The sequence below is a fragment of the Saccostrea cucullata genome, unplaced genomic scaffold (assembly GCF_032062105.1).
Source record: "Saccostrea cucullata isolate Sc308-1 unplaced genomic scaffold, CSIRO_AGI_Scuc_v1 ctg3483, whole genome shotgun sequence".
Lineage (NCBI taxonomy): Eukaryota > Metazoa > Mollusca > Bivalvia > Ostreida > Ostreidae > Saccostrea > Saccostrea cuccullata.
The window spans coordinates 77,488-149,576 of record NW_026922108.1 but is presented as its reverse complement, the minus strand read 5'-3'; the positions used below and the strand labels follow the sequence as shown (position 1 = coordinate 149,576).

Here is a 72,089-nt window from a genome sequence, read left to right as displayed (position 1 = left end):
CAGTCATTCTTATGGTCCATGACGCTGAAAATATAAATTTAAAACAGCAGAAACTTTGTTCTACACACATCAAAATCAGTAAAATACAAATGAAGAATAACAAGCTGATCAATTTATATAAAATATTTTAACAACAATTAATTATATAAAAAAAAAATTTAAAGGCCAAGCATTTCTGCAGAAGTTATTACTTATAGAGGGTGGGAGGGTTCTTCAGTTAAAATTTTTGGTACCAGCAGCTTTGTTGTTCAATAGGAAAAGGCAGTTTTCTTTACACATGCCCAGTTGTATAAATGTGACAAGTAAGAGTTGTCTATCTTTCTATAGTGAATAATTATGTGCTCAAAATAACCTAGTTTATCCAGAGGATATATAATTTTATTATTTTTAAACAGCAAAGCACCCCTTGCAACTCATTGTTCTTTACCATTGGAAGACTAATAACTATAATTTCTACAAATTAATACTTAATATCCTAATGACCTTATTGACCTTACCAAATTAAAACATTACAAATAATAATGTTTGGCTTACTTGTCATGACCATTTATTCACAATTTTTCATCAAAACAACAAAATATGAGCCGATCTTCAAATCGATATGGCAGCATATACATAAACAACTCATAGCAGTAGAAACAGCACCCTGACCCAAGGGACTTGGAGAAAACAATGCCCCATGGAGGTGGCATTTTCTGCAAAATTCTGCCAAATGAACCACAAAACATATTTTTTGTGGGTCATCCGCCAACAAATCTAGGCGGTCAATTTTGCATTCATCAATTCAAATACATATTTATCAATTTATGTGCTCTTAAATGCGGGCAATCATGAACAACTCAGTTCGTATGTACATGTACCTGAAGCACATTTGCAGCTCTGTTCTGCAGCCATTAAAATGATAAAGCGAGTGTTTGTGAAGAGAGCATTTATTACATTACAAATGCCAAATAAAATGAAAAATTTAACAATTTCAGAATGCAGCAGAAGGTGGACTATAACCCGGAAAAACCCCTCAAGACCCAAACATTCATACACATTATTAGTAAATCAAAATACAAAAACCTTTGAGCATTTAGATCCCATAAATTCCTTTATATACATAAATACACTTAACACTCAACCAGTAGTCGTATACAATTCAATTTTCAAATATGCAACTTCACATCTTCACGGATTGGCCATGACTAGACTTAACAAGTACATGTGATAATAGTAGGATAAAATTTTTCAGTGGTTGACAAAAATATTCCAAGAGCATTTCTTAAAGAATTCACAAACAAGTCTGACAAGTGTACAACATCTCTGCGAAAATGGGTAACATGTCTTTTTAAAATATCAGGATATTTAATGGAGACCCACACATTTTCTTAACAACAAAAGTATCAAGTGCAGAATTAATTCTTCTTCTCCAATTTTCTCATTGTTAGAAAGACATAAGGTCCAATTACTTTGTCGTAAGATATGAGACCAAACAATAACTGTCTTTGGCATTAATTGTGAAATATCTACAATAGTGGATTTCATGTACATTTGTAAACCCTTCAATTTATTTTGCGGATTACCATTATCATTGCCACCACAGTGTATTACTAGGATTGTTAGTGGGTTATTAATTTTTAATTTCTTTTGGAAAGTTGGATAAAGCTGTGACCAAACCATACCCCTTATTCCATGCCAAATTATCCTATGTGATTCAATCTCAGGTTGTTAGGCATTTTCTGTTGAGCATATTTCTGAGCTCAATATATCAAAGATGATCCAATGATCCACATGCAATCTGAAATAATTTTGAACAAAATAAATTTGCATCTATCTTACTTATTAAACAATTGGCCTTATATATGACTTGTAGGCAGCAGATCTCCATCTGCCAATGGTTTTGATTTCAGCTTCGCTCATACCATTTAAATGCAGATGTGTGACCCCACCAATTCTAAAAGAATTAGATTTGAAAACTGATGTGTTTATTGTAAAAAAATTATAAACATTTATTGAGCATTGTAGAAAACTGATACTGAGTCAAAGGCTTGGAGTTGAAATTGTCTGACGCATTGGAAGAACTTTCTGCAGTATTGTAAACAAATTAATGACTGGGCATGCTTTGGGACTTTAACTGCTGAACCCCTGTGCATTTGATCCGTCTTGGAACTTTTAATCGGTAGACTTACATGGTATTGTAAGAACTGAACACTATCATATTGAAGGTCTACTACTTCACTGACTCTAAGAAATGCAAAGATGCTACTGAATAGGCACATTGAAATAATGTTGCCTCGTATAAAAATTGTGCAACATATGGCAAGGTACACACCCTGGGACGTGCTACTACCCCAATAAAGCGTGTGACTTTCGTGAGCTTTCCGTTTCGTGTAAACCGTGTAGCGTTTCGTGTAAACCTTGCAGCGTTTCGTGCAAACCGTGAAGCGTTTCGTGTAAACCGTGCAGCGTTTCTGTAATTATGATACAACCTAATAAGTGCAAGGTAATAGGCCTTCTAATATCACTAGACACTGCTACTTTTTGAAACCAGTAAGCAGTTTTTTAATTAAAAATGACTCCACCGAATTTGGCCATCCATGAATGTTTATAAAGAAGCTCAGACCAGACAGATAACACTTGACAGTTGAAAAGGCGCATTTTTTCTCTGATATGTGTGCATCAAAAGTGATGACATGGTCAACAGGTGGAGGCCACATTTGTGGAAAAGAGTTATCTACCCTAAATTTAATACTTGTTTGAATGCCCTGCCTATGAACTTTGTTTGCATTGTACGAAATGCTAGCATCTATTAGCTCATCAGTTGATGAATAATTTGCCAAAATGGCATAGGAACTGGACAAGGATATGACCGAGTCCCAGAAGCCAGCTGAGGGAACTTCGAAAACTGAAAACGAGAAAGAGCATCTGCCTTATCATTCTTAATACCTTGAATATGTTGACATTTGATCTGAATGTTATTCTGCAAAGTGTTGAGGATCAAAGCAAAGCTCTCAACAAAATCACAAATCTCTTTTTTTAAAAATTAAAAATTATTTGAACGAGTGCTAAATTGTCAACATGCAATAGCAATTTGTTAGAAGCTAGTTTTTCAGCCTAAATAATAATACCCAACAATACTGGAATAAGCTCCAACATAGTAATATCCTTCTTTATCTCCTGAGACCAACTTGCTTGCCAAGCTAACACACTCCATTCAACGCCAAAACAACACCACACCCAAACGACCCTGAACTGTCTGTATAAAATTGCAACATATCACTACCTGACCAATCTACTGATGGAAACCGAGTTAGTCAATTAAAATTTTGCAGAAATACAACCTACATCTGAAGGTCCAACTTAATCTCATTAGATATTCTAATCAAATGAAAAGATCTATCGACACCCCGTAGTGCCCCGTAAATTCTCCTACAAAATGTCCTACCAGCCGGCAAGGTGCACCTTTTCTAATTGTTGCCGTATAACAAAATAAATTTATAGCTTGTGCAGAGTGCTCGGCGCAGTAAATTGAGGCAAAAGTTAAAAAGACATCAGTCCATTGTGAAACAGACTTAATTTTTTCATCTTTGTACTTAGCTTTAATCAGAAAGATTTAAACCATCAAGATAAATAATGTGGTGCTGTATATTTGAAACTGGCTCTTTGATCAACAGTTTGCTCAGAGCGACATACTCGTTATTCCAATTTTTTTTCTTTCAATGCTTGAGAGACATGAGCTCCAAGCATTGACGCTACACTCTGGAAAGGTGTAGGCCTATCTATTTCAACCATGCAATTCATACCTGCTGTAGTGCCAGTTGTTGGCACAGGCAATTGTGGCTCCACTGTCTGTTGGATTGGTACAGTCTGCACAACATGAGTTAGGATGTTTGCAGTCTCGTAGACAGACTGTAGGGGTACTAATTGAACAAGCGATTCTTGGCTGACTATGTAAGTTCTTGTTGGCACTGACATAGCTGCCTTGGAATAATGACTAGTGACTGATTTCGGTATGATGGGCGCAGCACAGTTAAGGTTACAAAAAGGAGGCGGAGCCAAATTTGTACGGGAAAACTTGACTATGACATCATACACAATATAAGTCATACAACATTTCTTTAAAATACCATAAAATGAGTTTATCTGCTAATTTAAACAGTAAGAAATCATCAAACTACTTAAAAACTTTCTACAGCGTGTTGTTTTGTCGTTAGTTAAATTCCACATAACAAGTTATAAACAGTTTACTGATCGCAATACACTTGTCAATATGACGTCATTTCTTACAACATGACGTAGTTTGTATGCAGTGAGAGACAGATCAACTAATATTTTCTCAACAAAATATGCGTTCCCTAATTAAATAAAATATTATTTAAATATATTCTATGTGCCAATAACTTGAATTTAATGTCTTGTTCACTATTTTATTAACTTATTTTCTGTACATTACATATTTAATTGACACTGCCGTATATTTGTATGCAAGTACATAGGAGGGTAATGTGGGGGGTCTTAATGAATCGATCTAGTGCAAGGGCATACATTCTATGGATCAAAGTAAGCTTTTACATTTCAACTATAGAACTATCAAGGTATCTGAAAAGTGCTGCGATCCTGATGAAATCTTAAAAACAATTTAATTATATCAATATTTCATGCCGCTGACCAGCTAAAAATATAGCATTCTGTCATACAAGTATAATTTTAACAATGAAATTACAGAATTTAGACAGGATCGCAGCAATTTTTAGAAACTACAATGCGTGTTGAAAATATTTATATAATAAACTTGGAAATTTAAATTGGTTATGCCCTTGCACTAGTGATATTTATACGTAACATCAATACTTCAAGCCAATGTGCGAAAATCGCGTGACTGCCGCATCACGTGACTAGTCTAAATATAAAATAGTATTGCCCTCGATATGTAGTTATTAATCATAATTACAATTATCCGATATAGATAATGTACCAAAAATAATCGCCATCCCGATTACGAATACATTTTTAAATACAAAATTTACTCTATATTTCCATTGCGCACCTTAACTGTACTGCGGGTTCAATGGACGTCGACGCTACTGTGGAAGCTTTGGTGGTCACCGTGTAGGCTACAATACTATGCGCCGCAGATGTCTTGGATACCGGGCGGGCATATGGGCTTTTGGCCTTTGATGCCTTGGTTTTGTTGGCTCTCAGCATGGTTTGACTTTCTCTACATGATGCCTCAGATGCTCGTAATTTTCTTCAGTTAAAATTTTTGGTACCAGCAGCTTTGTTGTTCAACAGGAAAAGGAAATTTTCCTTGCGCATGCCCAGTTGTATAAATGTGACAAGTAAAGTTGTCTATCTTTCCATAGTGAATAATTATGTGCTCAAAATAATCTAGTTTATACAGAGGAGATAAACTTTATTAAATGAATTTTCAGTCGGCATGCAAAATTTGGATTTTTTTTCAAGGAGATTTAAAAATATAGATACAGCCATGTCAAAAATTAGAAGATGTATTATTATAGAGGAAAATAGTTTATGACCATGTTTCTAATGCATTTTGACTGAAAACGTGAATGACTGCAACTTTGGGGAGGTGCCTACGCCATGCAATTCGAAATTAAACACCTTGTATTATTATGGGTAATATCTATTAAAGAGACAAATGACTAAAGCTTGAAAAAAAACTATCCAGTTTTATTTTCAGGTTAATTTTTTAAAAACAAAAATAATAGATTGTAGTGTGTCATGTTTTTTTTTTTAAACATGCTAAAGGAAAACTAATCCAAGAATGGTCTTGTATCTATAACTGCACTACATATAATAAGGCGAGCTTATTAGCCCTTGAGGACTGAAAAGACTCTGCCTGATGCACAATCCTATTCACTTTCTTGCAAATAAAATAATGCATTAATTGCCTGGACCCTGAGTTCCACGCAGAAAATATAAAAGCGAGATAAACTGGATGCCATAAGCAAATATCACGCTGCGCATACGCGTGAATGATAAAGAGGCCACTTGCCCGTAGAATAATTCGCCCTAGTCGAATTAGAATATGCCATTCATTTGCAAAGCTCGCTTTTAAATATCTATATCAAATTTATATATTCATTTGCGGATCCCAACTTCATTCCTATATATAAACTTGTATATACAGTACAATGTACAAAATTAACTTAACATTCATTCTATAGCATAAACATATCAAAAACTAGGCAGGACTTGCAGTACAAAGATAACTTTATAACTTGAATTAAAAATTTTATTCAACGACTAGCTTTTAAAAGATAGATCAAGTCTTCACAGGCATTAGTTTTGAGCATCAAGGATCGCACAAAAAGTTGATATACAGCAATCCAAGTTCAGCTTGTTAAAGGCGAACTACAGAGCTGTGCTTCACGTGTACTAACAGATCTTTTTTTCAATGAAAGATTTCTTCTGTAAAAATCCAGAACAGATGTTCAGTCCCAGATGTTATGAGGTACATGTATTAAAATAGCTCGATTTTTTAAAATGACAAAACTACAGAAAAATCAGAAATAAAATTTAACAATTTTGCTATATAAGAACTAACAGTCAAAGAAGGCAGGTCACTGTAGAATTGTAAATGAATCTACATGAACATTCACTAAACCTGAAATTCTCTAATTAAATTTCGATTTGCATACGGTCCACGTATTGCAGTTTTTTTAAAGGACAACTTGTTTATTCTATTTTCAAGTGTGTTTTCGATGTTCCAGTTTAGGTATTCATAATGAGATTTCATGCTTGTCAATCGGTTATTGATTTCAACCGTGACTCACGGGTGGACGCGTTTGTGTATTTATTCCAGTCTGTTATTTAAAAATACTTTGCCTTCAATGACGCCATCTAACGTATTTGCGCAATATTATTTCAAGCCAAGATATTACCAGCTCATGAGATAATTATCTTGTATTCTGAGGAAGGTATGGAAAAATTATCAAAACTGAATATTTAATTAACCGTTCTAACTACTATATTTGTAATATATCATATATTTATAATTTCTTTAGTTTCGTTTTCCATTGTTCAATGGTAAAATGCTTCTGCTTATAATCATTTTATGACTCAAAAATATTTTATATTGAAATCAAATTGTCACTTTTTCTTAACGATTGATCATCAAACATACTAGGGCATGGCTTTTTTAAATGTTTCTTTATATCTCCATGAAAAGCATCCACTTGAAAACAGAATGTCTCAATTTCAAGAAGTAATATTTACTCGTATTGACCCATACTACTTTTTCAAAGCTGATCGTGTAATATTTTTCAAAAGTTGTTCGTGTCATAGAGTACATGTAAAAAAAATCAAATTTCCAGCTAACATTTATGAAAAGCGAATAAAAATCAGTTATGCATTTTCTGATTGAAAATTAAGTTTGCTGGAAGCAAACTTAATTGCGTGAACACGCTGTACACTTTACGAAAAGCAAAGCGTTTCATGCCTCAGTAACTTGACATCACCAAATGACAGCTTGTACATTTTGCCACTTTGCTTTAAGGTAAGACTGCCATGTGAAACAATTCACTGACACGCTACCCTTAAATTTGAATGTAAACTGTCATGGCTGATATCACAGAAATCACTTCATATAGTTCTATATTAGTTGATGGATATGTTATTTAAAAAGTTATTCTACCAAATTTTTAACGTCATTTTTTTTTAAAAGAAAAAATTACAACATCGTATACATTTATCAGACCAGATAAGGTTTTTTTTTTATTATCCATTGTATTACATACAGAATCAAATTAAAATAACAGCAAAATTACAATGGATATTTAACACTCACACACCCATCCTTACATCCATTTACATTTTAAATTAATATGAAGGTTGCTTTATAATAATCAGTTGTCTCTATCATGCAAACTAATTTAAACAAACATCGAACATACAGATGTGTAATCTTACATTTGTTCGAATATATTTTTCCAGAAAATCCATTGTTCTTCAAAATAAAGTAGATTTGAATTGTTAATAGATATGCATCTTTCAATATTGTATTTCATTTTCAAATAGCTTAGTAGACCAAAAAGTGAAGGTATTTTTGGTTGCAATAAACATGAAAAAATATATTGTTTTGTGTATAATATCATAAAATTTTCAATTCTATTATCATTTGTAAGTGGTAATTCACCTAAGATAATATTTTTAACATCAAATGCAATTCTTTTTGAAATTGTTCTGTATATATGTAAACTCAAGTTCCTCCATTAAGATATAATATGGTCACGATGAACAAATACATGCAGTACAGTTTCAGTTTCTTGGGCACAAAACTTACAAAAATCAGTAGTTTTTAAATTGATTTTCTTAAGATAAGAATCTACAGGGAGGATCCTATGTAAAATTCTATATTGTAACCACTGTACAGAAGAATCAGAAGTAGTCTTAAAACAAACTTTAAAAACATCTTTTATACATATATCTGTCACTCCAAAGGGAGATAAGTCTTGATTCCACTTTGGAATTGCTGTAGGAATTATATCATTTTTGTTTATATAGTTGTAAATTCTCTTTGTACATTTTTCACAATGAAAAATATTTTCAAAATAAAAGGTAAATTAGGCTGACAATGTTTTCTCAAGTTCATTCTAGAACCAGATAAGGTTTTTATCAAAATAATACACAGTGATGATGAACTGAAACACATGCTAGACTATCATTTAGATTCTTTTGAAGAAAACAGAGTTTGCAGTTAATTTAGATGATCAACAATACATTGTATTCTGACTGCATAATTACATTACATTTTTTCAGATGTCGTTCATGTTTAATAAGACAAAAGTGGTCAGTTGTCCGCGAAGCTGGGATGAATACTTGGAAGCCGCCTCCAAACTTTGTCCTCAGATTGACGGGGAGTATAATTACATTTGTATTCCAAACGAAAACAAAACAGAGCTTGTTCAATTCTGTTTCAGAAGTGGAAAGTTTCCTGCATGGCAATTAGGTACGTGCTTTTCAGGTGATGTACATTTCAATCGAACTTTATTGCTGTTTAATTGTTTAAGTCCGTGTATCCTCTAAGTGGTACTATTCTAGGAAAGTAATGATTTCTCCCGTTAAATATAAACACACGAATACATGTATTTTAAAAATTGATTATTTTTACTATTTTATGTGTTTTAGCCGAGCATTGCCCGTACCTTCACAATACTGGTAACATGAATTCTGAGAATTGCACAAGTTTTTCATACGGATGTCCTAGAAAACATTACATGACTAGGGAAATTTATAAATGTAAGTTCAGTATATAATTCTAAATTTTACAGAAGCTTATTAGGAACTTTCACATTGATTTTTATCTATGTGTGGAACACACCTTTCAATATTTAGTTTCAGAATATTTAAAGCAAAATATTTTGTAAGGTGAAATCTAGGTTTACAATGAATTCCAATGATATTCAAAAGTTATGTAAACAACTCATTTCAATAATTAGACAGGAACGTACATGCGGTACATATGTAATTCTGAAACATATCTTAAATACTTATTTTACTTATATAAAACAGTAAGACATCGGTATCCATTTCGTTCACCTGAAGGAAAGATTCAAGTAAATTTTTCTGATCAAAATTTGTTCGTCGTTTTTGTCGTTGCTGTAAATTTTCGCACTTTCACATTCCTTAGAAATACTGGGTCAATTACATCAAAAAATGACATATAATATCCAAAGGTAGAGTCAGGCACGGACCTAGAATTATTTTTCAGGGGGTGGGGTCGACCCCAGTCCAAAAGAAAAAATCCAATCCAGAAATTTTTTGAAAGAAAAAAAATTAACCCAAAAAATAATTTTCAATTAAGGGGATATAACTCGGAAATTAAAGGGAATTTTTAAAATCTATAACAACAATTTGAACTAGATGCTGTCATGAGACAGTAATACCCGCACTAAGGTGTTTGCCTCTAAATACACACTCCTACATATTAGGCTTTCCAAGGAAAAGTCAAAATAATTCTATAATATACATGGAACATGTATTCGTCAAATTGAATATGAAATTCCCGGACCCTGTGACCCATGTGACCTATGACTCAGAAGATCTTATATGTATTTTATATATATGCTAAATTCATTACCAGTCTGAAAAAAAACCCAGAAATTAATAAATGATGTGAATTAGATTTTGATGTTTTGCTCATAAAAAAGCCTTTTAAATTTACTAATAGCCCCCCCCCCCCCTTCCGGCACCACAAACACACGGTACGTACGTTTTTTTTTAAATAAGCTCGATGGAAAAGTCGTTAAAACATTGTTTGTTATGAATTAACTTAAAATATGTTCTTTTACCATACATGTTTACATTTAAACACCTTTTGGAAAAATTCTACACCACATTTTTTGCGTCACCCATTTATCAAATTTTTAGATTAAGCATCACTCGGCACACCTTGGCCGATTCCCACTTCATTTGATAAGGATTGAAGGTTTGCCGAATGGAAATATAAGCGCACGGCGCAGTTTGGAGTATATTGAAATAATTCATTTTGTGTTTTAATTGGATTATATTTCATGAAGTTGAGACCTATGACAGTCGGTAAGTACAAGTTTAAGTATAGACTAAAATAAAATAAACCGCAAATGATGTTAAAGTTCAAAAAGGGTCAAAGATCATCGCATGCCACAGTCACATTGTGAAGTTTTCTCCCGTTGTCGATGTGACATTTTAATAGCTACTGGATCCAGATTTTTTTCGGGAGGGGGGTTCACACCCCAGTCAAAAAAAAGTCCAGTCCAGAATTTCCTGACAAGCAAAGAAAAAAAACTAAAAACAAATTAACAAAATAAAAACAATGATAGTGGGGTCGTTCGGTCAATGTTTTCTAAGGGGGATGTCCAAAGTCATTTCTAATTTGCTTCAGTATACAGTCTTATTCAAATAACAATGAAAATTCCAAAGAGGGGGGTGGGGGTGTTACAATCTCCCTAGCCACTCCCTGCCTCTGAAATTACAATAGATCTTGTGACTCCAAATTAGTAGTTTTTTTCCCATTTGACTAGTATATACATATTTTATATCTTGCGTTTATATTATGTCTGTCTGTTTGTCAGCAGAAACTTTAACCTTGCCTATAAGTTAAGTTTTAAGTAGGATGGGCTATACTCATGGCTTCCACATTGCATATGTTCCTTGTGACAAGACCCTTTATTTGGGTACCACCAATTTTGACCTCTTGACCTTGACCTTAGATTTTTACCCATTTTTAGCTCTACTGGTCAGAGACCAGAAGAGCTTATGCGATAGTAAGGTGTCCGTCATCCGTCCGTCTGTCTGTCTGTCTGTCTGTCTGTCCGTCTGTCTGTAAACAATTTTTCAAAACGCTACTCCTCCTACAGTTTTGATCTGATTTCAATATAACTTGGCACACAAGTAGACAACACTACGATACATGAAATAGTGCATCGGTTTTTGATTTTGATGAACGATGTTGCCATGGTTACTAAAAATAGAATTTTCTGTGAAATTTCTTTAAAACGCTACTCCTTCGACAGTTTTGGTCTGATTTCAATATAACTTGGCACACAAGTAGACTACACTAAGATACATGAAATAGAGCATCAGTTTATGATTTCGATGAACGATGTTGCCATGGTTACTAAAAATAGAATTTTCTGTGAAATTTCTTTTAAACGCTACTCCTCCTACGGTTGTGATCTGATTTCAATATATAACTTGGCACACAAGTAGACTACACTAAGAAACATAAAATAGTGCATCAGTTTTTGATTTTGATGAACGTTGTTGCCATGGTTACTAAAAATAGAATTTTCTGTGAAATTTCTTTAAAACGCTACTCATCCTACAGTTGTGATCTGATTTCAATATAACTTGGCACACAAGTAGACTATACTAAGATACATAAAATAGTGCATCAGTTTTTGATTTCGATGAACGTTGTTGCGATGGTTAATTGAAAAATAAAATGTTCAATTAAATTCCTTTTAAACGCTACTCCTTCTACAGTTTTGGTCTGAGGGCAATGGCTTCTTTTTTCATCCTTTGTTATAAGTACAAACCAGTAGAGCTACAGTCTCAACAGAGACTTCTGGTTACAAGAATTATACCAATCTTTATACTTGGCCTAAGTTTTGATCAGTAGGTGCTAGGGCTTTCATGCTTAACATGTGTATTCATAGTGAACTTTCAACAGGTATAAATATGTTTGACCTTGACCATAGAGTTTGACCCACTTTAAAAAAAATTAGACTTGGCTATTAACTTTTGAACAGGAAGTATTAGGGATTTCTGATTTCACATGTGTATTCCCGAGAGAGATGTTTTCACAATAAACAAACAAATTACTAAAAAAAAAATAATAAATTATAAAATATGAACATGTTGGTCATATCTCTTGTTCTCCCTTGAATCAGAAATGATGATACAGATATTTTAAAAATAATTATTAAAAAAGATGAAAAGGTTGTGCATCTTAAAATTGACTAAGTTTTGTGGTTGAATTAAATTAGCTATAAAAGTTTACTAGCTTTATTTTGCTACTCAAAACACCTTGATTAACTATATTCAATCATACTGTTTCCTGAAATGTTCAATTTTTTTTAACAATGGATACATGTCATACATTTTCATCAACCATGGTAACCCTTTCAAAATACTCATTTGGGCTTTTCTCAGGTTTCCTGTTGTCCATCTGTTTGTCTGGAAAGTTTTTACATTTTTTACTTCTTCTCTTGAACCAATGGGCCAATTTTAACCATTATTCACATTGAAATATGTACATTTGTATGTCAGTCTGTCCATCTGTCTCAATAAATTTAACCTTGGTCATCACGGTCATATCTATCGAAGGAGAAGAGACCAGGCATTCATATTAAACATACCGGTATGTATTTGTATTTAGCTGTGACAATGCCATGATTTTTTTAACCTTGACCTACAAGTTTGACCTACTTGCATGCAAAAATATTAATACATGTTTTAAATTCATCATTTTGAAAGAGAAATGTTAGGACATTCATAATATGCATGCATGTATATTATTTCCTGTGATAAGACCTTTCCAAATAAATCTTGACTTTTGACTTTGTGACCTTAACCTTGAAGCTTAACCTACTTTTCAAAAATATAGCATTTCCCTATAACTTTTGATTGAGAAGAGATATGACTTTCACATATGACATGTATATTAATTACCCAAAAGATGATTAGGCTACTGTGTAAAATTTAGGAGTCCAGGGAAGACGGTGCTTTTTGCAAAAAAAACGTCATTTTTCGACCCCCATTTGACCCCCCGAGGCAAAATCAAAATTCAGAAACCTTACTGCATATCTACGTGACACCAACAACCATCTCCCAAAAGATGAATAGGCTACTATGTAAAATGACGGAGGAGTTCTCCCACAAACTGGTGCTTTCTGCATAAAAATGTCATTCCCACCTCCTCCGACCCCCCGGGGCAAAATCAAAATGCCCAGGACTTTACAAGGCCCTGTGTGATGACACCACCAACCATCTCCCAAAAGATGATTAGGCTACTATGTAAAACACACCAAGGATCTACAGGTTTGTCCTGTTTTCATAAAAAGCCATGGTTATTAGGATATTGTTCATCAGAGCATTCTTTTGTTCTTTGTGGTTCAGTAAGATGAACTTTCATGGTTAAATCACAAAATGGGAGTAAAATGAAATGGCAATCAGTTTCGTTTGTGTTAATTAACCAGTAGGTTTTCCACTATTTATTTTTTTTGTGACATTAGAAGATTATTCTGGAGTTATACAGTTTCATCGTTAATTTTGTAGAATTCAGCCCTCTCCCATGCCCAGACCTTTATAGATCTGTTGGCCAGAACTTCAGAGCATCAGTTACTGCAGTACGATAACTTACTGGTTGTTGATGATGTCATCCCCCCCCCCCCCGGGGCAAAATCAAAATTCCAAAACCATGCCTGAACATCTACATAGACATTTTCCCCTATACACATGAACTAAAGATTTACTTTTAATAATACAGGTGTGGAACCAACAAAGTATCCAACCAGTGAATTGATCAGAAGGAAGAATGCTGGACTTCCATTGGAGGATGATGAGGATAAAGGGGCCCTTCCAAGGGGCAAAAATACCTGGCAAGGTTGGTAGCTCAAATGAATGCAAAATATAGAAATTCTACAGAAAACTTTGGAAGTGAAAGTGAAACTCATGAGTTAATGTTTGTTGTAGGCATTCCTAGTAATGAGCTTTTGATAGGAGAATCTCCCAGTAAGGTCAATGTAACAGCCTCTGTAACCACTGCCAAAACAACCCTGGGTCATAGTGCTACCACGACAGCCAGGGACACTGCATATCAGGTAAAGTCTTCATAATTACTCTGCTACATCCAATGTACATTAAGTAGTATATCATGCCATAAATCAATTCAACTTGGATTTTACAAGGTTGGATAATAACATTCCCCAGTCCTTTTTTCGTAAAAAAAAAAAGTAAAGGCTTATGGAAAATTTTTATATCTTGTCCCATCAAGTATCATCTGGTCATTTTTCATTTTTATCATCATTTGCCTGTGCATACATATAGCAGCATGTACACTTGTATATAATGTCCAGAAATTGTTTTAATTAAATACAATGGTAACCATTTTTCTTCTCAATGACATAGGATTATAAAGTGGAGTTTGAGAAGACTCTGAAGTGGATTGACAGTGAGCGACAGAAACAGATGCAGGCGGAGCAGAGATGGGTGGATAGCTGGAACACCTCAGTGGAGAAAGTCAAGCAGCTCTACTGATCATGTCATCCACCCTAGGACACGTGGATCAAATTTAATGTGAATTGTGGAGTAACTGTACATTATAAATATGTAAAAGAAAACAAAATATGAATAAGGGCAATAACTACTAGTTGTAAAGGTTCTCCATTCCAAGGAGCATTTACAAAAAAAAGACCGATGTAAGAGTTTAGTCCCCTTAAAGTTGAATTGTGATATGTTTTATATATTGTTTATGTTTACTTGCACTTTGTATGGTTTGTATGTGTAAATACATAAATGTGCATTTATTAGGAGAGTCTATTTACATGTTTTATTTATATGCCAACATTCCTCTACTTGCTGTAACCGTCCATGCAGGTGATATTTTTGTCTGTCAGTTCTGTGATATTTGGAATATCTTTTGATTGATGAAATAAATGCAGTTAACTGATTCTGTGATGTCTTGATTCATGGTCCCCAGTTAGCTTCTTTGTGAAGCAGAAGCAGAATTGTACTATTGTAACTCCAGGAGGGGAATATGGAAAGGATGCAAATATTTCTGCGTTTGGGACTTGATTTTTACTAGATGGAAAAAAGCATAGCAAACCTTACTGGTAAAATGCACTCCTTTGGTGGTTTGAATGTACTTGAAATAGCATATTCTTGCCAATGTTGACATGTTATACAAAAAAGATTATACGAACTGAAATATGCAGATGACCAAATGCCATTTGTTATTTCCATTGTCATTCATTGATTGTAATGTGAAAGATATCATTTTTTACCAGCTTCTTTTCTGAAACCACTAATTTTAATTTATAAAAGAAAGAAAGAAAATAAAAATGACCAGACCAGGAATCAATCCAGGGTCCCTTGTGACAGATGCCCTGTCTACTCCTTACTATCTGGCTACTGGTGAATGCACCCGTCTCACCATCACAGTCCTCCCAGCTAAGATTTCAGCTCTGAAGAAAAATCCAGGTTCCTTCCTGCCAGGCCTTTCAGATTGCACACTGCTCACTGGGTTTATGATGATCATATACTAATACTGTAGACATACTTTTTTCCACGGGGTCATAATTCTGCGGAATCTCAATTTCTGTTTAATCTGTGGGTTGAAAATTATGTGGATTTCTTAGACTTTGTGACCACGTACATAGCGTAAATTAATACCACACGGAAAAAAGTACTTCTACAGTATTTAAAATTCCTATTAAATCTTAATCCCCTCATTGTAATGCCATATCTTCATGAATTCACAAATGAGACATTTCTGAAATGGGGTATAACAAAACATTTGGTAATGAGGACCATGGACCACAACCCTCAACTGAGTATTTTTGGCCCTGCTGTTCTTCTCCAGCTTATCCCAAATGCAATACTTACTGTGACCCCACCCTAACCATTTGGGTCATGATTTGAACAATTTAGAATCTACACTACCCCCCAGGATGCTTCCACTTTATAGGTCTAAGATTTTCTTGCCCAGTGGTTCTTGTTGAGATTTTTTAATGACCCCACATTACTTCTGTCATTTCTTGATTATCTCCCCTTGTAAGGGGGCTTGTCCCTTCATTTTAACATTTCTAATTAAGAAATAAACAACAATTTTAAAAGTTCTCTGGGAAATGAACTTTTAGTTGGTCACGTAATCAAATCCTGTGAAGCCCGAAGGGCTTCTCAGTAGATTCAGACCTGCCTACCCTTTTCGTTTCAAGGGTGTAATTTCAGAATTTTTTTGGTGGAATTTCAGAGTTAAAAGCGTAATCAATCATGTTTTCCTACTTTGTTGTTTTACAATAATTCTTTCTTTCTTTCAAACCCACCGAAATTGAACATTACTAAACAAACCTGGCATAAACTTTTCTTTTTCGAATCATCTATTGGCAAGAACGTGTTGTAAAATATCAGTATCCTATATTAAATTCAAATCAACCGCACACCCTTAATGAAGCATTTGGTCATTTTGTATCAAATCACTTAATTGAAGGCTTGCGTTTGCATTTTTATACAAATTGTACATAACACTTTTTTTTTTCTTTTCAACACTCACATTTCTCTATCTCGTTTACGTCTCCATATCAGTGAACTATTCTGGAGAGGGACGTTAAACAGTATACAATCAATCAATCAATCTATCTCGTTCAAAGCAATGTTAAAGCAATGTTAAAATTGAGCATAGAAATGGGTGTACTTATTGCAATATCATTTAATAGTTAACGTAAATAGTGCCTTCTCGTGTTCTTCGTCGCCCGCGTGGCGCAGTGGTAAGAGCGTCTCCTCTAGAGTCGCAAAGTAAGGAGTCATCCCGAATCTTTGCCATACCGGTTTACATGTAAGTATTAGATATATAACGTTAGTTATCAAACTGGTTCTCCATTAATAACTTTGACTAGAACTTCTCATTTCATTTCAGCAGGTCGTACTTTGACTCTTGAATTTAGACGTTTATAATGGATTTAAACCAAAATGTCAAAAGCGTAATATTTATATCAGTGGCGTAATAGCGTAATTTTGTGGTAAAAAGCGGAAGAATTACGCCAAAAGCGGAAGGGTAGGCAGGTCTGTAGATTTGATCACGAAACTAAAAGTTCATTTTCCAGTGAACTTTTTAACATTGTTGTTTATTACTTATATTTACATTTGAAACGAATAAATTTATTACACGAACAGGCCTCTGTATTGCTATGTTGACCTAGGATTTGTTTGGTCTTGAAAGTTCGCCTCGCTCTAACATTTGAATGTTTACATTGATAATCAGCAGTCCAGACCGGGAAGTCTCTGTTTATAATGAGAGAACAAGGATCGCTGCTGAGAATAATCTTACCATCTCATGACTCCTTAAATTATTATATTTGAAGTCAAAAGCGGTGGTACATGTATCGCCTGTTTTACTTTACATAACTCCAAAGGAATTTCTGGTTAAAAAGGTAAGTGCGTTTACTAAGCTAGTTATAGTATTCAAAACATTATTTCACATCGAAAGAAGATCTATTGTACATCTGTTGATTAAAAAATATCCTTGCGTTTCAATCATTTTATCTATTTCATCGCTAATATCTTAAAAGTATCCCGAAACCAGTTGCAAAAAGATGTGGCAAAATATCTCGCCGTTTGATTCGGTCGCGCTATGACCTCTGACCACCAAATAAGTTCATACAGTATTGAACATATTTTCTCTTCAATACATTTATCTAAAAAAGTATTTGCAAATGTAAATGTAACGGTATATAGTAGAATATGCCTCTTTTCTTTAACCTCCGACATGGAACTCTGCGTAAAAAAACGTCATGATTAAACGTTATAATGGTAAAAATGATAAGACAAATTATACAATTTCAAGTTCCTTCACCCTTGTTTATGAGTGAATGTCAGGCATCTCGTGAAGGCTTTCATATCAAGAACAGCAAAACAACGGAGCAGTTACATGTATTTATACTGTTTATCTTGAAGCAAATTTATTATAAAGGAAATTTGACATGTTAAGAAAAAAGAATATGTGTACAAAAATGTAAGCAACAAGAATAGAAACATCAAAATCATTACTACGAATAAAACAAGAGGCCCATGGGCCACCTCGCTCACCTGAGCACTGTGGCTAGGCAAAGTATAAATTGGTTTATTATTGAAAAGGTAAAATCCAAAAGTAGTCCCATGAACAATCATGGATTTTCTATCTCTAGAGAAGAAGATTTTTAAAGAATTTTCCTTTATATTTCTATGTAAAAGTTTGGTCGGCCATTTTGGCCCCGCCCTACCCCGGGGGTCACGATTTAAACAAACTTGGATCTACACTACCTGATCATGCTTCCACATAAATATGATGAATTATGGCTTGGTTATTCTTGAGAAGAAGATTTTTAAAGAATTTTCTTATATATTTCTATGTAAAACTTTGGTCGGCCATCTTGGCCCCGCCCTACCCCCGGGGGTCATGATTTGAACAAACTTGAATCTACACTACCTGAGGATGCTTCCATTTAAATATGATGAATTATGGCTTGGTCATTCTTGAGAAGAAGATTTTTAAAGAATTTTCCTATATATTTCTATGTAAAACTTTGGTCGGCCATTTTGGCCCCGCCCTACCCACGGGGGTCATGATTTGAACAAACTTGAATCTACACTACCTGAGGATGCTTCCATATAAATATGATGAATTATGGCTTGGTCATTCTTGAGAAGAAGATTTTTAAAGAATTTTCGTATATATTTCTATGTAAAACTTTGGTCGGCCATTTTGGCCCCGCCCTACCCCCGGGGGTCATGATTTGAACAAACTTGAATCTACACTACTTGAGGATGACTCCCCATAAGTTTCATCTTTCCTGGCACAGTGGTTCTTGAGAAGAAGATTTTTAAAACATGCCACCAAATTTTAATTAATTGCAAATTATCTCCCCTTGAATGAGGGCGTGGCCCTTCATTTGAACAAACTTGAATCCCCTTCACCCAAGGATGCTTTGTGGCAAGTTTGGTTGAAATTGGCCCAGCGGTTCTTGAGAAGAAGTCGAAAATGTGAAAAGTTTACAGACAGACAGACGGACGGACAGACGGACGGACAGACGGACGCCGGACAAAATGTGATCAGAAAAGCTCACTTGAGCCTTTGGCTCAGGTGAGCTAAAAAGTGATAAAAATATTAATCTTATGGATTTAACATATTAAGTAAATGATCATTGTGCATATTTAAATGCGTACATATATATTGAAAAAAATTATTTTTAAGAAATGCAAAGAAGATACTATGAATATTATAATTATAACGATAATAGCACGATAAATTATAGTGAGTCACTACATGATGAATAAGTCATTTGGTTTCGCACAAGTAGCAGTAGTACTGGTAGTATATGAAAATAAAGGAAACATCAGTTCAGAGAAAGTCCGTGTTGCAAATAAACATTGAACAATGAAAAAAGTTCAGACTCATATAGGGACTGAGGGGGACAATCTAGACAAGACAAATGTGGAGCACAAAGATAACTTTCGATCCTTTTACAAATCGTGTACAGTTTTAAAGGAAAATTGAATGTTATTCACTTAGAGTATCCTCCGGGCGAAAATTTCTAAGTTAATACATGTAGTACTTGTGATTGAAAATCCAAATAACATTCTTATTGAACGTAATAACCAATGTGTCGAATATGTATGCTGAAATTATACACTGCCCAAATCTCCTCCCGCGCCTTTATATCTGGTTAAGATAAATGCAAGTCATATTTTTTCTGATGTTCTCCTAAAAAAAGAAATTCTTTTTTATGCTGCCTGTTTCCAAAGTTATCTGAAATTGAGTCTAGCATGTTGAACCAAAGATCCAACTATTAATCGCCTTGGTAAGTGGCATTTTTCATGTACTGTTGTCTTTGTGTCTGAAGATCTGATATATTTTCAGCACTTTGAGGATTTCCCACTATGTTTGGACTCGCAGAGTATCCGGAATCTTTCGAGTCTGTCCCAGGAGAAGTCGAAAATCTTGGATTGAGGTATGGGTCATCTTCTGATATGAATATGTAAATAAATCTCAATTTATTGATATCAAACAAATATTAATGCAATAAGATTTTTCCGATCGCTTAAAAGAAATAACGGTATAAGGACAAGAAGAAGAAAGTTTAAAAAAAAGCTATAAAATTCTATGTTTATGTACGTGTACTATTATGCATGTTTTGATGCGTTTAAGTATAGTTCTCCAATTTTCCACCAGTAAAACGTTTTTGATTCCCTACCTCTGAATTTTAAAGACCTTACCTGAAGATTTTCCGCAATCACGACGGGCTTTACATTAATATTCCGCTAACTATTACCAATGCTAGCACAGCTAACCCAAAGAGGACACCAAAAACCACTGGCAAAATGGAATTATCTTCGCTGAAAGAAAATTATACATATCTTAAATGTCAAAGTATGGAATAAATATTTTACATTAGAAAGGATGCGTAAATGAGCTTGAAATACAATGATAAACACTCTTTTCCATCATGATAACATAATGTCGATTTGAAGTTGATATAGGATACCTCTTTGAAGAAGGACTGAAAGATTGGTTGTTGATTTGTCTCATGCATTTTTGACACTCTGAGGGATGGGCATTTTGATGGCAACTTCCTGAATGGATCTTTTATTATCCTTTCATATACTGAATATCCATCCTCATCTAAGGTATATCGGCCTATCTAATTTAGTAGAATGAAAAGGGGTAAAGACAAGAGGCCCAGGGGCCACAGCGCTCACCTGAGCACATCAGCTCAGAAAAAACACATATCAGATCAGACCTGAAATTTAACTTAAGTTTGGGGGGGGCTTAAATTTTAACCCAAAGGGATCATAATTTGAACGAACAAGAATCTACATTACCTGAGGATGATTCCATACAAATATAACTAATCCTGGCTTTGAAGTACTTGAAAAGAAGATTTAAAAAGGTTTCCCTATATATTTCTATGTAAAACTTTGGTCGGCCATTTTGGCCACACCCTTACCCCGTGGTCATGACTTGAACAAACTTGAATCTACACTACCTGAGGATAATTTCACATGAGTTTCATCTTTCCTGTTTCAATGGTTCTTGAGAAGAAGATTTTTTAAAGATTTTTCCTATATGTTCCTATGTAAAACTTTGATCGGCCATTTTGGCCCCGCCCTACCCCCGGGGGTCATGACTTGAACAAACTTTAATCTGCATTACCTGAGGATGATTCCACATGAGTTTCATCTTTCCCGGCCCAGTGGTTCTTGAGAAGAAGATTTTTAAAAATTTTTCCTATATATTTCTATGTAAAACTTTGATCGGCCATTTTGGCCCCGCCCTACCCCCGGGGGCCATGACTTGAACAAATTTGAATCTACACTACATGAAGATGATTCCACATGGGTTTCATCTTTCCTGTCCCAGTGGTTCTTGAGAAGAAGATTTTTAAATATTTTTCCTATATATTCCTATGTAAAACTTTGATCGGCCATTTTGGCCCCACCCTACCCCCGGGGGTCATGACTTGAACAAACTTAAGTCAACACTACCTGAGGATGATTCCACATGAGTTTCATCTTTCCTGTCCCAGTGGTTCTTGAGAAGAAGATTTTTAAATATTTTCCCTATATATTCCTATGTAAAACTTTGATCAGCCATTTTGGCCCCGCCCTACCCCCGGGGGTCATGACTTGAACAAATTTGAATCTACACTACCTGAGGATGATTCCACATGAGTTTCATCTTTCCTGTCCCAGTGGTTCCTGAGAAGAAGATTTTTAAAGATTTTTCCTATATATTCCTATGTAAAACTTTGATCGGCCATTTTGGCCCCGCCCTACCCCCGGGGGTCATGACTTGAACAAACTTGAATCTACACTACTTGAGGATGATTCCACATGAGTTTCATCTTTCTTGGCCCAGTGGTTCTTGAGAAGAAGATTTTTAAAATATGCCACCAAATTTTCATTTATTCCCAATTATCTCCCCTTGAATGAGGGCTTGGCCCTTCATTTGAACAAACTTGAATCCCCTTCACCAAAGGATACTTTGTGGCAAGTTTAGTTGAAATTGGCCCAGTTGTTCTTGAGAAGAAGTCAAAAACGTGAAAAGTTTACAGACAGACGGACAGACAGACAGACGGACGCCGGACAAAATGTGATCAGAAAAGCTCACTTGAGCCTTCGGCTCAGGTGAGCTAAAAAAAAACAGTGCTCGATCTCATAAAACCTTCAAAGAATACTAATCTGTAAACAGAACATAAACAAAGACTGAAAAGTCAGCCAAAATACGACACAAATTTAGGTTAAATTTTCTCATAAGATCGTTTTAATGACCGTAGAATGTTCGAAATGTTAACTTTAAACGAGGTTGTTGTTGTTTAAAACAAGAGCATTATCTTGAGAATCAAATAAGTTTGAGGTCATAATCCCATATGCATTTGATCGCGGGACATTACTACCAGTACATTAATATGGAAGGTAGGCGTTGGAAAAGCTGGTAATCTCTTTTGTCATACAATTTAGTTGTTAATTAGCATTTATCATCTATAATCGGTAAAACATCCAAATGTGAAGCAGTATATAAATATTGCATGTAGCTGAGTGTAACATTGAAAATTTTCACCCCAAGAAAACCATTGCCAACCTCGGCTGCGCCTCGGTTGGCAATGGTTTTCTTGGGGTGAAAATTTTCAATGTTACACTCAACTACATGCAATATTTATCATATTATACTGAATGTTTTATACAAATAAATGTAACAGTGAACCGTGCGCGCATAAATTCTGCGCAGTCGCTATTTTTTGGAAGATCACCCGTCGTCAAGCACTATTGACTGTTGCTACGCTGGAGGGCGTGGCTTCATTTATTCAGCGGGTAATAGTGTTTTTAAACAAATGTTTCTCGACGAATCAGATTCAAGTAATGTACATGAAAGTATAACATATTATAATAGCTGCTTGAAATAGAAAACGTACTTCAACAAATATCAGTTGACTGGCATCTGAGGCCTTCCTCTGGACTTGATATATTTTATATCCTATATTACCATCACCATTCTCATTAAAAACTTTGGATGGAATCCCACTATCATCAATCACCAGTTTTTCATTCTTTATTATGTCGTAGACCTGTTGTGGAGAATCTCGATACCTTTGACATAAAGTAGAGGACTGGCTGCCACAGAGATCAGCAAAAGATTTGTTTGTTCCTTGCAGAAGAGAAAACATGGCATTTATAGCGAAGGCGGTCCATAGTTCTGGTTGATAGTCTTTGTTGTTAAATTCTTCCTCAATATCCATACACTGGGAAGCAGAGAGTTTATTAAAGCTGCCAGACAGGAAACAACCATTTCTTTGTTCAAAGTACTCTTTTGTCCAAGGATTAATATCATCGTTATCAGCAAGTCTATCGTGAAGATATTTCTCAAACATAGATGTCCCAGTCACAGGTGTCATTTGGAGTGACAATGAAATGGTTCCTTCTAGTTTATGCTTACCAGCTATTATGCTTTGTCGAGTTCCAAACGCCTCAGAACCTATAAAAAGATATGGCCAAGGATTTATTGTTTCGTGTAGCTCGGCCATAACTTCCTGTACAACATGACTTCTTAAAAACAGGAGGACAACTGTAGCATACGGAGTGTTTTCAAGATCGTAACGAATCTTTTTGTATTGATTTTCTTTCACTTTGATTTCATGCGCAATGCATATTTTCATGTCTTTAGCTGCGCGTACAATAGCATTCCTTCCTCCTTCACCATAGGTTCCTTCACTGTAGATAATCTGTATGTACGAAGAATTGAGTGATTTCACTATGTTAACCATCGCCATAGCTTGTTTGTCGTCCGGAGTACACGTTCGCATGAAATATTTATAGGTGGATTTGTCACTTAGAACAGCAGCAGTAGAGGCGTAACTGATCTGAGGTAAATTAAATTCTTGAAGTACATTAGCTGCCGCTATACTGCTGCTGCTGCCATATGCAGCAACAAATCCCAGGGTATTATTTGAAATATTAGAAATTACAGAACCATCTGATAAATGTAGACCTTCCCTGAAGAAGTTGAGGAGTTTTGATTGAATCAGCAATGGCTGATTACAGCTGTTAAAAATTACGTAACCGATTTTCTTTCCTCCAAAAATATTAGCAAAACTGCCAAGCTTTTCATTCACCGTATCTACTGCAAACCGAATGCCTTCCACAACCTCCCACCCATTCGATGTACGAATATCACCACACTCCATAAGGTTGTATATGTCTTTGTTATATACAGGAACCACTGCAGCAACATACAAATCCCCTTTTCGAAAAATAACGTCATTTGCCAAGTTACTATTTCGGCAAGATTCACATTTCTTCTGATTATCACACTGAGCCTTTATAATATCCGGCCAAATTAAGCCATTCTCGTCCTTTGTGTAATCTCTCAATAGGTCTGTTTTTAAATCTAACGTTAAATTGTTGTACCATCCAACCTATAAACAAAAAGTGAATTGTTTTATCTTCCTGTCTGAATAAAGGCATTAAATATTTAGAATATTTATATGTTCATTTTGGCTTCAATCATTTTCATGTAAAGACGTCGCTATACCAAAAATTATATTTCGAACCTGTTTACCATTACGAAGGTAGTATCAGTCGGCCGAGTGGCGCTGTGCAGTGATTAGAGCGTCTGCTATAAAGTCGCGCAGTAAGGAGTTGATCCTTAAGTCGCGGATTCGAATCTCTCTGTGAGACGTGAGAATCACAGGCACTTGACATTTTTAACCATAATGTGCGCGTGGATACTGGTCTTTCGGATGAGAAAGTATAAACCGAAGTTCCGTGTCGCAGTATATGCTGGCACAAAAAGATCCCTCACTGCTCAACGGTCGTAAGTGCCAAGTAAAGGACAAAATTTGCATCTCTCCACCGGCAAGTGGTGGCGTCTCCATAAGAGAGAAAAATTCTCAATAGGGACATAAAGCAACATACAAACAAACAAATATTTAGAATCTATGCTTGTTCATCAATACACGTGCAAAAGCCCTTTTTATGAAAGAGAGGTGCTTTTTATTATAGATACATTCGTTCTAGTTACCTTTTCTAAACACATTTCTTGACCTTTCAGAATGCAATTTCGGAAATGGTAAACTTCATATTCATCCAAATTTCCTGATATGTTAGCTTCAGTTCTTCCATTGAAAGTTATTCCTAGGTTTTGTCGTAAACCATCAGGCATTTCTTCCTTGAGACTTATATTTGTATTTTTGCCTCTTTCTACAAGTTTGTAAGTATTGAACCACAAAGTACTATTAAGATTGCTGCACAAACCCTCTGTTTCTCCACATTCCTCTCTTTGGAGGTCTTTGAGAAGTTTGGCTTGCATGATAGTGGACAAAATTGCATAACCCTCAAACACATTATCACCAGTGACAGAATCTACGTCAGCAAACGTTGGCATCAAGCAGGTAGGATTCTGAATATCACAGGATATGAACTTATCGACAACCTTCCCTAACCACGGATTAGATGATACTTCCTGATTAAAAACTGTTTTGTTTGTCATAACATTTGTCCAGTGTAACTGAAAACTCTCAAAGAACAACCGCGGAGGACTAGTGAAAAAAGAACCCTTTGCTACATGATACTGGTTTAAAGTCACTTTATCTATATTAGAGGCCCCCTCAGAAAAGATCATTCCAAGTCGAAAATTGTACTGATCTTTGAGTTTGTTGGCAACATTGAGAAACACTTTGGCTGTTTTGGTGGACGCAAATACTACTACTCCTGTTACTCTACTCTCAGTATGAAAAATCACGGACTCGACACTTTTTTGAAGTTCTTGGGAATTTACAAGACCATTTTCCATAGATACTGCTGAAGCGTATGCAATGCATATCTTTCTTGATTGAGTCTGCATCCTAAATTCATCATAGTTGCCTACTCCATAGGTATTGTTTTCGTAAAAGACACCAATGTAGTTCCATTCCAGTTTTTGCAACAGAGATATGATGACCTAGAATTTCGATACAATAAAAAATTATAGTTTATACAGATCTGGACGATGAAATCAAAAACAATAACACAAAATTTTTAAAAAATACACAGAAAAAATTAGGTGCTTATCCTAATGATCAATCAGATGACGAAATTTAGATATCCCCATGAAAAAGTAAAAAATTAAAACATACATTTTGTAAATAATACGCATATTTAAGGAAACACACTTAGAACCTATCAAAATATTTTTAAAATGTACAGTTTTAGCTTTATTGTGACCGAAAAATGTGTTTTCAAAATTTTTAAAACTGGCCTTAAATATTAGTTGAGTACTGTAGATTCATAAAATATACCAGTGAAATAATTGTCGTGTTATTTCGCGAGAAGCACCACTCGCGAAATAAATTTTATCGCTTTTATTTTTAGGATGATGACATCTATATAAAATCTCTTGATCAACCGTCCATTCGCGAATTATTATGTCGTCCCAAACGAAGTCGTGGACGACATATTGCGATTGTAAGCATGTTTTTGTTGTCCAGGCGATTTCTCGGAGATGGCTAGGACAATCTTCCTGAAATTTTCCTTAAAGGAGGATCACTGGTTTAAGTTGTGCCAGGTGGTCATTCAGTTTCAAAATGGCTACCGTTGCCACGGTAACCTGCAAAAAGCGACGAATTTTGTGCGCGAGTGTTCTCTCTGGTCCCTTGAACATTCGTAATGAAACTTTACTTATTTATTGATTAGTATCTGTCATTGTGCGTGTTGCATTTAAAAATTGCAAATTGTCAATAGTCTCCGTGGAAACAGGGGGAAAGTGAAAATTCTTTATTTTTAATTTTTAAATCAAAGTACTGAGAGTACTGATAGGAGTTGATGGTTTTTCCAAGCTTAGCTAATGGGTACTGTTTTATTGATGAGAAAAAATGAAAGATTTGTTCAGTTCGGGGCGACATACTAGTAAGCTGTTGCTTGCAATAGCAGACTTTCTAGTTATTATAATTGCAGTTTGACGTAGGAAAACCCTTTCGCGATTATAAGTTTTGGCAAAAATTAAGAAATCTTCAGTATATGACTATGATAAATCAGGAAAGAATATGGCATGGAGAAGTACGATTCCGAAAATATGACGTCATAATTTTCATGCAGTTCTCTTTTTTAAATAGAAAAAGCCTCAAAATGTCCAATTTCAAAGGTTATTTTCTTTAAGAAAATACTGTCCACAGCCCTCACCCTCTTTAATTTTCAGACATGTTGAGTAAAACTCTTTGAAAAATCATATTTCTCATAATCTTTCTGGGAGATGCCTGTTATATGTATCTGAAAGAAAATTCCACTGAAAATTGGTGACTTCTGCGACTTTTCAACAAAATACAGGAGAATGCACAATTTAAGTTTACAAGGTCACAATTAGTATTTTAAAGGTCATATGAGAAAGATAGATTTGTATGATCTCTCTGCATAGAATCTGGATGATTGTTCTTCATCACATTTTAACAAATTAAAATTGTTTTTTTTAAATCAATGTTTTGTTATACCGAATTTAAAATCATTTAGTTCAATTGAACAATAGGACCTAGAGAAAAATATATAAATTTGAAAATGACTATATTTGTCGAATTCCTTTAAAAGAGATTAATTTCGTTATAATTACAAATATAAAAATCTTTTCAGTTATTTGATTCTCATTTAAATTCGTTAAAAAAGTTTGATTTCTTGTAATATTATTTATTTGTTTTTATGATTTAGCAAAAATAGCATTTAATGTTATAAGATTTATATAGTTTTATTCAGAATCATTCAAATTAATATTGATATTATAACGAATAGAAATCTTTATCAAAACTTAAAGCTGACATGAATTCTTAAATACGCAACATTTTCATCTATGTACGACTTGTTTCATACCAACTATAGCCGTTTTCCGCCATATTTCTTTCAGATACATTGTCTCGATTAACGATATATACCCCAATGCGCTCGTTACACTTGAATGATTTTTTGGCTTGGGTGTCGACTTGTGCACATCTCCGATGGTAAAGCATAATAGAACACATGAGGTGATGAAGACATTTCAAAACCAAAATAAACAACATAATAAGCATATTTCTGAATGATTATTGATTTGAATCAAAAGAAAAAAATGCAAGTTTGGAAGAGAAATCTAGATGCATGAATACGACGTATTTTTACAGTGCGCCAATTTATGCAGAATAAACTTGAAATAAAAAGCAGTATAATCTGCAAACACTTTTTTGAAATTATTATCATTTAAATGGAACAAAACAACCACCGTCTTTGATTTGCAGGTCCTATGCAATTGATGCATATCGAGAAAATGCGTCGAACGCTGTAAACGTACCCATACCTGGTAATAAGGTTACTGCATCGGTTCGAAGATGTGCACAAGTCAAGTGATATACACCCTGAATTCCATTTATTGAAATATGCATCACAAAAAAAGAAATAAACTCCATAAAAAGCTCAGTTAGTAGACACACTGTCATTACTCCGTACAGACTAGCACATCCAAACACTTAGTCCGTGCTGATCAGATTTTGGTCAGGGAAAATATCACAAGTGGAAAGAGAAGTTATTTGGTATTTGCGCGGCTGAAAGGGGGGGGGGTTGTAACTAAAATTTATTTATAATTGCTTCATAATGTGTTACTGAAAATTGTCTCTCAATAGTTTTGATAAAAATTTTATATGGTCTGCAGTTGTTTTGCATCGCAAAATTATTTTATCAGTTGTAAATGATTATTTTAGTACATGTGTAATCTCAAATCTAGACCGAGTAGTTTGATATACGGTAATTATTTAATTCAAGAAATAAAAGCATTTAACCCGAACACAAAATTTTATTTGTACATCTGTAGGTTCTTTAACACACAGAAAGAAAGATCATCCCCTGTTTATAATGACATTTAGGCATTTTGTTTTGTTTTTTTTTTTGGGGGGGGGGGGGGGGGGGGGGGATAATTGACATGACCGTTACCTAAATATTCGTGGAAGACAGACATTTTTGCTAAATCCATTTTTGAGATTTTTTATTGTCTCACTCCGACCAGAAAGTATGTACATTTTGAGGTATGTGGCTGTTTTATAATTATGTAGTACAGGAAATCTTTCATTTCGAGATTTCATTATCCCTGTCTGACAGTCTAGCTTTTTCAAAAATAAAAATAATTCCTGTAGGAATATTTTGGAGATTAATTTTAAAAACTGGGGTAGGGATACTTGAAACCTGGTTCAATATGGATAATTTTTATTTTTAGTCTTTTTTTTCATCGAATCATTAAAATCTCTCTCTCTCTCTCTCTTTCTCTCTCTCTCTCTCTTGTAACCATTCGTTAGCGCAAAATTAGGTATAAAATTCTACGCACTTTGTGCTCTTCCATTTATTAACCCTAGAGACAGATGAAGGATTTTTTTTCAGGCAGGGATGTCGATTGTCGAAACTTGTTCAAAAATTGAAATAATAATTTACTTTTGACAAGAAAATTAAACCAATCGCAGAAATTGAAAGAGGAAAAAAGTGAAATCTACATCATAGGAATGGGAACATTGTGAACTTTCTCAATTACCTTCAATTCTCAGGCAAGGAATCTGGACAAAAAATATTTAGACAAGAGGAATAAGTTTAAAAGTTAATTTTAGTAAGAATGTGGCATTATAATCGGCTATTTTTAATCATTAAAATTTTATGTCAGGAAATATAATTCACATTCAATTAAAGAGGCGGATCCAGCCAGTTTAGAAAAGCGGGGGTGGGGGTGGGGGTTCCAGGTCGGTGCCCCCACACTCATTAGCAAAGAATCAAACCACGGCCACTTCAAGTCCTTAGCTACATTATGAGAAGGGGGCCCCCAAAAGCAGTTAAAAAGCCAAAAATAAATAAAATCAAAACCATAACCAAAAAAAAAAAATAAAAATTAAAAAAAATAATAAAATAACAACAACAACAAAACCTATTAACCACCCTTAAAAATACTTTTTGGAAGTGATAGATCGAGGGGGGGAGCTTCCTGTAACCTTTCTGTTTGGTACAATACTGCATATTTTCCGGTAACAAAAAATGTGGTGAGGGCTTTCAAATCAAAATATTATTTAAAACTGCAGCAAAAGCTAGATTATCCTCCGAAAAAGTGAGCCCCCAGGCCTCCATCTGCATACTATGGGAGCATTTTAAACCTTTTTCGATTTAGAATATGTTATGCATACTTCTACAAGTTCATTACTTCTGGAGATGGCCCTAAAATGGTATAGCTAAAGATCGCTGGAATATTCCTTGCATATTATGGGTATTCAGAGTCCTTGGCGGGGTTGTGAAGGTACACGGAGGAAAGCAAATCTGCATACATTTACAGATCTACCGAGCAGAAAGGGCAGAGTTTTTTTTATCAATTAAATTATTCGACGCATAAATATCTAAATTACAGAAAAAATTTCTCTGTGTGTGTACGAAAATAAAGGGGGGTTCCACCCCCACCCCCTCAGAATTCGCCCCATCTGGATCTACTAATTAATTCTATTTTGATCATTCATGTACCAAAGAATTAAACTCGTTTATAGTGTAAAAAAAATTATAAATAACTTTAGATCAAGTTATATTAGGTCTATATTTTTAAAAATAAAGCCACTATACAGTATGTATTTGAAAATAATTGATCGTAATGATTATCTGATCTTTTTCAGATGTTTGTTTAATTTATTTAATTTAGGAGACTATTGTGCATTTTCACCCCCAACCATCCCTTCAAATGAAAAATCTCGTCAACAGATGAAAGATTCGTAATGATGCATGCAATAAAATAGATTTGATGTGGTTAAGCCATGTTTATAAATTTTGTTCATATTTATATTTACAGACAATAGTAAATATATCTATTTTTGCGAAAAAAAAAATTTGCATTTTTTTTTCAATCAACCAAAATACCAGCTAGTGACTTTCCACCTTTGAAATTTCCCCTCTCCAAATAAACTGATCGTCGTGGACCACGTGTGTCCAAGTGCTATGTGGTCACTTTTCTTTGACTGTAGAGTTAGCAATGGATTACATGACTTCTGAGATGCATATTTTAATAAAAGTAAAATAGGATATTTCTTTCCACATGTGCACATCCCTGTAACGATAGCAGTATTCAGGTAAATGTTTTATCACTGCGTTCGATGCGTATTCTCGACCTACAGGCATAGATATCCAAACGGTTTTTGCATACAGGTATGCATGAATGTATTCCGTGTTGTTGTTTTTTTCTATTTTGAAAATGCACATGCATTCAAAAATAATTTACTTCTCTGCATAGTTCACGTTTTTGTTGGATTTTTACTTTAAAAATTTGTAATTGGTCAATTTATGGATTTGTGACTACTATATGCTATCGGAGATGTGTACATGTCGACAGCAAAGCTAGAAAATCAATCAAGTGAAACAAATGTGCGAGGCTTTATATAACAGGTACAGGTGGCCAAAATTTTTGGATTAAATATGGCGGAATCAAAGAAATATGGCGGACAAGGGCGTACAGGAATGTAATAAGTCGTACAAAGATGAAAATTGATGCCTTTTTAAGAGTTCATGTCAGCTTTAAGAATTTGTGGTTTCTAATTCATACTTCAATATATCCTTTAATACACTTTTGTTAAAGAAAATGTCAAGTTCTTTCCTAAAAAAATCACCTGTTCTCTGAAATATGTTTTGCATTGTGTTAAAATGCTCTTAACCAATTGGTAGAAAAATATTTATTACTATATGAAATAAATTCTTAGCAATTACATGTATCTGTTTTCTTTCTTGGCTTCCATGTTTGATAGTCATTCAGACACGTCTTATGTTTCTGCTTCATCCATTCAATTTTTCTCTATTTTTATAATTCATTGACCATATTTTGTTGAAATAAAAAAAATTACGACTTCATTTTAATTTTAAATTGAAAAAATAATCAGTTTTACCAATATTTGTTTGGAATCATCAGGGACCAATCTAAGTATATTTTGATATTTATTGCCGTCTTTTAGAGATGATGCAGTTGCTGAGAAGAGTGATTGTGGGACTTTGTAATTCTTTTCCAGTGAACTGATATATGACGAAGTGTCTACAGCTTCTCCACTGTACTCTGGACCGATTATTCCTTTATAAGTATACAAACAAAGAGGGTTTGTCATATTGATGTGCAATTATTTATAAACTCATAACCATTATCACCTCATATGTGATGGTTTTAGCAGTGATAAAAAAAGTTTAAGTAAACTGAAATAATGATAAAGAAAAACGAAATTATTATATACCCATCATTTTTCTTGTTTTTGTTACTGTTAATTTTACAGAGTTTTATCCAATTTTCCGGATCACCACACTGTGGTTTTCGGAATCCATATCACCACTCTCTGAAACTGATGACGTAGTACGCAAAAACATGACGTTATTTTTCTTGCGCGTTAAAAAGTCCCTTGTTATTATGCAATTGATCTCTTAAGTTTTATTCTGCTATATTTAGCTAGTTATAAGGGGGTATATAATAAATTTATCATTATAACAGTAACTTGATCCGAAGAGCCGTATCACGTCTCGTTGACAGGCGCGGATCATCAGATCAAACTCGATCCGCGCTGATGATCCGCGCCTGTCAACTCGACGTGATACGACCCTTCGGATCAAGTTACTGTTATAATAATATATATTTATTAAATGCAACTTAAACTTTCCAAAGAGTACTAATATGCTCGCGATGACCAGGAAAATTGTTTGTATTTGTTTAGGCCATCTAATTCTTTACGAAATTGTTTGGTTGCCCTCTCCCGACCAGCTAAAATAGCCCGACTCAAAACTTTTTTTTACGTATCAGGACATGACATATTTTTTTATATATTTTTTTCCACATCTCGTCAACAAATATGTTGAAATTTTCTGGAAAAAAAAAAGATTTTTCCACCTACCTACCGACTCAATAATTTTACCCTGAGTCAGGAGAGGGCAAGCAAACATTATTTTTAAGATGGCCTTATCCTCTCTTTCGAGAATTTTTCACTCCATATTTCACGAAATGATATTTTAGTTGGTACGTGATCGAATCTACTGAGAAGCCCTTCGGGCTTCACGTGATTTGATCTCGTGACCAACTAAAAGTTCATTTCCCAGAGAACTTTTTAACATTGCTGTTTATTTCTTAAATAAACTCAGGACTTCCTGTTTGATTGAATATTTTTTAATGTTTACCTATGATAGGCGCCACACTTTCATCTTTTTGTTCCGTAAACCTCCTGTTGATTATTCTACTTGCGTATTCCAAAGCTCTTCCCTGAATATTGCATGTTGGAAACACTTCTATCCCTATGAAGAAATAAAAACAAATAGTGTTATTCTATTATTATTATGATTCTCATTTTCATTCCTCATTCTTAATGTAATAATCTACTGTGGTACAAAGAGCTTGGAATCTTTTGAATCTGATTTATTTTTCTCTTGATGACTCAGTCATTTAACTTTTTTGACTGGTCGACAGGGGATGCTCATCCCTCCAATGCTCCTGATCTTACTTTTGATGTTTTGGAGGTCCGTGTTTGCTCCGCTCCTATTTTATGTTTAATGCGCATTTGAGCTCGAGTACTCCTAGATATCTCCATATATTTTATGACATGTACTTACCAAGCTTTATTCCTGGAATATATTGATTCTGATTTAGCTTGTTAAGTGTCCATTTCACAGCCTCGAAGTTTCGAACAGACATTGGTTGTATATCATTCTTACATTCCCCGTCACTAAATATTTGGAACAACCCTCCAAGATGTATATCTCCTTGAAGCATGGCGATTCTTTGACATCGAAAAACGCCAACGAAGATAAACAGAGCAAAAAGTTGAATGTTCATGATCGACCAATTAAGGGGATGAAGGACCTTTACCTGAAAAAATACCTGTCATTCAATTTTTTTTCATATTTTGTATATCTCTTATTTAGTATGTCCCACATGCCTTAAAGTAGATATATCAATAGGTTTCTAGATTTATTTCTGAGATATTGCGTGACAAATACTATGCCCCACAGTGTCTGAGTGAAGTTTTGATTCTCCGTATTCTGGGTCCATTACTCGGTCCATAATGGAATTTTTTCAGCATAGATAAAAAATATGTCAGCGAACATTCGTCTTCTAAAATATTTCAGAGTATGAATAGGGTTAAAAATTCGAAAAAGCAAGATTCTTTTGTCACACCGCATCTGGAGACGGAAAATTACGTTCTTTTTAAGACAATCTAAACGACAAAAAAATTAATTTACAAAAAATCCTATCATTCAATATTTGAAAAATTACGTCGAAATTCAAGTTCGTCATGTTATTGATTAACTGCAAAAATATCGATTGGTGAAACTGAGCTCAATATTGCACAGGGCATAGTTAAACACGACATGAGCATGATAAAAACGTTTCATGTTTATTTCTCGAGTACGGGAAAACCCTACTATGACGTCACAAAATTTTCGAAATAAGCTAAGTAAGACATAACTACAATATATTTCGTCAACAGCCATGTAAAAAATATTTTTTGTGTTCTGTAATTAATAAAATATCCCATCATGTACTGATCATGACCCGTTTTTATGATATTACACTACCCGTGTTTTACCTTGTATATAATCTTACTGTACTAAGATCCACTATGACGTCAGCGACTCGTTGGACCAAACTCCATACAGTGTCGATTCTCCGGGACTACTTTCGTGCCCTACGAATAACGGTTGATATGGAGTTGTAGCGTAACGTAATACTGAGCTGTTTGGAGCTTGTCGTTGGACGCGCAGTGTAGGGAAACAGAAGAGTGGATCAATCTATTCCGTAATTTGAAAATATTTGCGAGAAAATTTGAATGTTTTTAGATATTTTTATACAAGATGGTGAACTCAACAAACAGTCATTTTTTCCTTCCAAATACTGTGGTTTCAATCTGGTTTTGTACATATGTTATCAGAGATTATGACGTAATTAAACTGAGTCACGTGACCATTATATCCTTCGTCCCCTTAATATCTGAAAATTTTTTATTTTTTTAGCTATGTTTACGTACATGAATTCACAAGTCTTAAACCAATATCAAATGTGAACCACACAGCTAAAACTATTTTATTATTCGTTCCTTCATCTCTTTGTTATAGTTTTTGTTCTTCAAAAATCACTCAAAATCAAAATTAATATCACGGTGTAAAAACCGACACTTTAGATAAAAGTAAATACATTTTAGAAAATCGTACCGTTTATTTGGGCTTCGAAGATGGCATCTCAAAGTGAATCGGAAATATTGATGGTAATGACAGTTCCTCTACAAAACACTCTTTACATACAAAAAATGATATTCTAAAATATATTTGCTTCAATGAATATGGAAAATAGAAGACAGGAAACTTACGTGTAGATATTTTTATTTTTTAATGATAGTTCATTGAATTTTAGGTCATGTGGCGTTTAAAAGCCCGTCCTTTTAATTGTAATTTATGTTCAAGGCATTCACAATGTATTTTCATCTAAAGATCATACAAAAATTTAAAAAATATATATCATCAGCATTTCCTTTTAAATACCAACAAAAGAACTTTAAAATTTAAACCTGATTTTAAAACTGAAGGACTAGTTATCATTTGATATCTTTGTATCTGTGGAATGCCTAACATGTATACATACTGACTTCTTCCTGAAAGAACATTTTCAGTGCATATACATGCACCGACAAGTGTCTAACCTTTAAAAATAATTTCACAGAAGAGCAATTCACAACATAGGAGGAAGTAAATTTATACCAATAAAAATGCGTTATTATTCTGTCCCAGAATATAAATCTTATGACCAAGCCTTTCTCTCGATTTGACATAATTTTTTTTCCACAAATTTATTTATAGTAGAATCACTAGGTTGAAATAAAAACCAGATTAAAAGATTAAGATAATTATATATATATATATATATATATATATATATATATATATATATATATATATATATATATATATATATATATATATATATATATATATATTCGTAACATATACTTAAAAAGACTTTTTTCTATGATTTTATAGACAAAACTAAGAAAAATTACAGTGTATTATAATTTTGGGTTTCCTTTGGTTTTTTTTTTCAGATATGAGAACCGTGTACTTGGGTCCATAAAAGAGGTAGCCATTTCTGTTTGCTTGTTAGGTTTTTGAGTTATTTTAATTCGATCTTAAAATTATGACATTGAACTTCATTATTTTCCAGTAAAAGATAAGACTTTTTCTTGGGCTTTATTCTATCCTATACTTCGAAGTCTTATTGTTAATATTGAAATTAATGTTATCAATGTGAAAATATATTTACTAGCCTTCCTAAATTCATTTTCTAAACCAATAACTGATCATAAATTTGAGAAGGTTTAAATAAGTTATATGTCATTCATAAATTGGGGTTATTTAGAAACAATTTATGTCATTCAGAACGTTTCTATCTTTCATCCGATTATGAGACCACTTACAGTACATCTTTAGATACCAAACACCTACCGCAGATACGAATTCCAAAATATTGCTGAATTTAAAGATAAGATGAACCTCTTTAACCGCTTTTCCGGTGGGAGAGTTTAATAACCTTTGGATAAATAACTGCTTGTATATTTTAATTTTCGCCTGAATGATGGAGTTTTGAGTTTAATTTACATATTCTCTGCATTGCATAAACATTTCAAGTATTTAAAAAGACTTCTGTTGAACTAATATTAATTTTTATGATAAATTAGAACATTTCTAAATCAAATTTTGAAGAAAAAATATATATGATTAAAATTTTGGTAACCTTTCTTAAAAAACATACCGATATTTATCATTTGATGTCTCTTCAAAACTCCTTGTAATGTATGCTGAATTTTTGTCCACGAACTTTTACTATGATTCAAAGAAATATCTGTTTGATCAATATTAGATACGTGTACATGTACATAGGCAATTTAGCCACATATGATCCACATATGCATTGCCTTTCATATGTGGATCATATGTGGATCATATGAGAATCATATGTGTATACAATCATATGAGAATCATATGTGGCAAATTATATGAGAATCATATGATCATACATATGTTAATCATATGAAGTAAAATACATATGATTCTCATATGAAATGTCCTACATATGAGAATCATATGTATATTTTGGAGTGGTCATATGAGAATCATATGAAACTGATCATATGAGAATCATATGAAACCATATTCACTAATTTTCCCTTGTTATACTCAAGTAAAAATCATATGAATATTTTGACAGTGATCATATGAGAATCATATGACACAGTGATCATATGAGAATCATATGAAACAGTATTCACTAATTTGCCCTTGGTATACTCAAGTAAAATTGCAATTTCAATAATATATCTCAATAGTAATTTAAATGTACATCAATTTCAAAAGAATTTGTTAGACTTATGTTAATTAAGTTCTACTCTGTTTATCCCCCCCCCCCCTTTCCCTTATAAAAAAAAAACCTTTCACAATTTTCTTTTTCTGTAATAATGCATATCCCAGACAAAATTGATAATGAATAAATTAATTTGCTTTTTATTTCAAATCTTTTGGGTTTGGGTTTATTACTTGAGTAAAATAAAAAAAAATCCGTATTTTTCCCGGACCGGTTTTGACTTCTATCGGATGAAAGTGTACGTCATGTTTGACGTCACTGCTGCAGCAGAAGTGCTGGGTGTTGGAAAAAGTAAGTAATCTCCTAACAATTTTTTAAAGACCTTTAATTCATATTGTTTAAATATCGTTTCATTACGGTTACAGGTTCGTGAACTCATCTCTGTAATACTCTCAACACTTGTAACTGTTGTAATTGTTAAATTAATGCATTTTGTAAACCTACCCTGAGGTCCACGCAGTAAATATATAAGCGAGGCTAGACAGGATGCCCTGGGCAAACGACAGGCTACGCATGCGCGAGAATGCTAGAAAGTTCGCACCTTAGGTAACTTGCCCGTAGAATAATTCGCCCTATTCGAATTAGAATATGCCATTCATTGGCAAATCGCGCTTTTAAATCTGCATTTCGCATTTACATATGCATTGGCAGATCCGATTTTCTCTCTTTATGTTCCCCAAACGGAGTTTGGGAACATATTGTTTTTTTACATATACTTTTATTCTAAACATTGATTCTATGGTACAAGCATTTTAAGAAGTTACAGTATTTAGATACATGAATGAAAAACGTCACTCAACGCACAGAGATAGCTTAATTTCGGCAATCTAAATATCGTTTGATAAAGGTCTGTAGCAACGGCTTGTTAATGTGTGTGTGGGGGGGAGGGGGGGGGGGGGGCACCGACAAAAAAAAATCTGCGTAATACAGAACTGTGCTACTCCTGAATCATCACATCTCTATTTTTCCCCATGATAAATTTCTTCCGTATAAATCCAGAACAGGTCTCAAGTCCTAGCCAGTATGAGTTACACGTGTCAAAATAACCCGATTTTTTTTAACTGACAAAACTAAAGGTCCCTAATCGGAGATAAAATTTCACAATTGTGCTTTGAGACTACAATCAGTTATAAGTAGGCAGATTTTTATAGAATAAGTGAACAAACCTACATGAATATTCCCTACACTTAGAAATTTCCTTAATTGAATTTCAGTTAGAAGAAACATGCATATGGTCGACGTATTGCAGTCCTTTTTTAAAGGACAGCAACTTGTATTTTGTATCTGTGGACAAGACATTGATTTAGCGAAAGATGCTTTCCGCGAAAGGCGTTAAATAGAATACACAGCCAAATATAATTTTTTTTTATATTTGGCTTATGTTTATCTAAGTTTTAGGTCTTTCACTAAATCTAGTATGTGAGCAGAAAATTCTCAAAAGGACGTTAAACAAAAAAAAACAAAAACAAAAACAAACAAACAAACAAACAAACAAAAATTAAATTAAATTAACAACGCGTCCTTGGGTTTTGACGTTTTGTTAAATTTAATCTTGTGACAAGGCTTTTTTCATAATTTCTTAATATTAAGCCAAAAGCTTAGTCTTCCAAACCCAAATTTTGCGATTTATCCCCCCAAAAATAGTATTTAAAATTATTTTAGCAAAAAGTAATTTTAAGCGATTTTATAATGTCAAGAGAGATAGTTATACATGTAACAACCAACGCAAAATTAGATTTTAGATATATTCAATTTTATCAATCTTAAAACCCTCGCTAATAATGCAAAAATTGAATATCGCTACAAATTCTGCTTAAACGGTTCGTAAAATATCGAAAAAAAAATACATCATTCTTTATATATATATATTTTTTAAGTATTAAATATAAAATAAATTTGTTTTATAATCTTGCCGATTACATGTCCTATTGGAAGAACAACGCAATTGTTATCCGATGGAAATGATGACTGTTATTTAAGTCTCATAATTCTCATTTCTCAGTTTTAAGGGGCATTTAAGCGTCTGTGAGAATATGTCATAAATTGGATCCCTGATCATTCATAATGCTTCTATATTTATATTATAGGAAATACCTATAAAGTGGGTATTCCCGTATATATTCATATTGTTTATGATCCTTTGCTTTAAAGCATAATGAAGTTATTGAAAAATACTTTTGAGTGAATTTCAGACTCATTTTGTAATTCTAACATCATCATTTAACGAGATGTATTTGAATTCCATTCACTATTGAAGAAAATAAAATGAAATTGTTATTTATTACGTATTGTTAATAAATAAATAATAAAATTCATTTTTGTTTTTCAATAACAAAAAGAAATTGGAGATACAAGCTCATTTATTTGCTGTTGACAAATTTCATTCTTAGGACTCAACTCTGCGGGTTTTTTTAATTTATTCTTTATGAAATTTTTAGTGACAAAGTTTATTATATTCGTACTTTATATATTTTCTAAATGCTTTGTGATAAATTTGAATCCTTAACCCTGGTTTTAAATTTAAACATAGAAAAGATTAACCTGTATTTGTGTCACATATTGTACCTTAAACAAACCGAATTTTGTTTTAAGAGACCTTCGTCAACATCCCTTTTATTCCGGTGTATTGTACATAAAAAATAATACTGCATTATCTGACAATGATCTACATTCAAAACAAACCGAGGATGAGCAATCCTTTGTTTAGAAATTCTTTCAACAATGTTGAAATGGTACAAGAATGAGAAATTAGATTTTATCTCTTCTTACTTTATACAGTGCAAACTTCTAATAGAAACGATTTCATCGGCTTTGTATGGAACGCCATCACTGCCTTATAGCATACAACTATGCATTTATTATGTCAATTTATCATTACATGATGTGAACACATCTTTACGTTATGTCCATTTTTTATGAGATGATGTAAATATATCTTAACATCATGTCAATGCTGCATTACATGAAGTAAATACATCCTTTCATTATGTCAGCACTTCATAACTTGAAGTAAAAAATTCATTATATGAAGTGATAATGTGTTTCCATTGTGTTAAAACTTTCTTGCATGAAATGAATTTTTCTTTACATCATTTCATTTCTTTAAAATATGAGGTCAAAACTGCATTACGTCAAGTAAATTGTGTTTTATAATTAAACTTATCATTACACGAAGTCAAAAGCCCATTCCTTTTTGAGAATGTATATTTCTATTATATCAAAGCATTATTACGTGATATGGATTTATCTTTATTTTACGGCGAGGGCATCATGATATGAGGTGAACACATCTTACCTTTATGTCAGTGCTTTATTATGTGGTGTAAAAAGTGTATAACATAATGTGAACATATCTTTATATTATATCAATACTTCATTACATTATGTCAAAACTCCATTCCGTGATGTGGATATATAATTACGTTATGTCAACTCTTTCTTATGTGATTTAAAAATATCTTTATATTGTGTTAACTCTTTATGGTGTTGATTCCAAAAGTTCATTACCTGATGTTAAAAAACATTTACATTATCTAAAAGCTGTATATCTAATATATAATGAATGTTGACGACCGTGATTTAATGAGTAAGAAGGTGGGGGGGGGGGGGGTCCTGAATGATTAGGACAAGTTACAGGCACATAATATCATCCCCCCTCTCTTTTCCCAGACATAACTTTACTATAGAAAGTGTAATGTTCATTGAAACGGTACAGCCCCCACCCCCACTTTTTGTTGAAGTATAATCCACTAAAGGTATTGTAATATATCTGGAAAAAAATAGGACTGATCGAAGTTGGACCCCTCTCCCCGAAACAGCATTTTCGGGCTTGGACTTTTTTTTTCTTGGCTTGTCAAGTTTTTTCGGGTTAATGATTTTTTTTCTGGCTGACCTCCTCTTTCAAAAAAAAGATTGTACGTCACTGGAGTTAGTAATTTTTTTTAATCATTCCAGGGCCAGAATTCTATTACAAAAATCTACCAGTCGCTCATCTAAATCAATTGAATATGCCTTAGTAAGCATGCATGGGCACATATCAGTGGCAGATATGGGAATCTTGAAACAAGGGGGACGGTATATGGTTGGAGACCAAGGGCGGAAAGCGGAGAAGCTCTCAGGCTTAATAGTTTTATAGAAAAAAAGTTTTCAACTTAATTCAGCTAAGCTTATTGTGAAACTAATGCAATGTCCTTCAAAGTTTAAGACTTTTATTAAAAAAAAAGAATCAAAATAAAAAGAAAAAAAATTATTGCTGCACGACTCATAATATTTGATTTATTTAATTATGAGATTAAAGTAAACACCACTGAATTTCGACGTGACTTTAATTAATCTCTTCTACGACAGTTTTTCTCCCGCCATTTTTAGTGCTTGCGGAACGCGGAAAATACGTTATGCTCATATAAAGACCGAGGATACCCGTGTTCGCATAACGTAATAGTGAATCGACATAATGTTGAAGAGTGCGCACAGTATGGCATGAGCTTTTCACATCAGTTAATAAAAACTAAGATCTCATGAAAAGTAAACATAACGAAATGCAAGTTGACGAAATATAATTGTAGTATGTGTAAATGTCATAAAGAGTTGACATAATGTAGAGGAAAGTTAACACGATGCAATAATAGTGTGGGTTAATGTCATAAAGAGTTGACATAATGTAATGGAAGGTTGACACAATGCAATAGTAGAGTGGATTAATGTCATAAAGAGTTGACATAATGTAATGGAAGGTTGACACAATGCAACAGTAGTGTGGGTTAATGTCATAAAGAGTTGACATAATGTAATGGAAGGTTGACACAATGCAATAGTAGTGTTCTGCTATAAGGCAGTGACGGCGTTCCATAGCTTTGTTTATGTTCAATTGTTTTTGCATGCTTACTAAAAGCATATTGAATCTATTTTCCATTTAGGAACCGTTTTTAAAAATGCACAGTCACACTGATATTATTAAATCTGGTTTTTCCTGTTCTTTCAGTATTAATTGAATTTCTTTTCAAACAATGAATCAATGCATATATCCATGTAAAGGCACACAAACATAAGTTGTTTGTTGCCCTTTTTTCAACAGTTATAAATTCATTGCATATCAATTTCGCATAATCTGTTAAAAACAGAACAAGTTTTTTCATTTTTAATTACCGATTGAATTTTTCACTCAAATGGAGACGTCATGAAATACGGAGATAACAACCAGTGATCAACCGCAAAAGTTCATATGAACAATAAACAAACTGGAGCTATAGGGAAAACACGGATCTCTTAAAAACACAAGAGTCATATATCATGGAGTGGTGAGCAACCCTTTTAGACCAATCAAAACCGCCTTGTGACCATTACATGTAATGATCACGCAAACGAAGATAGTTCCATGCCAATAAAAGTCTATGTAATGAGTTCCTTTGGATTTTGTGTTAGTCCGGAAGAAAACGAAACACTGTAGAATCAAGTAAACAAAAATCAATTTATTTTACAGATCAAAAAAATGAATAAACAAATAAAAAACAAACAAACACAAAAACCTTGCATACACCACACTCGCAAACACTCACACAGAGAAAGAAAAAAATATATAACTTTACAAAGAATGAACTGACACGCCTACAAACAATGAACTTAAAGCTGCTTGTCAGAAATAAATATCAAAACAAAACTTGTTTAATGAAAACAGTAACTCTTGTATTAAACAATAATTAACTTAGTTGTTTTTAAAAAGTTCAAAAAAGAATTTATACTTTCAATACAGTTCACTGTAATATAACTTTAGAATTATTTTATTTATAAACCAGATTGGGAGTTTGTCTGAAAACCGTTCCTAATTCAACACAAATATCGGCACCACTGGGCCTCCATACACCGCTTGGTCGACACCACGTTCACTGATCGTCTAGACCGCCGGACTCACTGGTCTCCCTCTTAAAACGTCTCAACAGTCCTCTATCCCTCCGTTAGACGGACGCTATGGTGTTCCCATAAGTCTGTGAGGACGTACTACACGTACATGCGATAATCAGTACCGCCGCCGCCCTTCCGTATGATCCGGTCCTACACACAAACTGACCACTCTACATCTGCCGTCCTAAGCCCTTAGCCCCTCGTATACTCTATACCCTATGCACGGCTGGTGAAAACAGAAATGACCACACACAGAAATTCACCGTTCCCTGGCTACCGGTTCCAGACTTATTTCTAGAATTCACCAATTATAAGAACGTCCATGGTGACCAAAACTGTAGACGTGGCGTGGCACAAGCCTCTTTCACTGCCACGCGTCGTTTCCTTCTGACCAACCAGTTTTCTAAATTTAGCTTATATACACACCCTCAAAAGTACGGAAACGCATAACCACCAAAACTCACAAGGAAAACACAAAATCAAACATAATATTAACTAAACAAAAGTCAACTTCATCACAGTCTAATAAATTAAAACGCCAATCAGCATTAGACTTAACGATAGATTGTATTTTTTGACAAGTTCATAACATCGACCATAGAATTTATGATTTGATTTTCAACGTGACTGTTCCTTGTTTCACTATCTTCTAAGTCAATAGCTATAGCTTGTTTTAGAGATTATCTGTACATATATACGTAAAACAACTGGGAAACAATCCACTGATGCGGATGATAAATGTTTTTTGCTACATAAATAAAGTTTGTTTGCATGATTGCTATTCAAAGCCCCCCTCGAGAATTTTACACTCATATGGAGACGCCACCACTTGCTGGTGGAGAGCTGCAAATTTTGTCATACAATCTGCACTTCATTGATCAGTGAGAAATCTTTTCTGTGCCAGCATCTACTGCGACACGGAACATTGGTTCATACGGTCGCATTCGCTACATAAATAAAAAGAGCCTACAGAAGAAAAAGTTGAAGTCATTACATTTATCAGAACGTTTCTTTCTACATTACTTACAACGTTTTTTTTTTCTAGTAAAATATCCAAATAGGATTTTATAAATAAGTTTTTCTTCATATAGAAACGCAAATAGGCCTACTTATAAAAGAACGCAATTGACATCTATGGGAGTTCCTACAATCTAAACAGGGTGATGATTACAAACTGTGATTGATTTGTTTTTAATAAGAAAAACTATACAAAGGAAAAGTGCACTTAAGCAATGCTTAATGGGCCCTTTTTTGTGCCATTTTACATTAGAATATGTTACCAAATCGTTCTCTTTTGGAAACAGTGATACTAGTGGATATTTCTAATTAAAAAGCACGATAAGCAACACCTAAATCAGCATGGATATGAAACAATTGAATATTTTAAATGTCCATGGACACCCTAAAAATCCGGAAAAGTCTTACCAAACCTTATTTTAGTTTCGTTTATGTAAATCAAGGCGAATAGATATTTAAATCGACACTTTAACAATCTGATGGTGGATCATAGTCAGGCGCGTTTGTGGAATGTAACTTTTTTGTGCTATATCTGTTTTAAAAAATGAAAGAAGTTGTGTAGTTGCCTGTAGCCATTATACTCAAACTAAGAAATTGGTACTCTTGCATTTGACAAAATATACACAATAAGAGTTTCATTGAATTTGAAATCTAAAAGGAGTGTTTATGTGGCTTTCAATACCTGTTTCATTGTCTTGCATAAATGTTAAAAATGTCTGACACTTTTATGAATGGCGCTAAACTCTCTTTACCCTACCGTAATCTTAAATATAAATACATACAAATATTTCTAAGCGGCAAGACTTTGAGTAAATGATAAAGAACCTGCCGATGTTTTACAGTGAGCACCTTTGAGGAATGTTTACCTGGGTAGAACCCACGTGACTATCAGTATTTTAAATAATTTATTCCACAAGTGGGTTCAACATGGGTCATACAGGTAAATACCTCTCATTTGCTATAGGAAAAACATTGTACTTTTTGTACATTTTCAATATTTTAACTACCAGCCTAATCGGGTACAAATTTTCCTACTTTCACACAAGTTTTATAAATGTATTATGCGTCTTTTGTAATTCGCACAAGTTTGTACAAAGTTAGGCTCATAGTAAACAAAAGCTTTAAAATGAATGTCCGTTTTCGATTTACTATAGAAAATCACAAATGTCGGCTGACCCCTGTCATATTCTGCGGTTTTGTTCTTTGTATATTCGTGAATTTCAGCGGTAAAATTTGTAGAATCTTACGGTTTAGAGATCAATTAATAATTGGGATGAAAATTTTTGCTTAAGTTGAATGTTTATTTTTTCACATTTTACCGGGGCCCATAAGTGCACTCGTTCTTTGCGAACAGAGCAAAAAACAAGGACAATGAAGTAGGGTCCGGTAATTACATTAATATCCAATATAAAAACAATCTCATCTTCTGTCTTAAATACCTCACAGGTGAAAAAAATTTAGGCAGATTACACAAACAGTATATTGGCAGACAAAGCACGTAACAACGTTATCTTTGTTCATTGTTTCAATTGTATTGTAAAGTTATAGAAAAAAATTATTCTGCAAACTCTTCAAAATTGTATGTCAGTTTTAAGTTTTTTTCCTTACATTTTTCAATTTTTCCATATGGATTCCTTACTTTCATTTTTTTTCCAGACAAAGCTACATAGTAAATATTCAATCAATCCTCTTTCATTTTTTCTCACTCAAACATTAATTTGGCTTTCTAAAGCGTCACAATGCACCATTGTAGTCTGAAATGATCAGACTCTGTCCTTAAAAAATTCTCACATTTAACACCGATAAATGAACGTGTATACCAAAATCGTGAAATATTTGTTTGTTTGTTTGTTTGTTTTTTGTGAATTGATACCGACGAAGATTTCGTTTTTTAAGCATGGCTTTTTGTCAGTTCAATTTTGGAATTCAAATGATTTTATATACAGACATCATTTGCATACAGTTGAAGCTAAACTATAAGTAATTCTAGTTCTAATAATTATAATAAACTAAAACCATGATATGATATTTAATCATACAAGTAAAACACAATCAAATTATTCCATAAAGTCCTATTAGACCTATTTAAAATAAAGCAGTACAATACAACATAGGACCAGAACAATCACAGGCGTCTAAAACATTAGAGATGAGACAAGGTACGATAGAGGAGTGAGTATCCCTTGCCGACCGGTCACACCTGTCGAGTGCCTCTTATCATGACCGGGAAATAACGGGAAAATCTGTCTTCAATTCAGTGTGTAAATATTAATGGATTAACAATTGGTTTGAAAAACGTCAGTCAGCATTGGACTCAATGATAAATATATATACTCACTGACAAGGTCGTTGTATCGACCATAAAACTAACGAAATGCTGATACTCAGAAGTGTTCGGCAAATCTGGTTTATTTGTTCCTGATGAGCATGAGGTGCATCCCCTATCTCCATAATGAAACAGGTGATCTAAATCGTTGACAAATGGGGCTCTAAATATGGATCATCATCTACAAATAGGAAAATTGTATTATTTGATGTAGTTTAATTTTTTGAAAATAAATACATGTACATATATACGAACGTGGTTAAAAGGTGTAATCTTTTGGAAAAATGTGAAATAATGTTGATTTAAAATTTCCTGAACATTTTTGCAGATCTAAAAGCTGGTGGGAAAACCACATATTTGATCAGGATTCTCTGATTTACACAATTCAATTCACTAAATTCAATTGTTTAAAATGTCTTTTACGGACAGTGACTTAACATGGCCATTTCTTTGGAACTATATTGGTTTTATGGATAAAACAATTAAGTTTAACTATTAAGTAAATAATCGTTTTGGAATTAAAAAATATAATCAAAGAAATCCGAGACACCGATGCCGACAGTATTACATAAGCTTCTAAAACTTTATTGAGGTGAGCTTTTAAAGTGACCTTAAATTTACATACTGACGATAAATGAGGTATAAAAAAAGAAAGGATACGTAAAAGTTACACTATTTATGATTTTAATATTTCTAGAGACAAATTCTTTCAATAAAAAATGCCACTATTGACTCAGGACAATTCAAGTAACCAGGATATGCAGTATTCAGTTTTGGATATGAAGTTCAAACGCGGAACTCGTTTTTATTTTAAATATGTGTACAGTGTAAAGCGTTACTAAGCAAAATATGGCGAGAATCACTCTTTCACTTCATATTCTTAGCATTGATTTATAATTTTTCAACTTCTTATATTTTCCCCTAAGCCGTATGTCAATGCGTTTAAGGTGCATCTGTACTGATGAACAAAATGAAGCTGCACAAGATACTCAAGTAATCAATGAAGGTACATAGACCTTTGTTTTTATTTTTAAAAAAATCAAAGACGAAACAAGATTAAAAGAGATAATCGTTACTGTTGCTTATCGAGGCTTCAAATATTTTTTACAGCGTAGAAAAAATGTTTTCAATATTTTATGAAGTCTTAGATATAATGACATTTGTTTCCTTCTCAACGAGTCAATAACTTTCTTGTTTTTCTTTTTGTACAATGACTTTAAAACAAAGTTTATTATAAATTAATCACAGGCATATGGTTCTTTCAAGATTAACAATTATACACTCTTAAGAAAGTAATAACTTAGTAGTTATTTTTTACTTGAAATAACAAAGATAAGTAAAAGATAATTACTAAGCATTTACTTAAAATTTTAAATCAATTACTGAAATATATGTCAATTACTAAAATCAAATGTTTTACTTGATTGTTGTATTTCAAAGAATTGTTTTACTTACACTCTAAAAAAGTTTTACTTAGTAATTTATATTTACTTAAATTTGTGTGTATAAGTAATCACATTACATGGTCCTTGCTTACATTAAACCACTATATACTTTACAAATAACTATTGCCAAAATATTTTTTAAATTGTATTTGATTGGTTTACTTAAAACAATAAATTATACTGAATCAAGGAGAATTCAGAGCAGTTGCAGTACAAATAATTACTTAAATGCGGTAGTCTAATCACTATCGGGATTGAATTCTTGAAATGTCGGGCTTTGTGATCAATTAATTGTAATAGACCGCCAAAATATATAATTTTGGCTTCCATATTGTTTGGAAAGACGGAAAGAGAATGTCTTGAAGAGGGGATTTGCTGACCAATAAGCCTGAGATTGAATTGCTTTATCTTCCAAAAGATGCAGATATTAATAAACAGTAGGTAGCATATTTTTAAATATACATGTGCGTCGGTTAATTAATGCTGTTCATCTGCTACATGTGCATTTCAGCCACATTTAATTCAGTCAGCTCAAAGTCTCGATATAGCACAATTGAGTGGGGTTTTTTTTTTGGACGGGGTATCCTTTTGCACTGATTATAACCTTACATTTTTTTGTAGAAGGAAGAGAATAAGTGGTCATTATGACTTTAACCATGTTAAAAGGGTTTTAAAGCTAGTCCAGGAAAGTTTATCTATGAGGTATATACATGTAAATCTTTTTCTTATTTTAGGAAAAGCTTTATCAAAGGAAATTGTATTACAATTAAAATTGCTGCAATAAAATTATCACAGATGCCATTATTGAGCAGCTGTTGATTAATTATTGTAAACAAATAGATATAAATCGAGGAAACTAAACTTGTATATGTCAAGGTTTATAAAAGGTTAGAAATTATATTTTTTTAATTATTGCACCTTGAAACTAAAGTGCGTTTTTAAACTGATAGGTATTACCTATTGACCCAGTGCAACCAATAAACATTTAACATGCAGTCACCTTACCAGTAATGAAAAAGTCAAGAACATGTTTATTGGACTGATGGGTATGAAACACAGCCCTTGGATATTAAAAGACTAAAATTATAAGCTGTTCTTTATAATGATTTAAAACTGTAGCTGGTGATTGTAATGTAATTAAGATCGAGAAAAGAGTCTACTCACTGTACATCTTGTTAGTAAATATTCACAAAACTGTGTTCAAATACTTAATAATGTTGTATTTTTTTGACACCACTTGTCCAAAGATAGGATTCAATGCATTGGTCATGAAGATACAATGTAATGTGTACATTTTTTCCTTCAGTTAAATTTTTTGCACCTTATAATGTAGTAAATGCATATAACTTTACACATTGTTGATGCATAGTGTTGTAAATTTTTATAACTATGTATGTATGCATTATGTAGCAGTACTTTAGGCCATTTGGATATCCATATGATATTGATTATAATGAATTTTTATTATAAAATTCCAAAGCTGATTCTTTACATAATTAGGTAATTCTTGCAGTGTTTCTAGTAAACAATGTAGAGTTTAGTAAATATGATAAGTATTTCATTTACTTAGTATTCTTTTAAGTAATAATATTCTAGATTTTAATTAATTTCAGTATTACATTTACTTAGTGATAATTCATAAAATTTAATAAACAGAAAGCATATTATCTCTAAATTTAGTAATAATGATTTAGCAAAAATGAGTAGTTCATTTAATAAGTAATATCATTCCTATTGTTCAAGTAATATTCTCATGATTCTATTGATACTTAGTAAATCATTTTATAAGTAAATGAATTCATCATTATTACTAATTATGTTTACAATTACTAACCATGATAGTCATTTACTTGCTATTCTGACTAAATGGATTACTAATAATTACTTGTTTTTCTTAATGTAATATCTTATTTTAAAAACAACAAGTAAAACGTTTTTTAGAGTGAATCAACATTTCTTTGCATTATGAGCTAATTATGTAAGAACAGATCCATAAAATATACAGTTATCGACTGGGCATGAGGGCAACTTACGATTTGTAGGACCTGAAGGTGATGTTGCCCGAGGCCGTAAGCCAATATGGCAACATTTTCAGCATCAAATCCAACAAACCCTATGTTGCCCAAGCCCAAGTCTATATCTGTTTTGTTATACCCTTCACTTAAGATTAAATCAATACACACTGTTTTATCAATTCCTCTACATTTATATGGAAAATTTCGGCTTAATCAATAAAAATAAAACCATAACTAAAAAAGAAAATAATTAGTAATAAAATTAATATCACAATTTTTTTATTCACAAAACATATTCTTACAGTGTCTCTGTCTTTTCAAAACTAGCATTTTGTCTTAGCATTTAAGGTCAGTCATCTAATGACTGCACTCAAAAAAAAAGATCTGTTGATTGTAGTTGTTTAAGGGGGCCGACTATAGTTTTATTGTGTGAAAACTACAATAGCGAAACTCTTCATTTTTATGCCATATATAACTTACATTAACTTCAGTGTACATGCAAAGTTTGGGGGAGATCTACCGTCCAGGTATTTTTGAGGGACCGTCTCAAAATACAGACACATTTACTCTAGGATTATATAGGAAAATGCCAATTTTTAGCACTTTAAAGCAAATTATACACATACTACAATAGATATTTTGTTCAAACTATAATATTTGATGAGTAATACTATATTATACAATATATGTAAGAAACACAAAATTCTACCGTCTTGTTATCAGAGACGGCATCTCAAAATGCAAAAAAATTAGCAAATTTTACTATTTTCATAGAGTATTACAAAATATGACGTACACAATGGGTTCACGTGAAAACATAATAAAATTATTGGAGATATTCTCAAATTTCTATATTTTAAATTTCAAGATCGTATGTTTATTACTTTTTCTTTAATAATATTTTTATTACCCCTTTCTTTATGAGCTACAGATTATCATAACGTCAAAAGCACAATGCAACGACGTCAACCTACCTATCAATTGCAAAATCGGTTAAAAAATCAGTTATATCAAATTGTAATTACATTTTTATACCTATAATTTCTTAATTTTGTTTAATTTTAATAATTAAGCGAAAAAAGTTGCATTAAAACAGTAATTACGCTTCATTTTACTATGATGGGCGAAGTATTGCGCAATGGAAACTATAGTCGGCCCCCTTAAGTCACATTCGTGAATTTTTCATTAACACAAGGAATTCACCAAATGCGAGTGAAGTGCTTCAAAGTTGGACCTATACTTGTTGACTAAAATATCCAAAACCGGAATTTTTTTTAATTCATCCAAAAGTATTACATGTAATTATCACATTTATGAAGAAATACTTGAACCAGAAAGATATCTTCTTCATATGCCTAGATAAAAATTAATCTTATGTAAATTTAGATGAAACAACTTACTTATTGAAAGTGGGAGATTGAATGGTCTCCCAAGAGAACAAAGGATTTGTACTTTATATGATCTTTATAATATTGGTGATGAATATCACTATGTTTTTGAATGCACACAAAAGGAATATATCTCAAACTTTCTCACATGCAGGCCAAATATAGAGAAATTCAAACAACTTTTTTTCAACAACAAACTGTTCAGTATTGAAAAAAATATGTAAATTTTTAGTGATTGTCAAACAAATCATAGATAGAAATAACTGATTTAAATCTTAAATGACGTTTTATACGATTTATTATACATATTCTTTTCCTATGTGTATCTTTTCCTACCATCCTCTCTACAATGTATGATTGTACATTTAAGAGAATTAAAGAATATATTTTCTCAAAATGACTGAAAGCATGCATTTTCATTGCTCTTGCTGAAAAATTTCAAATAAAGGTTACGAAGCAGATGCAAATATGCCCTAAATCAGGCTAATGCGTTCCACAATTAGGAATAATAGTTCTTTGAACGGTGGTCCAAGCGTAACTACACTCCGCCAGATTAGAGAAAATTCGACCAGGCCAGGCACTTAAAAATGCCTAAGAATATTTCTTTCGCTCAGATCAAGAGATTGATCAGCCTAAAGCATTATAAAAAGCTAGCTGCAAATTTTATACACGGCGGACTAACACGTTATAGTTGGATGGTCGGAAGGAGGGATGTTTTAAGAGGTATGTGTTACTTTCTCTAGGGTTTAAGGATATCATCCAACGTCTTAATCAAATATCAGGTGTTTTTAATTGTTTTACCTTACTGTATTCATTTTAATCTTATCTTTAAACTTACAAAGTGTAGCAAATCTAGCTGGAGCGGATCACACATATAATTTTAATTAGAATTACTCTTATGCTACCACCAAGTAAGACCAAAGCGTTTGAAGATGTTCAATGATTGACGTGTCATAGGTTTTCCGATATAATAACTGTGTTAATGGCTACATTTTGAATATGGACCCAGGAGAATTGTCGTTCAACATACACTATTACATTCATGATAATTAATTAAATAGATAATAAATAGTGTTTCAATCAGCTGTTTCATTTACTATTGGAGGTGCGCAGAAGATTCCTTGTCTCTGTAATTATTTCAGATTCATTATTTTTTTTTACATGTATGTCGGAAAAAAAACTTTGAACAATGAAATTTATTGCCACAGCATTTGTCCTTTTTATGAATTCGATTGTCGTTGTTCTCTGCGTAGAAGATGGTGTGATCGACGTTATAGATACCATAGGTAACCAGATGTGTCTTAACAGATGTGGCCAAATCAGTGTCTGTCTGTCCGTGGAGTATAACAAAGAAAAACTTCGATGTAAATTGTTGAGTGCACCTAGTGTTAATAAAGAAATTACACCTACACAACTTTGGAATGGGACAGAATGTCAAAAAAGAATCCAGGTAATAAAGTAATGTTTGAATATTCGTCCACGTACATGTTTTATGATTTTGTTAAAATTTATTTTCTACATGATGTATCATGTATTTCAGCTATTTTCACGTCTATACTATTGCAATGGAAATTTATATATACAAAATTATTTTAAAGTATTCATTGCGTTATATCTTCATATTAAAATGACGGAATGCAAATTTCTCAGTATCTAATTAAGAAACTCGTACATATTATTTAAAAGATTACTACACTTTAAGACTTTATGATTAACATATAATCTACAACTTTTACTTAATCAAACTAAATAAAAGTATGTATTTGCAAAGCTGTTTTCAAGGGGAGGGGTCAACACAATTAAGCATTGAATTAATATTTTTGGCTGTCTTCGGTCCTATAACACACCTGGTCGTGCCGACAAATTGAATACCGCGCGTTAGCGCGGTATGATAAATTTGTTGGCATGGCCAGGTGTGTTATAGGACCGAAGACAGCTAAAAATATTAATTCAATGCTTATATTTACATTCTCTAATTTTCCTGCTTCATAATTACTGATTTAGTTAATCTTTAATGTGAATTTAGCGTCCTTCAAATCTGACGTGGTTAATAGACGTAAGAGCCGTTTGTGACGTCAGATGACGTAGCAAAGTTAAATAACGCAAACAAACATTGCGAGGAAAAAAGTGACAAATTAATTTTAAACGCACATTTGTAGTAATTTTACATTAATTTAACAGGATGATATATTTTGATTAAATTGAGTCAACACATTGTACATTTTGGTCTTCCTAGATTATAGAAAATGCATATAGTACCTACTGTGTATTCTAACGCGCGGTGACAAGGTTTCGCATGTGTTATAGAAATTTGAACGTCGTGGATTTCAAATGGATTTGATAAGGAAAAATACACGTAATGTAAATATTTTCCTTTATCTTCGTGCGATAAAGAGGACGCCCACTTTTATAATGACTTAAATTTATACATAGTCAGCACATATTTTTCTGTTGTTCTCCTTTTAACAGTAATGTATACTTGTATTAACAATGTCGTGTTAAAAGGGGATTAATTAATAGACTAATATTTCCATTTTTAATTTTTTTTCTCTTTGATAACTCTGAAAGTTAGTGGAGTTTATTTCTTGATAATTCTATCTGCTTTCGTCCGTCCTCATGCGTCGTGCGTAAACATTTAAACATGTTCAGCTTCTTCTCTGAAACCGCTGAATCAATTTCAACCAATTTTGGCATATAGCATCTGTGGGTGAAGGGGAACAAAAATTGTGAATTTCATGGTCTCTGCCCCCCTGGGGCCTAGGGGTGGGGCAAAAACCACTAAAATTAGTGCAATCTTTAAAAATCTTCCTCTTTACTCTTGGACATCAAGCAGACAATCTGTTGGTATGATTGTAATAAGCATTGAGTCCTCTAAAATAATTGTGAAATTTATGGCCCCAGGGTCAGGGTTCTAGTGCTAGGGTGGGACTATATTGATTATATAGTGAAAATGCTTTGAAAATCTTCTTCTCTGCTCCTGGGTATCAAATAAACTGACTAAGTACATAGTTGTGATGAGCAAGAGTGTCTCTACCAAAATTGTGAATTTTATGGCCCCAGGGGTCAGGAGTTCTGATAATAGGGCGGGGCTCTATTGATTACATAGTGAAAATGCATTAATTCTTTGAAAATCTTCTCTCTGTTCCTAAGTATTAAATAAACTAATTAAGTACATAGTTATGATGAGCAAGAATGCCTCTACCAAAATTGTGAATTTTATGGTCCCAGGGTCAGTGGTTCTGGTCTTAGGGTGGTGCTCTATAATGATTATATAGTGAAAATGCATTATTTCTTTGGAAATCTTCTTCTCTGTTCCTAAGTATTGAATAAACTAATTATGTATATAGTTATGGTGAGCAAGAGTGCCTTTACCAAAATTTTGAATTTTATGGCCCCAGGGTGAGGGGTTCTGGTGTTAGGGAGGGGCTCTATGATTACATGTAAATAGTGAAAATGTATTAAATCTTTGAATGAAAATCTTCTTGTCTGCTCTTCGGTATTAAATAAATTAACTAAGTACATAGTTATGATGAGCAAGAGTGCCTCTTTCAAAATTGTGAATTTTATGGTCCCAGGGTCAGGGGTTCTGGTGTTAAGGCGGGGCTCTATTGATTATATAGTGAAAATACATTAATTCTTTAAAAATCTTCTTCTCTGCTTCTGGGGATTGAATAAACCAACTAAGTTAATAGTTATGATGAGCAAGAGTGCCTCTTTCAAAATTGTGAATTTTATGGCCCCAGGGTCAGGAGTTCTAGTGCCAGGGCGGGACTATATTGATTATATAGTGAAAATGCATTAATTCTTTGGAAATCTTCTTCTCTGTTCCTGGGTAACAAATAAACTGACTAAGTACATAGTTATGATGAGCAAGAATGCTTCTACCAAAATTGTGAATTTCATGGCCCCAGGGTCAGGGGTTATGGCTCTATAATGATTGTATAGAGAAAATACATCTATGTAAATCTTTTCCTCTACTCCTGGGTAATAAGCAGATAAACAACCTATATAGTTATGATGTGCAAGGACTCTTCTTCCAGAATTGTGAAATTCTAGGCCCCTGGTTCTAGTGTTTGAGTGTGGTAGGGGCAATTCTGATTATTGCTGAATATTACTGATTAGTTGAAACGCATTTTTTGTTCCCCTACCCTGCTTATGGACATTAAGTAAACAAACTAAAAAATTGTTAAGTGTATAGTTATGATTAGCAATGGTGCCTCTTTCAAAATTGTGAATGCCATAGCATCTAGTTTAAAACATGAACATGAACCAAATTCAATCATTTGAAAGTTGTTGCATGATGCATGATGCTCAGGTGATATTTAAGGCCCATGGGCCTCTTGTTTGAGATCGGCCACTGCTGATCTTTTTCTTTTCTTTTTTTTTTTTTTTTTTTTGTTTTAATATGCAACACCATTTATTTCTGATTATGTTTTTAAAGAGGATTTTTTCGGGGTTTACTTATTCTTAATAAACACCTACTTTTTTCAGGTTAATGTTTGTGAAGAGACCATTCAAAGTGTTTACCTTTCCTCCGGAAAACTGTTTTGCTTACCAAAAGGTTCATATAAATATTTGTATTCCTTTGTTTCCTATTAATATTAAGCGTTAAAATTATTCAAGTAATTTGAAGTTCATTTTTTCTTTCAATCTAGAGCAATATAGAAATGTAGCTTTAAGAAAACCAGCCAATTTGTCTTCTGTATGGAGATCGGATTCAGATGCATTTAACGCTGTTGATGGTATAGGAATCGTCACGGTCAGTGGGCCAGAGCACTGTGCTCACTCTGATGGTTATGAACGCAATCCCCACCTAACAATTGACCTACAGAACCTGTTCTACATTGATCACCTACTTCTTCTAACAAGAGGAGATACGAGTGGTAAATCTTTAATCAAGTTTTTGAACAGATATATATAGCAAAATACCAAAATCCATGAGAAAATAAACTAACAAGAGGAGATAAGGATGGTAAATCTTAATTCGAGTTTTTGAAATGATATACAACTGTAATATATAGAAAAATACCAAATTAAACTATTTGTTAAAAAAATGGAAAAGCCTGAAGCCCATGAGCGAAATAAACCTTTCATATTTGTGAGAATTAAACTTCTTAAATGTTTTGTAGAATATTTTTTGCATAATTATATTTTTCATCGTCAATCAGACGAATTCTGGACAACTCGCTCCCTAGAGAACTCGCCACCTATTCAGGACAACTTTAAATAATGTGGGGTGATTTGTCTTGGGAGCAAGTCCTGATTCCAATAAGTCAATTCTTTTTTTTACGAAACTATCAGATATATTGTACATGACATTGTTTAGGTAAAATATACAACAATAGTATTTCTATCTGAAATTGTTAATTACACGAGCAATCAGAAACAGTAATTATAACAATAATATGAATACACTTTTTATCTTTGTTTTAAGCGGAGTTTTTTCATGACGTTGAAGTCCGGATAGGAAACCTGACTATTTGGGAGGAGATGAAGACCTGTGGTCTGTTTAGCGAGACTGCAGAACTTGGTCAGTGGTATAAAATCCAGTGTGCCTCCTGCCTTGTCGGCCGATTTGTAACAATAAAGATTACTGGGGATAGAATGATGACAGATCATGATGGAAATTTGCTAAGCTTATGTGAAGTTTCCGTCTGGGGAAGAAGATACTACAATTCATAAGAATATATATCGCCAAATACTGGCAGTTGTAATATATTCTTTCTGATATTAACAATTATACAGAATCTTCTTCATATATAGTGAAATCTCCGTATCTTTTGTATCAACTATTTCCTCTAGAGATGCCATCCTCACAAAAATACTAAAGTAAATCATAAGGGACACAACAGTATCTGAATGGTTAACTGGAAAAAGAAATAATTGATAAACTGTGATAACTATCTACAGTGTATGTAGTATTGTTAAAGGTCTAACTAGTGGCATTAAGTGAGATTTCTTTATTTTATTTCATAAACCTAAAAAATCATTGCAGCTGATCCCTCCTCTGATGCTTTGCTTCCCTTCTATCTTGTAATTGAATTTTGAGCTGGAATACTAATCGTTATCTCCACACATTCGACTGCATTATACTTTTTTGCAAGCTAAGATTTCAAAACTTCCTATAAAATACTAGCGCATGAAATGAATGAAGATAACGAACAGTATTCAAGCTAAAAGTCAATTGCACAATTCAAATCAAGGGCAGAACAAACACAGACCTCTAAAATATCAGAGGTTGGAACAGGTGCCATAGAGGAGAGAGCATCCCCTGCTAACCAGTCTTATTTGCAGAGTGACCCTTGTCATGATCAGAAAATAACGAAAAAATCCTTCGACAATTCAGTGAAACATATGGAGATAGAATATTCAAGATCAAAAGTCCATTAAACAATACAAAATAGGAGCAGAGCAAACACGGACCTCCAAATCATCAGAGGTGGGATCAGGTGGTATGTTGGTATGAGCATCCCCTGCCGACCGGTCAGACTGTTTTTTAACAACATAATTTTGCAAATGACCGATGACAGTGTAAGTAAATTACGAGTTCCATTTTTATTTAAAAGCGGTTGTCAATGATATCAAAAAGCTTGGATTTCACTTCATCGTGGGGAATGGTTGTTTATAAAGTTGAAAAGTCGTACGTAAGTTTTTAAGCCGTTGGATCTTGGTAAAATCTGGTGATTTCAAATTATCCAAAAGTTCCTTAGAATTTTGAGATATCCACATCTGATTTACACCACTTCTTGAATATATTGTTGTACAGTACTCTTGAAGTTTCTCCTTCACTGGGTTAATATCTATAAGTGAGGAGTAAATAAAGAGGGTTGGTTGAACATTTATTGGAACCCGCTATATATCTTTGTTGTTTGTAAGGATTTTTATTAAGTTTCGGAATCCAGTATATACATGTACATGTATATATGTAGTAGTTTAAATTCATTTTGGTTTTTGGATGTAAAAAATATTCAAAACCGACGTGATTTTAAAAACTTTCTTCCTTAGGAAGAGATGTATGAGTATAAGTTAGATTACCCTTTGTAGAATTAATATAATGAGCCTTACAAACGAAGACATTGTCGTTACCTGCTTAATCAGTAGGAACCAGTACGTATTGACCTTTAATCTATCTTGTATATATTGCTGCATAAGTGAAGGAAGTTTATGATTGAAAAGTTAGTCATCAAGTTTATCATAAAGCTTTGTTGTTTATCATTAAACTCTTTATGTATATATTAATACTGATTTTACCGCATTGTCACACCGGTGTGTTATAACAATATTGTCGCTGAGAGACCACTGTTTTGTAATCGTTTCTAGTCATGTTTTTTCTATTGATTTTGGTATGTCTCCCAATTAAATTCTTTTGTAAATGTTTTTGTGGATTAAATTTTTTTTCACTTAAATAAATAAGTTTTTTTTACCATTAACATATTTTCGGTTATGAATGTTGGAAACAAACATAGCTTTTATGTTGCCTTGGACTACCAGTAAGGTTTTAACATATACAGGGTGACCCAAAACATATGTTACACCTTTAATCATTTTTTTTCTTCCAATTATTTATTCAATAACATACAATATAACAGTGAGGTTAAACTTCCGCAGAAGCCCTCTGATAATACCTCACTAGGGGTGCCAGGAGCTCCCTGGATCGATATAGTATTATGTAATATATCTCCAAAATTTGAACAGAATTTTTTCACATTATGCTAATATAAAATTATTGACGCTTCATTTTCATACATATCTCAAAGCAAATTAGCACCATTTTTACATATGATAACAAAGTATACGTTTAACACCATTATACTAATATATGATTATTGACGCTTCATTTTCATACATATACATAAATATCTCAAAGCAAATTAGCACCATTTTTATATATAATAACAAGGTATGCATTTAACACCAATAGAAATATGACCCTTGTTGCAGTGGAGATTGTGTGGAAAAAAAAAAGAAAGAAGTCTATATCAATCTCACTGTAACTAGTATTTAGGGCCAGGTCACCCTCAAATACGGGTCTTTTTGTGTTTTACAACCTATAAACAAGATCAATATGTAGAGTTTTGTGATAATAAAATTAGATTATAATAATACATCAGAATGAATGAATTTTACAAAGACATGAATATTTTTCCTCACATACATAGTTTGAATCTGGCATTACATTTTCATTTGATGATCTATTAATTTATTCATTTTGAACATATTTTAAACATAATGTTTCCAGTTACATGAAAAATAACATAGCAAAAAGGAATAAATAAATAAAAAAAAATAGTGTGCCGTATAGTGGACTTCTATGTGTGAATACATGTATATATAGTTTATCACGGCAGCAGATAATACCGAGAGAAAAAAAAAACAAAAACCTAGTGTGCCAAGCCCATATAGTTAATTAATGAATGTGAATACATGTATGTATAATTTATCACGGCAGCAGATAATGCCAATAACCCTATAACTGCATGGTATTAGAATCCCAAGGAATTTTGAAACATATGATTTATTTTCTCTTTGAATTTTGTCAAATCCTGTGATTGTAATAGTAAAAAATTCGATTTCATTTCATTTTTGAATGCATTTTTAATACTGTAGTCAGTTATTTTTAAATTATCATATTTAATTTTATTTCTTGTTTTCCATATGACCCATTTATAAATACATATTAAAATGTTGATAACGGTTCTTTGGGTTTTCGGTTCCTTCAAGTATCCTAATATTATTGTTTGTTGGTCAATTTGTAAAGTTCCATTTAGTTGTAGTACATTTTCAATTATATCTTCTAGTAACTTGAGTGTTGTTTTCACTTTTGCGCAATGGAAAAAGAGGTGTTGTTGATTTTCTTTATGATTTTTACACAAGTTGCAGAAACCATATTGGATAGTCCGATTTTACATAATTTATCTTCAGTATACAATATATTATGCACGCATTTCCATTGGAATTCTTGAATTTTATTTTTAACTTTCAATTTTGAAATACTGTCCCAAACTAGGTCCCACTGTATGTTATTTTGATAAATATTTTCCCATTTTTCTTGACATTTTGGAATTATTGTCTTGTTCAATATTTTTTCTATGTTCTTTAACTTGATATCTTCAAAGGTTACCACTTTATTACTATCTCTTTTTATGAGTAAATTATTATTCAGTTTATAAGAGAGTTTTATTTCGCTATTAAATACTGAGTTGTTATTTTTCAATATTGGATAAAACTGTTTAGGAATGGCTGATTTTATTTTACTATATTCAAATATCCAACATCTTTTGTCTAATAATTCATTAAAAATGGTGTCATTATATTTAAAACAATTTTCCACATCATTCCAAATGTCTTTAATTTTCAATAAACCACTTTTAATAAATGATTCCACATATAGGTTTTTCCCTTGGAATTGTATAAGTTTATTACCAAAAAGTGATAAGTTAAGTATTTCCTCTCGATTCTCTGGCTCAAATTTTGACTGAAATTCGCTATATGCGATGAGTGCTTTTTTATAAAAAATAGACATTTTATTTAAGAAAATTGGAGATAAATCTGAACAAGTGCATAAGAAATATTCCTGACTTGAATGCATATCTTTACTCCGTAACCAGTATTTACCAATAGCATTCCATGTTTCTAACTTTGAATGCATGATTTTATAAATTGTTTTTATTTGTTTACTTTTTATAAAATTAAAGATATTTGTCATATTCATCCCTCCTTCATTCTTGCTTAAGCAGCACACATTTCTGTCAATTTTATTCAATTTATTATCCCAAATAAAAGACCAGACAATATCGTTTAATTGTTTTGCATATTTATCCGGTATTCCCCTCATTTCGATTTCATAGCCAATAACTGGAATTATTAAATTTTTTATTATCAAGGTTTTCCCTTTGAATGTAAGGTTCCTAGTTTTCCAGACATGCAAGCTGTTCATTATTTTTTCTATTTTTTCCAACCAAATTGCATTAGTATCAATACCATATCCATGATATACCCCCAAAGTTTTTATATTAGTTTTTATCCACTGTATCTTTTTAAATTTTGGTGTTTTACCTTTTGATTTGCCAATAAACAGGCCCTTTGTTTTTGAGAAATTGATTTTTGCCCCTGAGGCTTTTTCATATATTTCTAACACATTGAAGGAATTTATTATAGATTCTTCGTCCTTATTAAATAGCTGAGTATCGTCTGCGAACATATTTATTTTACATTCTATGTGTTGTTCTTCATAAGGAATTAAAATGCCCTTTATCTGCGGATTTTGCCTAATTGCGCAGGCCATAGGCTCTATTTGAAGAACATAAAGTAATGGAGCTATAGGGCAACCTTGTCTTGCAAATCCATTAGTTTTAATGCATGTTTTTGATTTAATAAGTAGCATTTTTATCCAATCGCAATATTTTTCACCAAAGTTAAATCTTTTTAATGTTGCTGCTATCCAGCCCCATTCAATTCTATCGAACGCTTTTTGTTGATCTAGAAATATAATTGCTCCTTCTAAATCTTCATTATCAGCATAATCAATAATATCTTGAATCAGTCTATTTGCATCACTTATGTTTCTGCCTTTAACAAATCCTTTTTGGTCTGGATGAATTAATTTTGGTAGTACTTTTTTTAATCTCTCGGCGAGTATTTTAGCAATAATTTTATAATCATTGTTAAGCATTGTTAATGGTCTCCAGTTTTTTATATCTTCTCTTTCATTCCCTTTATGTATTAATGAAATTACTCCTTTTGTTTGTGAGTCACAAAGTGTGGCCCTATGAAATATGTGTTTTAGAACTTTTGAAAATTCATTTTTAATTACATCCCAGTATATCTGATAAAAGGTTGATAAAATCCCATCTTCACCGGGAGATTTATTTGGCTTTAATGACATCACTGCTTGATATATTTCTTTATCGGTTATATCACTATCGAGCATGTTTACATCATAATCGTCTAATTATGTTCCCCAAACGAAGTTGGGGAACATATTGTTTTTACTCTGTTTCTTATTATTATTATTCTTATTATTATTATTATTATTTTTCTTCCTGGGAAAATCTTTTCCACGAGTGATCTTGTAAACTACACATCCGACTTAGGTGAAACCTTTTTAGGGTAAGTAGGCATGTTATGTAGATTTGCGGACTCAAGGTCATTTTGCGCGCACGTGCTTGCAAGAGCGCGCACGTGCAAAACTTAAAATGACCAATATATAATGGATATAACCGTAACTTTTCTATTTTGTGACGAAATGTTTTGAAACTTATAATGTAAAGATATACTAGATGCAAGATGACATGGTCAAAATAGCGAGATCGCACGCGCATGCACGTGCACTTCGCTTTGATTGGCTGAAACTAAAGTCTCAATATCTTTTTTGTTTTACGTCATAATCCTTTGAAATTTTGAACATAGTCATACATTATATAAATACAGCCTGTAATATAAGATTTGTCATGAAAGCATGTGCATGCACATGTGCTTGCAAAAGCTCCACGTGCAACACGAGAAATGTCCAATATAATTGATACAGACGTAACTATTTAAATTATTGATGAAATGCTTTGAAATTCATATTATAAGTATATATTAGAAGGATAGACAAAATGACATGGTCAAAAAAGTAAGATCTCACGCGCATGCACGTGCGCTTTCTGATTGGCTGAAACTAAAGTCTCAATATCTTTCTTGTTTCTTGTCATAATCCTTTGAAATTTTGAACATAGACCTACATTATGAAGATCTATATATATATAAGTTAATTTTCATGAAAGCATGTGCATGCCCGCGTGCTGCAATCTGATTGGCTGAAACTTTAAATGGCTATATCTCCTTTGTTTTTTGACGAAATGCTTTGAAATTTAAAACATAGTCATGCATTAGGATATACTACAATATGGTGTAGAAAAAAAATCATGAAATCACGCGCATGCACGTGTGCTGCAATTCGATTGGCTTAAACTTGAAATGGCTATAACTCCCTTGTTTTTCAACCAAACAGGATGGAATTTAAATATATATATTCCTGATATATGTACTCCTACAAAATTTAAGGTCATCATGCACGTGCACGCATGCATGCATTTGAAAAAAATGAACTGAAAAATACGTTTGGAAGATATTTTTCATACTTTTGGACTGAATTTTGAATATATTGTATATTCAGATATGTAGATAGTGTAGACAAGATGATATAATCATAACGCACATGCATTTACATGCGCATTTGATTGGTGCAATGCTAAAATTTGAATATAATTGGTATTTCTGAGAAAACGTTGTTAAAGTCAAAAATGTACAGATGCTTTCTTAATTAATAATGCTTACAGGGAATATGGCACCAAAAAGGGAGTTGGGGAGCGTTTGGGGAACATCTGTAACGGTTCCCGTTACAATTAGCACTAGTTTACATTGCACTTCCGCTAATAATAATTCCCCACTTTCACTATCCCATCCTTCCGTATTAAATAATTTGTAATAAAAATTAATTTGCTCTTCGATGATTGAATCAATGTCAGTTTTATAGGTACCATTTTCTGTTTTTATTCTATTCCATAATTTTTTCTCTCCATTACTCTTTTCTAATTGAAAGAAATATTTCGAAGGAGCTTCTCCTTCTTTGAACCATCTACATTTTGATCGTATTATTGCCGCTTCTGTCTTATCTATATAAATTTCCTTTATTTTTTGCTCAAGGTCATTTTGATACTCTTTATTAGTTGTAGGTTTGTTTTTAATCTCTTCTAATTCTTTTTCTAATTTCTCAAGTTTTTGTTTATTAACGTTTAATTTTTTTGACATCTCAATACACAATGTTTTTATCTTATATTTAGTTAAGTCCCACCAGTATAGAATATCCTGACAATTATCTAAGCTTTTCTTGTAATTATCCCAAAATTCAACAAATGTTTTACGGAAGTCTTCGTTTGTTAATGTTTTATGATTCATTGTCCATAACCCTGGACCTCTTTGGATATTGTCTATTTGTATTTTCAATGTTGTCAAATCGTGATCGCTAAATGGGAAATGGACAATAGAACAATTGTTTATTTTGTGTAGTATATTTTCACTTGTAAGGAAAAAATCTATTCTTGATTTTGAATTGCCCCTGTGAAATGTGTAACATCGTTTTTCCGGGTTTCCTTCTCGCCAAATATCCTGCAATTCGCATCGTTTAATTAATTCATTAAGTTCTGATACCGCAATATCATTTCGTAAGGGCACGGGATACCTGTCAAGCTGTTTATTTTGTGTGCAATTAAAGTCACCGCATATAATTTTATAATGAGTTGTTTCGTCAAATTTTAGTGAGTTAAAATACTGTTTTCTGTCAACTCCGTTATTCGGTGTGTAGATACATTTAAGGAGGCTCTTAATCACAAATGAAAAGTCATTATTGTTTATGCTAACAGTTTTTCATTTTTTATATCTTTATATGGAGCTTTCCTTTAAAGGAGATTGAAATAGTCTCTGGCTGTCAGAAATAATTTTTGTGAAATTTTTTGTGAAATTCGGGCTTTGTGATCATGAATAACATCCCCACACCCCGTGATTCGCTAGACCAATTATTCCAAATAGAATTTGACCCTTTAAATGTTTTCCATTCATTTTCCCACTTTTGTGTTTCATTATCTGTCCCATGTGTTTCTTGTAAACAAATTATATCGTATTTACGTTTACTCAACCATGAAAAAATACACATTCTTTTTTTCTTATCTCGTAGTCCGTTAACATTAAGAGAAGCTATTTGTAGAGTCATTTTAAGTGATAATATAATCTTATTAAGATTATTTTTTTAGACTAAAAAAAAAAAATACCAGGAAAAACGAATGAAGAAAAAAAATAATATGTACAATATATATACAGGTAGTAATATGTACATGGTAACCAGTCTATGTAACAAAAATCACATTGCTCAGCTCTGTTATTTATAGTTTACATTTTCTGGATTTTACCCTGCTTTTCGGTAGAAGTTGGGGTATTTGAGCTTAACTTCCGTTTTGTAATACTAGGGGTACGAGGAGGACCGTTCGCGGAACAATTGTAATTTCCGAAAATTTCGGCAATTTTCTCGGCTCCTTCGCTACTGACATGCACACCGCTGGGGTCATTGCTGTCATACAGTGCTCTAGTAGCAAGCCCTTGGTCATTTATGAATGTGCTGCACACGTCAATCACTGATAGTAATTTATTTTTTTCACACAATTTTTCAAGGAATTTATTCACATGCCAAGTGTTGTTGTTCATTTTTTTAATCGCGGCGCTTTTTCCTTTCCTGGGTATGACTGTGCATACTGCAATTCGAGCCTCGGGGAAAGTTTCCTGAATCTTGTTAAGACCCATCATTACATTGCCGGTTAAATCCCCGATTTCGTCTTGACATCTGGTAACATCATTTGTTCCTAAATGAACGATTACGTTTTCAGGTGTAGTTTCGTCTAATTTTTTCTTAGCGTATTCGAGTAATTGTGACACGTTTTCGTAGGATGACCCAGAGACCGAGGCGTTTAAGATATTTGGTGGAAGCTTTTGAATGCGCTTGCAGTTAGACTCCCCCAGAATTACGGTATTGATCTGATCGTCATGCGTGCCTGCTTCCGTACTGTCAGGTTCGCTTCGTTGGTCTTCGTCGTTTAAAGCCTCTCTGCCTTCATTGATATCTGCGGCATATTTACCATACTTTTGTACCATTTTTTCAGATAGTATCTCGCAGTTTTCCTTACTATGTCCCTCTTCTTTACAATATCTGCACACAGGTTCATTTTCACAGTCTTTGGCTAAATGACCTTGTTTGTTACAATTAAAGCAAATTGTTTTGTTTATGGATTTGTGTAGGCATTTGTACGAGGGGTGATCAGATTTTCCGCAATATGGACATTGCGTGCGATTATTATCCGCAAAGATTCTGACCTCGTGATCTCCGAATTTTGTTCTATTTGGTAGAGTAGGTGCACAGTTTAATATTTGCAAGTAACGTGTACCATTTTCAATCGACGTATTTTTAATAGTGCCGTGCTTGATGCTGCCTGCTACTACCTGACCATACTGCATCATATTAGTAGTTATGAAAGTGTCTGGTAGTTCAGTAGGGGCATCTTTGATTGTCACATTCGTGATTTGTTTGTCGACCTCATACAACGTAACTGTTCGATTTTTTACCGTTACACCGGACATTAATAGTTGTTCTTTTGTTTGTTCACTTTTTAGAGTTACAAAACACTCCTTTTCTGTAATCTGAATTGCTTTGATATCATCAATGTTAATCTTTTCTTTTAGCCCATCTAGTACATCTTCATGAGTTATACCCTTGTAGAATTTTGTCGAAAAGTGTATCGACAGGTTTCTTTGTACCTTCTGCATACTGAGTAGGGCTGAGTAGTGTTCAGTTAGATTTACTACTTGCTGTCGTTTTGATTTTCAAAGTTCAAAATATCACAATCTGATACTCACAGTTCGTTGTATCTAGTTGCGGCATACAAACCACAATACCAATCACACAATTTAAACAGCATACAGCGCTCCAGAATAGGAAAAATATGCAAATAAATTCAATATACTCGGAGCGACCAGAAAAGCCTGCCGTCCATGACAAGGGCCATAACTCTTCCCTTTAATCATTTTTAACTTAATCAAGTAAAAAGCTTTCATAAAGATATTTTGTCAACGTCTAGTGTATATGCATACATTTTATCTGACAAACTTTCGGGAAATTCTGTTTAGAGGTCGGAAAATTATAATGTTCTAATGATGTCATCATATTTTTAATATATTTAAGAAATATAAAAGGCATTGAAATAGGGAAGGAAAAAGTTTGTCTTATACAATATGCAGATGATACAGTTCTTTTTCTTGATGGAACAGAAAAGAGTCTTAAAAGTGCTCTGGATCTTCTTTTTCAATTTTCAAAATTTTCGGGTTTAAAACCTAACATTTCTAAGACAAAAGCAGTTTGGATTGTTTCTAAATTTGACACAGAAAATACAATTTGTACTGGTACAGGATTAAAATGGACGACCGAACCTTTTACTGTTCTTGGTATAACATATACAGCAAATTTTGATTGGAAACATGTTGATGCAAACTTTAAATTGACAACAAAATACTCAGGACTTATGTGGTTCAATTATAGAATTATCCATAGAATATTAGGTACTAATAAGAACCTATATCTGTCAAAAATCAAAAATTCACCACTTTGTTCAATATGTAACTTAGAACCAGAATCAATCAAGCATTTATTTTTCTACTGTCCACAGGTTTCTGAGATTTGGTTAGCATTGTCAGATTGGATATTTCAAAAGTCTGGTACAAGAATTGTATTTGATGTCAAAACTGTTAGTTTTGGTAATTTAGAAGAAGATAATATGGCAATTAATTTGATTATCCTACTAGTGAAGAAATACTTATTTCAACAATCAAGAAAAAACAATAATATTATTTTTAATGAAATCTTAAAATATTTAAACAATTACTATTGTTTAGAAGAAAAATTGTCAGGAAATATATTTTACAAAAATACATGGTCCAAGTGGAAATGTCTTTTTAATGTGTCTAATTGTAACTCTTAATATAATTACTGAATTGAATATGCATTGCATATTGCGTAAGTATATGTTTATGTATATTTTACGTATATTGAAGTGTATCTATCCTTATGTATGTATACTAGATGTTTATAAATGTGTGTGTATTTGTTTTTTTTTCCAACAGGTTTGAGAGTGGGAGAGAGAAGTGTATATGTCTTGCAATTACTTAAATTTAAAAAAAATATATTTTTAATATGGAACCTTCATATGAACAGCTGGTAGAAATTGTAAACTTTACTTTAGGTTTAAATCTGCTACTTTAGTCATTAGAACCTTGAGAAAACAACAGCATTTGATGAAAGTGCTCAACAATATAATAATTTACAGTTTTGTGAGGGAGCATGAAGTGAAAGGCACCATAACTTACACATTACTTAATTCGGGTATCAGAAGACTAGGGAGTGCCCCGACCAAACAGAACGTTAGTACCATTAATAGAGTTATTACTGAAACTTTACAAAAATCCCTCAGACAAACCTTACATTCATGAACAAGATACCACCTTTGGTAAATCTAGTTTTTATAAAATACTCTTTGACTTAAAATTGAATCCTTACAAGATATGTGTAATGTAGCATTTGAGAGAGACGGAAATTAGAAGTTGATTAAAGTTTACCCATTGGATTTGAAGACCCGACTCTGAAAATTTAACAGATGCATGGTTTTCCGATGAAGTCCACTTCTATTTTAACAATTTTGTTAAAGAGAATCTTAAATTTTGTTGTTTGGTGAAACTCAATTTTAATGTGGAAAAAACCTCTTAAATGTTAGAATGTTACATTTAGTGGTTGGTTTGGAAAAAAAACACTCGGAAATCGTGCTCTAACAGTGTTAATTCAAAGGGACGTTATTTGGAACATGTTATAAAATGACATGTGTAATTCTATAGAAAAAATGTTGATGATTAATAAGGAAACTGTGTCAAATGTATGCTTGACAAAAAATTATAACAATTTTATCATGTATTTTAAATTTCATCAATGTAACTTGAGTCATAAAATTTTTATAACGATTTAAAAGTGTAACATATGTTTTGGGACACCCTGTACATCGATATTAACAAGCATTCTGAGAGTATTGCATAAGCAATACATGTCCCCAAACGGATTCTCCTTTTCTCTCTAGAGTGTCATTTTATAACATCCTGTTTATGAAAAAGCGCCCATAAAATGTGGACATTCTGGTTATATACATGTACGTGTTTATGAATGAAACGTCTTGGAATTAAGTCGATCTATCTTACAAAGAGAGACATCTACGAATGTCACTATACATACATGCGTGCTTTGGTCAAAATAGCTCATTTTACATGGTCAAAAAAATTATATATGTAGGACTCGATCCAAAATGCGATGGGACTCCAAAGTCCGATGGTCACGCCAAAGTCCGATGGTCTGACACGCCAAAGTCCGATGGTGCGGAGAAACAATTAACGTTTATGACGTCATAGTACTGATAGCGCCAAACTACAAAGCCGCACCATGCCAAGGTTTTTAATTTATCATTATGCGAAAATAATCCTTATCTCTGGGATAGGTTCAAACTAACCCTTATCGGTAGAAAAGTGAGTGGGCCTAACAGTTTTATAGATATCTAGATATCTTTGGTGGGTGCGATACTAACCCTTATACAATGTAACTTGACTAGTGTGTGAGGACTATAAACCTATATCTAAGCAATTTAAAAGGACTGACCCTAATCAGTTGAGGGGTGTGGGAGGATTAATTACTCCTAATATCTCTGAAACATGTAAACAACATCCAAAATAAATAAAAGCTGATGCAAGGATAAATTCGGAAATGATGGCATTTGAATGCATGAAAAGGCGTCAAGGATAGACGTCAGATTATTGTAAGGTCATAAACGTCGATTGTTTCTCCGGACTTTGGCGTGTCAGACCATCGCACTTTAGCGCAACATGTTTCATAGGAAACAAGCCATCGGACTTTGGCGTCAGTGACGATAACAAACCATCGGAGTTTGGCGCAGACCATCGGGCTTTGGCGTCACCATCGGACCTTGAAGTCTTACATAAAAATAAAACTTGCTCTGTATATGGTTTGTCACTTAGAATAATCTGTGTCTCGGGACAAGCCCTCACCACAGTTAGAATGTCTTCCATACACTCGCTATAACAAACATTTGCAGACCGAGATTCGCTCAGAAACAATTTTTGAAGAAAAAAAGGATTTGCATAGAAAATAACTACCAAATTAATTAAAACAATTAAACATTTTCTTTGCTTGTCTGTCCATCATGCAGAAAATAAAAAAAAATATTTATTTTGAAAGCAACTGTGTTCTGGTATAAAAAGTTATGTGCAAGGTAAAAGTGCTTCATATTAATATTACCTCCTTCTCTGTAACTATTAATGTATCGATTACTGAAATTTCAAATGACTACTCCCTTTTTTTTATGTCAAATTCTTATGTTTTAATCCTTCAATCTCAAATTCTTCTCCCGTATTAATCGCTGTACGGTATAAATACGTTTGTATTCGAAAAATAAATTATATTCTATAATTCGTATAAACTGAAATTGTTCTTATAATCTTTAAAAAAAAAACTATACATATTTTTTTCCGTCTTGGTGAGTTTCCTGTTTGTCCGAAGATCTTCATTCCATATTCTGTTCATCTTCAACATTTGGATTTCTAATGTAGCCTGAATCAGCACTGTTATTTCTCGAAAACGTCGGATCAAGGTAAATGTTATCCACTGAATATAAATCAAAATATACTATACCATACTAAGAAATCATATTATATCCTAAAGGCTTATTATACTCAAAAACATTTAGTAGAACAAAAAAAACTTGAGAAAAAGATTTTTTTTTTTCAAAGTTTACAGTTTCTTTATCATAAATTTTGATGTGAATTAGTGTAGCCTAATCCTTCATTTCCTTTGGATGATTTTAAAAAATTACCTGAGCGTTGTCTGGAATTAGAATAAGAAGCACGAACGACTTTAAACAGGACCCCGCTTACAATTACTAGTGCTAAAACAGCTACTCCAAAGAGTATACCTAAAATCACTGGTACCATAGAACTGTCCTCGCTGGAAAAATTAAATATAACAAAGTCTGGAATAAAACGTAACATCTAAAATAGGTTTTTGATATTAAAGGATTTTTTAAAAGTCTTCTTTTATTAATGTGAATGAAATTATTAAAATTTCAAGCAAAAAAAAAAATAGAATTACGTAAAATATTATACCTTTTCGACAAAGGTTGATTGTCCATCTGTTCTTGACATCTTTGATCCTCTGAGGGATTGGGCCACACTGAAGGTAAGGTTCCAAAGGGATCTTTTATTATCTTCTCATAAACCGAGTATCCACCCTCTTCTAAAGTAAATCGACCTATCTACACAAACAAGTACAGTTGTATTACAATTGAAATATTTCAAATCTAACAATTTAAGGATTGATACTGAATTTTTAAAAATTATTCTGTTGCGAAATATGTTAAGATTACGAACGGTATTCGAGCTCAATAGTCCATTAAACATTACAAAATTGAAAATAGAAGCGGGTCAAACACTGACCTCCAAAACAACACAGGTGGTATCAGGTGCCATGGAGGAGTGAGCATCACCTGCCGAATGGTGACACCCGCGTCGTATGCTCCATATCATTATCGAGAGATAACGGAAAAAAAACTTGGACAACTTAGTGTGTAAATAATTGCACAACAATCAGTATGCAAAAAAACTCAGTCCGCATTTGACTTAACGATAAATTGCTTATGCTGTCAAGGACATTGTATCGACCATAGAACTTACGATATGATGACTTTAAAGCCAGACGATACGTTC

General features: G+C 33.1%; 3 protein-coding genes and 1 long non-coding RNA gene across 4 annotated transcripts in view; 2 read left to right on the top strand and 2 right to left on the bottom strand.

Annotated features, from left to right (window-relative positions):
- The first annotated feature begins 6,861 nt into the window (after positions 1-6,861).
- LOC134261191 (uncharacterized) lies at positions 6,862-9,237 on the top strand. The gene is made up of 3 exons (XR_009990763.1): positions 6,862-6,923; positions 8,764-8,953; positions 9,133-9,237. It is a non-coding gene; the product is annotated as an uncharacterized LOC134261191 (long non-coding RNA).
- Positions 9,238-20,030: 10,793 nt separating this feature from the next.
- Positions 20,031-33,967, bottom strand: LOC134261195 (uncharacterized). Its single transcript, XM_062743641.1, is given in 9 exon segments — positions 20,031-20,181; positions 20,491-20,577; positions 20,727-20,795; positions 20,797-20,882; positions 23,154-24,653; positions 25,259-26,176; positions 32,115-32,293; positions 33,379-33,492; positions 33,808-33,967. Coding segments are annotated over 9 exon segments (3,264 nt in total).
- Positions 33,968-37,836: 3,869 nt separating this feature from the next.
- On the top strand, positions 37,837-57,377 carry LOC134261194 (uncharacterized). The gene is made up of 3 exons (XM_062743640.1): positions 37,837-37,897; positions 56,351-56,578; positions 57,130-57,377. The coding sequence occupies exons 1-3, from the start codon at positions 37,837-37,839 to the stop codon at positions 57,375-57,377; spliced, it is 537 nt and encodes a 178-aa protein (XP_062599624.1).
- A 13,198-nt stretch (positions 57,378-70,575) lies between these two features.
- LOC134261190 (uncharacterized) overlaps positions 70,576-72,089 on the bottom strand; it is a 14,136-nt gene continuing 12,622 nt past the window's right edge. Inside the window, exons 6-8 of the mRNA XM_062743638.1 lie at positions 71,490-71,638; positions 71,201-71,331; positions 70,576-70,992 (exon numbers count right to left, since the gene is read on the bottom strand). Coding sequence (XP_062599622.1) covers positions 70,892-70,992; positions 71,201-71,331; positions 71,490-71,638 — 381 coding nt within the window. The 3' untranslated portion in view covers positions 70,576-70,891. The remainder of the gene's footprint in view (positions 70,993-71,200; positions 71,332-71,489; positions 71,639-72,089) is intronic.

Coding starts and splice junctions, on each gene's coding strand:
- LOC134261194 (XM_062743640.1), top strand. CDS start 37,837: ATGAAAGTGTACGTCATGTTTGACGTCACTGCTGCAGCAGAAGTGCTG. Junction 37,898..56,350: donor AGTGCTGGGTGTTGGAAAAA/GTAAGTAATCTC, acceptor CTTTCAATCTAG/AGCAATATAGAAATGTAGCT. Junction 56,579..57,129: donor AACAAGAGGAGATACGAGTG/GTAAATCTTTAA, acceptor CTTTGTTTTAAG/CGGAGTTTTTTCATGACGTT.